The sequence below is a fragment of the Phlebotomus papatasi genome, chromosome 1 (genome assembly GCF_024763615.1).
Source record: "Phlebotomus papatasi isolate M1 chromosome 1, Ppap_2.1, whole genome shotgun sequence".
In the NCBI taxonomy this organism is placed as follows: Eukaryota; Metazoa; Arthropoda; class Insecta; order Diptera; family Psychodidae; genus Phlebotomus; species Phlebotomus papatasi.
The window spans coordinates 27,757,407-27,829,495 of NC_077222.1; the positions used below are offsets into that span (position 1 = coordinate 27,757,407).

The 72,089-nt window shown below is 34.5% G+C and overlaps 5 protein-coding genes across 8 annotated transcripts in view; 2 read left to right on the top strand and 3 right to left on the bottom strand.

The window, feature by feature from the left end:
* Window positions 1–10,885: 10,885 nt before the first annotated feature.
* LOC129799554 (exocyst complex component 6) lies at window positions 10,886–27,056 on the bottom strand. Of its 3 annotated transcripts, none has more exons than XM_055843568.1 (5): window positions 26,687–27,056; window positions 25,885–26,609; window positions 19,608–20,411; window positions 16,018–16,783; window positions 10,886–11,511 (listed from the first exon to the last, which is right to left on the bottom strand). In XM_055843568.1, the coding sequence occupies exons 2-4, from the start codon at window positions 26,602–26,604 to the stop codon at window positions 16,028–16,030; spliced, it is 2,280 nt and encodes a 759-aa protein (XP_055699543.1). In that variant the 5' UTR covers window positions 26,605–26,609; window positions 26,687–27,056; the 3' UTR covers window positions 10,886–11,511; window positions 16,018–16,027. The 3 variants fall into 3 exon arrangements, with proteins under 3 accessions (XP_055699543.1, XP_055699545.1, XP_055699544.1); XM_055843570.1 differs by having other exon boundaries at window positions 10,886–11,540; XM_055843569.1 differs by lacking the exon at window positions 10,886–11,511 and adding an exon at window positions 15,582–15,939.
* A 3,613-nt stretch (window positions 27,057–30,669) lies between these two features.
* On the top strand, window positions 30,670–32,323 carry LOC129799568 (caspase Dronc). The gene is made up of 2 exons (XM_055843588.1): window positions 30,670–31,717; window positions 31,789–32,323. Exons 1-2 carry the CDS (start codon window positions 30,831–30,833, stop codon window positions 32,174–32,176), a joined length of 1,275 nt encoding a protein of 424 aa, XP_055699563.1. The 5' UTR covers window positions 30,670–30,830; the 3' UTR covers window positions 32,177–32,323.
* Window positions 32,324–34,441: 2,118 nt separating this feature from the next.
* On the top strand, window positions 34,442–36,024 carry LOC129799585 (probable peptidyl-tRNA hydrolase 2). Its single transcript, XM_055843610.1, has one exon. It carries the CDS (start codon window positions 34,442–34,444, stop codon window positions 34,967–34,969), a length of 528 nt encoding a protein of 175 aa, XP_055699585.1. The 3' UTR covers window positions 34,970–36,024.
* On the bottom strand, window positions 34,971–54,814 carry LOC129799543 (transcription initiation factor TFIID subunit 1). Of its 2 annotated transcripts, XM_055843508.1 has the most exons (7): window positions 54,411–54,814; window positions 53,035–54,318; window positions 47,635–48,756; window positions 40,440–43,216; window positions 40,090–40,185; window positions 35,578–35,724; window positions 34,971–35,507 (listed from the first exon to the last, which is right to left on the bottom strand). In XM_055843508.1, the coding sequence occupies exons 1-7, from the start codon at window positions 54,548–54,550 to the stop codon at window positions 35,104–35,106; spliced, it is 5,970 nt and encodes a 1,989-aa protein (XP_055699483.1). In that variant the 5' UTR covers window positions 54,551–54,814; the 3' UTR covers window positions 34,971–35,103. The 2 variants fall into 2 exon arrangements, with proteins under 2 accessions (XP_055699483.1, XP_055699485.1); XM_055843510.1 differs by lacking the exon at window positions 40,090–40,185 and having other exon boundaries at window positions 54,411–54,761.
* Window positions 54,815–57,803: 2,989 nt separating this feature from the next.
* Window positions 57,804–72,089, bottom strand: part of LOC129799563 (protein phosphatase PP2A 55 kDa regulatory subunit) — an 88,312-nt gene continuing 74,026 nt past the window's right edge. The window contains 1 exon segment of the mRNA XM_055843583.1: window positions 57,804–65,162. Coding sequence (XP_055699558.1) covers window positions 64,794–65,162 — 369 coding nt within the window. The 3' untranslated portion in view covers window positions 57,804–64,793.

The window sequence follows — 72,089 nt, forward strand, 5'->3', positions numbered from 1 at the left end:
AAATTCACGAGCGTTACCAGACAAAATTCGGGCTGTTTTCAATTTGCATAAAAGGATAATTTTGCCTTTTTATTTGGAACAAGAGAAAGTGTCTCGGATTAAAGGAAAGTGGTGTGATGTATGGGATAATTGGTATTATTCAAAAAAAAAATTTGAATAATACCGATTGAACTGTTTATGTACCTTGCACTGAACTTTGGTCAAGACTGAATTGACGTATCATGTTGATAATTCTTTTCAATATTTCAGTGAAAATCTGTTTCAATGGCCTCTACACACCAGGGAAATTTATGTCCATATTGAAGCAAATTGCCTAGGCTTGTGTAGAAAAATACTCCTCGATATGAACATAAATTTCTCTAGTGTGTAGAGGCCATTAGGTTCAAAGAATCTTGCCAGAAGGATGAGATGAAGCATGGACAACTCTATGGATATAGGTAGACATTTTCTTGTTCCATTGTAGTGGAAAAAAAGCGAATAAAAGTGCATCCAGGAATAATGCGATTTGATACTCAGATATTAAATGCGGGGATTGGGAAGCTTTCGAACTCAAGAGTATAGAGAAGGAGGATTGGGGCGTCATTGGGTTGTAAAGGAGAATTATCTGCTACGATAGTCTCCAAAACATATCTAAGACTGAAGAGAATAAATCGATCGTTCAGAATAAGAAACGAATATCTCACAGTAGGCAAATTTTACAGGAGAGCGATTTGAAACTGAGATTTTACATGCAGAGAATAGGATTTTTGAGGTTAAAAATCTCTATAACTTTGAAAATAATTATCTTTTAAATATAATATTCACAGGGAAGGTAGAGGGTATAAAAAGAAAAATCGAGTTGTTCGACTTATATTCTGAATCGTCGAAATGGTTTAGTTCTTTACCTTTATTTTTTTTTCCTCCTCCTCCAAAACGCATTTTTTGACATAGCTGAAGTTCTAAACCATTTGATCTCTTCAGTTTTATGGCTTCTACTCACTAAAGAAATTTATGGCCAAATCGAAGAGTTTCTCCCATACAAGTGTAGGGAATTTGCGTCAATATGGACATAATTTTCTCTAGTGTGCAGAGACCATTAGAGATGTTTTAGAATCTATTCTAGAGGATGAGGTATTACTCAGGCTACATTGTGCCCGTGCTTCGTACAATCCCAAGATTCGTAGTACCCTAAGTGCGGGTGACTTTGACACCCCCCCCCTGTCCGTAAGCCTTCCTTTATTGCTAGAACTCAAGAATGATCTTTACCGATCTTATTTACCATGTCTGATCGATAAAAACCATCCTTAAATTCTAGAATTAAAGAAAAGCTTACGAACAGAGGAGTGTCAACGGTAACTACATTTTTCATCTAAATAAATGCGACTCATCGCACCCATATTTTAAAAACCTTTTCTGGTGTCCTATTCATGGGTTTCGTTTTTTTATTCTCTCTCTGGCTTCTTTCGTTTTCTTTTTTTTTGGGTTTTTTTTCTTCGTGGTTCGTTTTTCATTATTTTATTATCATCATTAATATTTTTATTATATAATTTTTTTTCTCTTTTTTTACCCTCCATGCCAAACGGCTGCCACAGCCTGGCCTTGTCTCTTGATTGAGTGGACATTTCCTGACATTCTTATTCAATGGTTTTTATTTAATGAAAGATCTGTAAACAAATAATGTTACTTTGGCTTATACAACCCGTGATAGAGCTTTTCCATCGTTTTGGCTCTTGAGGTTGGTCACCGACGCTAAGACGGCGATGGCCGCAGGGAAGGTTGGAAATGTCACAATCAAGATGAAGAATAAATACAATACAATACAATACAACCAAGAGAAAGTGCAGAGTTTTTAAAATATATTGCGGAACCACATTTATTCGGACACATTGAAAAAATTTAGTCATTACGAAACTTGGAACTGTACGAAACATTTTCACTTTACCCTAGTACAAGCGATTTCCTTAAAATCATTTTTTGGCGAAGATTGCTCACAATGTGAAGAGACTTTTCTTCTGTTTACTAAACTAAAATTAATAAGTAAAAAACCGAAGACTTGAGATAAATCTATGGTCAAGTAAATTAACTCAACTGATATCAATGTAACAATTAGGGTGGAATCACCAGTTCTCGCCAGTGCCCCACTTCTCGCCACTTACATTGAAATCGCTATTTTTCGCAATTTATGAAATAAATGAGTCGCAATTTTTTTGTATTGTTTCTGCTTCTACGCATAGAATCGAAAAATAATAATTATTCGTTTTGGATTCACGATTTTGATCACTTTTTAGAGCAATATTTTAAGCAAGTGCATCGAATCCAACATCTCTTACCAAATGTACTAAGTGTCGTCAAATTTTCATCAGGCCAAAAATACCTATTTGGGTAAATAATTTGTCTATTGAATATTTAACTGCACTTGTGGAATACATAAAATTTGTATTTAGTCAATTAATATTTCATTTTATATTATTTTTGTATAAAAATGAGGCATGGCGAGAAGTGGTAATATTCTGGAATTGATTTTACCACTTGTCGCCATATCTTTTCAATAGGCGACGCTAACTTCACTTCGTACATTCTCAGTTGTCAAATCTGCATTGTTTACTTTCTGCAAAAGCCCCATAATTTGATTTCTCAAATAAAAGTGAAGAAAAATCAATTAAAGAGAGTAATAATAAAGTGATCACAAGGAAAGAGAAATGGTGAATGTATTCTTTTCATAGCATTGCCTAAAATAACCGAGTGTGGTTCTTTTCAAGTGGGTGGCGAGAAGTGGTTACAAATTTTACAAAACTGGCGAAAAGTGGTAAAAAGTGACGACGAAATGGTTATTTTTGCATTATTAATAAAAATCAGTTTTTTAAGTAGTCCAGCGTTATGTTCTAGGATTATTGTTTTCACGTATCTAGAGCCAATACATCTAAGTAACTTTGTGTCAAATTTGACTTATCTTGTAACAAGGATTCAAAAGTTATGATTAAATGAATTCAATTTTTTCCTAAATATGGCGATAGCCGGTTATTCCACCCTACTCTGTTTCTATATAAAATTTCACCTCTACTGAAGTGTATGCCTAAATGTTTTCGATTTAAGAATACATATGTACTTCATATCAAAAAGAAATGTGCTTAAGAAGCTTGAGTTAAAAAAAAACATTAAATAAATAAAGTAAATAAAAGCAATTTGAAAAAAATAAAAAAGTTAAAAGAAAAAAAAAGAAATTATAAAATCAAAAAAGAAACAAAACAGTAGGGGAGACTGGGACAATATTTGTCAAAACGAAAATTTCAATATTCACTATTTTCTAAAATAAAAGAGACTGAGGCTTGAAATTCTTATTATAGATTGCCAAAGGGTAACTCATTCCCATTTTTTCTGACAAGGGTTTCTGGTTTCTCGGGTTTCGCGATGCAGAAATTGGGTTTCTCTGGTTTCGCGATGCAATTCTTGGGTTTCTCGGGTTTCTCGATGCAGAAATAGAGTTTCTCGGGTTTCGCGATGCAATTCTTGGGTTTCTCGGGTTTCGCGATGCACAGAGTGGGCTTCTCGGGTTTCGCGATGCAATTCTTGGGTTTTTCGGGTTTCGCGATGCACAGAGTGGGCTTCTCGGGTTTCGAGATGCAGAAATAGGGTTTCTCGGGTTTCGCGATGCAATTCTTGAGTTTCTCGGGTTTCGCGATGCAATTTTTGGGTTTCTCGGGTTTCGCGATGCAATTCTTGGGTTTCTCGGGTTTCGCGATGCACAGAGTGGGCTTCTCGGGTTTCGAGATGCAAAAATAGGGTTTCTCGGGTTTCGCCGATGCAATTCTTGGGTTTCTCGGGTTTCGTGATGCAAGTCTTGGGTTTCTCGTGTTTCGCGATGCAATTTTTGGGTTTCTCGGGTTTTGCGATGCAAAAAGTGTGTTTATCGGGTTTCGCGAAGCGTCTCTCGGACAATTGACGAGGGTTTCTCAATATGAGTTACCGCTTGTGGATAGCCTTCATGAACCTTCTTCAACTTTGAGTTTCAAGGGATTCGAGGAAGGATTATGTAAAATAAAAAATAATGAAATTATGAGTCCTATTTTTGGGATATTTGGCTTACAGAAAATATCAATACTGATTAGCTCAATTTAAGCACATTTCCTCATTGAGATAGAGAAAATTATCTTCCACAAAGTTGTAGAGGAATAAATTTCTTATAAAAATATGTCTATTTGATATTTTTAACGTTTGCGAAAGTAAAACGTCACAAATTATCCGAAGACAGACAAAATTTGCCCCAGAAATTTTGAGAATCTCCACAAAATCGACTTTTAGAAAATGATTCGAAAATCACATTTCTTTCGAGATAGAGGAAAATAGTCTTCTGCAATGTTGTTGATCAGTAATTTTTCTATGAGAATATGCTCATTATAAAACGTTTAACTTTTCCCAGAGCTCGTGAAAGAATTAAATATGCGTTTTGACAAGTTTTGCCCCAGTCTCCCCTAAAATTTATTTTTTAAATCTGAATTTAATATTGAAATATTCCATGCAAAGGAAAATTTAAAAATTGTTAAGGTCCTGCGCATTGTGAAATCAGTTTACAGAGATCTCTGATAACTTTTTAATGGTTTACCAACCAAAATTAACACTTTTTATCGACTAATATCAATAAAAAATTTTTACTGGTAATTTTAAATTATTTCTTTATCAATTTGATTTTTCTCTGACAAAACTATTTAACTGACAAAAAATTTATATTCCTGAATAAATTATCCTAGATTTCAATTCTATTTCTTCGCAATAAACACGAAGATGCGCATGGAAAATTTTTCATCGATTTTAATAATATTTTCCTTCATTTTCTTACGTGATTTGAATTCTGAGTGGGAAATTCTTTTCTTATATAGTCACACTATAAAAATAAATTGTGGTTATAATGGACTAATGTAAAGAATTTAAATTCAGTGATCGTTAAGACGCATGGTTGATAGCGTCTTCCTACGGTATTTATAAAAATAAAAATGTATAAAAAGCAAATTCCAAATAATAATTCCATCTCCAGTTATTTTCATTACATTAATAAAAAATTATGACTAAATGATTAATGAAAAAATGGCTGTGGTATGCAAGAAATATGTAGATTAGAAAATTCCGTAAAGTTAGGACAGTTTACCACTGTTTTTTATCTTGAAAGTTTTTGGGAGTATTTTTTTCCCAACATTCCGGGAAACACAAGGAAAACCGTTACTGGAAATATCTCATTTGATACATTTTGCAAATACTTAATTGCTTTGCAACTAAAATAAAGACATTACATTAAATTAAGTTCTTTTTAAGGGCTTAGTAGTAAGTACTTAATGTGATATCCGGAATGTTACTTTTTTAATTAATTTCAAACACACATGTTAACACAGCACGATGCTTTAATTCTTTTTTCATGTATTTCAATCTTATGAATATGTGCTATATACTTAATATAAAACCACATAAATAGGATGTTAAATTAAGAGGGGTACTTCAACTGCCTCTTATCCAAAATAATTATTCGGCTTCCAAATAATTTTATTAGATTAATGATTCCGATTTCATTTCGTGTAGCCGTAATTGCACGAAATAATTCACTGAAACCTTTTGTGGGACAATTGCCATCCTGGATAAACTCATAAAAAATTAACACTAACTTCCCAGGCGGCTATAAAAAGGAAGCTCATTGATCCACAATGAACTTTTTGACCAAAAAAGTGAGAGCCAAAAATGTATGTATATATATAAAATTTTCTATCTTTAGCCAAACAGCACCATGTAATATGACCAGTTTTCTTATTATTACTTCCGGAACATGCAATAATGGCAAAAAATGCCCCGAGTCATTAATCAGTGCAGTTTTTATTTATTGTATGTTTTTCGGGGTTAAAGACTGCACTGAAAAACTTGCAAAATCTTTTTTTTTCCTCTCCCTCTCTCACACTCTCAAAGAATTGGAAACTTGGATGGATGCCACAATGAGGTATAATCGCTAGTTGGAAACAAACACGTCCTCCTTAGAATATGTTCCCTTATATAAAATTTCTCAGTTCAATAATTATGAAGGAGGAGGCTCTTCTTTGCTCCAGCAAAAAGGGGATGTAATTAATTGTGAGGAAAATAGTCTCGCAGAAGCGAATTTCGTATAGGGATTGCATCCAGGAACGAGGTGATGGAGCAAAAACAAATATTTTTTGGACTATGGCCAGCCACACGTTGAGAGTGAGAAAATCTCTCGTGATCCATTGAATCCGTCGATAGCACAGGGTTAGGGTTAATAAAAGTGTCTAATGTCTATAAATTTCCCAAAATTGATATTGATTTATTTATTTTCGCTCTTGATTATTACCAGATCCCTCGTTCTCCTAAAGAAATTTTCCAAAGTTATTTTCAGGATTTTTTCATGGATTTCATTCCTCACAAATGAAATCCTCTGATTTTTAAGGTCAGTGCATTTTGATGGCTTTTCTTGGTTTATCAAAGCTACTGTTTTTGAGTGCATGCCGATTTAACAGCCGACCTATATATGGCCGTAAATCATCAGAAAACCACCCCAAAGTTGAATTGAGGAAATATAAATCGAATTTTCAATAGAAATTTAGTTATCGGTACATTACTGATTCTGTACTGGTTGTGAGCAATACAATCGCATTGTACATAATCAAGATCTAACAGGGGGTCCCCAGATTGATAACATTGGAATTACCCCATAACGAGATAGGAGATTGGAAACTTGCCTATTATTTTGCATATGTTATTCTTCTAGGGTAAATTAAGCTAATTCAAAACCTGCTCCAAATGGAAATTTTTCACTACTCCAAATGGAAACGTCATTGTTTTCATGATAAATACAGTACTAAATTATTATATTTATATATTTTCTATACCACAGTTCCATTATTTAGTTAATCTTGCTCCAAATAAAGCGAAAATCAATTCATATTCACAAATTTTAATTTGTTAATTTCTCAGAAAAATTAAAAGTGTACCTTTTCACCATTGAATTTTTCATTGATCGACAATGTTTTCCAATGAAAAACACAATAAGGTGACTGTTGTTTATTCGTTTTGTTTAACATTTAATGTGACATTTCTAGCTGATTTTACTTAACCCTTTAAGGACGATTGGGTCACCGGTGACCCAAAAATGAAATTATTCCTATGGCCTTCTAAAGCTATGTTTTGCTGTAAAAAGTTAGAAAAAGTGATTTTCTCTGACCCCCGATTTTAAACCTTCTCGTCCTTAAAGAGTTAAATTAAGTGCTAATCTTTATTGTTAACGGTACGTGAAGTTTTCAAATGAAATAATTACCTATTTCGTGAACAAAAAGGGGTTTTCTGAAGTGTCTGCAAATGCTTCAATAGGAAACCCCGGAAATATGATTTTTTTGGAGAGATTTTCTTATTGTTTTAGATGGGAAAGAAGAAAAGACCAGGAATAAGAACAAATCCTGCACTCAGGAGCAACTCAACAAGGTTTTGGAAACTATTCGACGCGGTTTCACTTACACTGTTTGTCTCCAATTAGAAACTTTCCTTTGTCTCCATTTGGATTAATATGTTTCCAATAGAAGCATTTTACGCTCGCGTATTTTTCTTGTATTTAAGAAGTTTTCAAATTATATCTAAAGAATTTTCACTAAACAGTAACATTCTAGAAGAGTCAAGGAGCAAATTTATGTAATTCTCTTCAGAAAAAATATGAGCTTAATGTGTTGAATCTTCTGTCAAAGTTAAAGCGTCTGGAAATGGTTTCGAATTAGGACATTTACCCTATGTTGCTAATTTCAAATTACCGTGTTCTTTTATAACCTCTACACACTAGAGAATTTTATGTCCATATTGAAGAGTTTTTCCTACACAAGCGTAGGGAATTTGCTTCAATATGGACATATATTTCTTTAGTGTGTAGAGATCATAAGCTTGTATAGGAAAAAATATCAAATATGGACATATTTTTCTCTAGTATGTATACGCCATAGAGAGTTCCACACATTGGGAGAAATTTTCGTCAAAATTGAGCATTTTGAAGGAAATTTCTTACATAAAGGCCTCTACACATTATTGCAGGAAATCGCAGAGAGATATCTCCGGTGATTGCCAGTAAAAAGATTAATCACCCTAATATGAAAACATTTTTTTGATTTTGCCCAGAGCTTTCGATCCTGCTGGGGATCTTCTTCAGTGCCTGGAAGGGCATTAAAGTTATTTATTTGCAACGAATTTCTTTTATTACGTTTTATAAATGTCGTTTTTGGACAATTTTTAAACTCAATCAACTAAATTGTGGTTCTTAAGGATCGTGTAGTTCATGGGCTTCCAGATCATCACCAGCAGGATTCCTAAAAAAGACTCTGGACTGGAAACACATTTTAGTTGAGTGAGTATAAAAATTGTCCAAATCTGACCTTTATAAAATGTCAAAAAGGAATTCGTTAAAAATAAATAATTTTAATGGCCTTCCAGCCACTGAAGAAGATCCCCATCAGGATCGAAAGCTCTGGGTAAAACCAAAAGTGTTTTCATCTTAGGGTGACTAATCTTTTCACTGGCAATGGTCGGAGATATCCATCTGAAATCAATTGAGCCAGTTCATCGTTGAGAGTAGAAAATTGCTATCAGAAGGAGCATTCTGAAGAAAATCGCCTGAATAATGCCATCTACACATTAGATATATTTATGTCCATTTTAACAGTTTTTCTTATGGCCTCTACATACTATAGAAATTTATGTCCATATTGAGTAGGCAATTATATATTTAATATAAATATTTTTTATTTGTTGCTTTAATTTGTTTGGGAATTTGTTTTAAAATGGACATAATTTTCTCTAGTGTATAGAGGCCATAACTCTCTCTACACGCTGACAGAAATTTTGATCAAATTAATCATTTTATAGTAAATCACTTGCATATATACAAGAGGCCTATATGACTCTAAAATGGAGAAAAAAAATCGTCAGAATTACACATTTTGAGGTTAATTGCTTGCACATTAAGTGCACATTTAAGAGCAAATTTTTGATGAAAATTTTTCCCAATGCAATGTATAAAATGCGCAATTTTGACAAAAATATCTCACAACAGAAGCTATAAAGACTATTAGAGAAAAATTAATTTAAAAAAAAATTAGATATTCAAAATCTTAAACAAATAGCTTAGGAGATAGTCTATAAAATATTTAAATGTATTTTGATATTTCATAACTCAAACTCCGCAGAGAGCAATATTATACAATCCCCCAAAATTTGCATCTTCCACCTCCCAGAACATATCATCACGTCTCAGATGATTTCTGAGGAATAATATCAGGCTGTTTGTCCGTCTATCACCGTCCATATTCGAAAAAAAACCGTTCAATCATTATTAATTGCGGTTTTTCAAGGTGAAATGTTAAAAAGACTCTAGAGAGCACATTTATTAAGCGAATCTGGTCATGTTTAGGCTCGTTGGAAAGGTCTTTGAATTTTTGTCAAGACTGAACCAATTCCAATCGGTTGCGAACTGGTTCATAATCGATAACTAATTTTTATCCGAAATTCAATTATGTTACTCCTAAGCTATGTTGGCCGATATTTTGAGGGATTTATAAATTGGTACAAATCAGTGATGAACCGGTAAACCCTAAATGATGTGAAAGTACTTTTAAGGTAGCGCATCTAAATCGCGAGTTCGAGTACTTCACAAAGTCTGGGACACTTTGCCATCCGTTTTTATGAAAAATGATAAGAATTCATGGAAAAAACTGAAAGATATCGTGTTAATGGAACATTTATCACCTGATGTAATTCAATATTCGACCATAATTCACTATCAGCTCTTTAGTGGCAAATGTGTAAATATCCTTTAAAGACTTCCGACCGATATTCGATAAACTTCGCACTAGTTTTGAACCTTATAGTGCCCATGTTAAAGTTATTCATGAATGAAAGTATTCAACCATTGTTAGGGTTTTACAATATCCAATAATATTTTATTTCTGATAGGAGAAATCAGAGCAGAATTAGCCAACAAATCAACCTTTTTCTTTAAATATAAATTGTGAAAAAAACATTTGAATCAGACTGATAAATATTTCAAAGAATAGGAAAGGAATCAATTACTCTGAATTAATTAGCTCAATATTATTTATAAATTAAATTATATCACTCCAATGTCTAATCTATCCCTGTCTCCCCAAAAGTGGATTTTCAAAAGCTTCTCTTTTAAATATTTATTGAGAATTTAATTTAAAAAAAAATTACTTACTGTGCAATGTCCGTGCTGTTAATAATATCGAAGTCTCTTTTGGCGTTTGAAGTATTAAATCTCATGCAGAAGAGATTTCCTATCGATTTTGAGATTCGGAGTAACGTAGTAAAGTGTGGTAGAAAAAACGCAAACACTCGGTTTATAAATAGATCACTGATTCAACTTCGAACTTCGAACACCTCTAATGCCAGAATATTTTTTATGAACTTAATAAAGGCATTCAAACCTCATAAAATGACCGCCCTAGGTACTTCACTGCGCAAACTAATATTTGATTTTTTAATATTTCACAAATCTACCAAAAAATCAAAGTAATAATAATTATTTCACATATTAAAAAAAACGTAATTGCGTGTTCTATAAAAATTCTAAACTTCCACTCACTAAATCACTTTTTATACACTTTCACAGAACTCCGAAAAAAAAATTCCAAAAACCAATCTAATAATATTTTAAGCAAAAAAGAACTCCAATTTTGCTTTTCAATACGGTTTGTAATTTTAAAAGACATTCTACGGCAAAGCTGATCCTTTAGCTGTATTATTCTTTCCATTATTGGTTTTCTATGATACTCAAACTAGGAAAAAAATCGCCAAACAACATTGAAAAGTTTTCTGACTTCTTCATTTTAGTAGTAAACTTTGTCAATCGAAACTACTGTTACCATTTACGTATTGGTTTCATTTATTCAACAATAGTTATACAAATAATAATACAAATATTTTAAGATATAGCCAGATTTAACCTGGGTTATGACCGCAACAGAAAACTTTAGTATGTTAATAAAATATTAAATTATTCTCATAGTACATAAAACAATAAACTAGGGGGTAATAATCCAAAATTAATAAGAGAGCCAGAGCTATATTTTAATTTTACCACAAGACTCTCTATTTTCCTTCATACAATGCGTTGAATTTGAACTTTTCATAGTTGGTCGTAAAAAAAATCTATATATATAGTCATTTTGCATCCTGACGAGAACACACACAAAAAAAATTACCACGAATATTGATGAATATCCTTTTTTTATTCTTATTTTGTTTTATGACTAACTCCATTATACTTTTACTCAAATAATAATTTAATAGAAGAACTTTGATTATTACGCTCCTCTTGTTCCCTCTTTCCTTATTTTTTTTTGGTCATGAAACAACCACTATCTCAGTCAGAGCAATCTCTCGCTAGGCATGCAGGACTTTGCAAGGACGACCAGTGAAGAAAGGGTAGAGAGACAGCTTATCGAACCGCAAGAGATGAATCTTGTGCTGATTTAATCGACTATGCGACGGCTGTAGGCGCATGGAAATAAAATACTCTTCTGTTACACTTTAGTAAAATATTTTTTTCTGCTCTAATTCTTTACAATCACAACTACTGTAGTTCAAGGAAAAATCTAATGTAGTTTAATTGTTTCTCAATTTTGAATGGCTGCGACTTTTTGGTCAGTAAAAAATAAAATTTGGTCAGTAAAAAACTTAAAAAAAAAAAACGGTAAAAAGTCAAATTTGGTCAGTGAAAAATCAAAATTGATCAGTAAAAAATGAAATTTGATCGGTAAAATATAAAAAATGGTCATTAAAAAATAAAGAACCTGGGGGCAAATTCTGCGAACGTATCTAGTCAGACTACATATATCTAGTCTGACTACATAGCTGTACATGTACACTGCTGGTGAGTGCGTGTGAGTGTAGTCGAGATAAATTTTGCAATATTGCCGCACCTCTATCTAGTCTCTGAATTCGTTAAGTTGGTTAACGAAATGAAATCGCGACAACCCTTGACTTGATAGGAGACTACATAGCCAAAAGCTATCTAGGCACCTCTTGAGCATGCCTAGATGGATTCGAGCAGTAAAATCTGTAAAATTTATCCGCAGTTTTTCTGCGTGAAATTTTATGGAAAAAAAATCTCCAACATTCCGTTCGACACTCCGCGGAGTTTTCTGTATAATTTCGCGTAGATTTCCTTGAAAAACGACGCTTGCAATGCAGTGCCGTTTACATATATTTGGTTAGCACTTTTTATCCGAGAACTGCTAACCGGTCAGAATATTTTTGCTGATTGATTCAACAAAAATATGCTGAAAACCTTGTTTTTTTTAGCTAACTGTGCTCGCTAGGATCGGGCTACCTTTACATTCAAGCAGAAGTTTAATTTGAATTTTTTTAGGATTTCTCATTATTGAGGGCTTTTTGTAGAATTTACAAAAAAAATGTGAGTACGCAAATTTTGAATAAGTAGATGAATAAACAGTTTCACGCCATGATTTCTCTGTAATTCAGGTGAAATTTCGGTCCCAAATACCCCAATTTGAGAGAGTCTACTGTACTTTCAACTCAGAACCAGAATAAACTGAATATTTGTCTGAAAGTTTTGAACACTCTCCAAGTTGCAAGAATTCAAATTGTTATTCTGTAGATGCTTTTGTAAGGATTTTCCCGATCTTCCGGATATTCCATGAAAAGTCTATGTAATTTTTGAGGAAAGTGCTATATAAATCCATCGGAAAAGTCACGAAATTCCTTAATTTTAATCCATGAAACCTTTAAGTGTCTTGCACGGAAAATTCCGCGGAGAATTCAGTGGAAATAAACAGGATTTATCTGCGTTTTTAGAGGGTACAAGTGTCGATTATTCCGCTAATATTCCGCACGAATCCTGGGAAAATAACGAGGATTTCACAGAAAACGTCGCCTGCAGAAAATCCAGTATATTTACCGCGACCTTTAGCTATGGTTTAACGTAAATTAAGCTAATACAAAACCTGCTCCAAATGGAAATTTTTCGCTACTCCAAATGGAAACGTCATTTTTTCATGATAAATACAATACTAAATTATTATATTTATATATTTTCTATACCACAGTTCCATTATTTAGTTAATTTTGCTCCAAATAAAGCGAAAATCCATTCATATTCACCAATTTTAATTTGTTAATTTCTCAGAAATATTAAAAGTGTACCTTTTCACCATCGAATTTTTCATCGATCGACCATATTTTCGACCATATTTATTCGTTTTATTTAACATTTATGTCATATTTCTGGCTAATTTTAGTTCAATTAAGTGCCAATCTTTATTGTTAACGGTATACGTGAAGTTTTCAAATGAAATAATTACCTATTTCGTGAACAAAAAGGGTTTTTCTGAAGTGTCTGCAAATGCTTCAATAGGAAACCCCGGAAATATGATTTTTTTTTGGAGAGATTTTCTTATTGTTTTAGATGGGAAAGGAAAAAAAACAAGGAATAAAAATAAATCCTGCACTCAAGAGCAACTCAACAAGGTTTTGGAAGCTTTTCGTCGTGGTTTCACTTACACTGTTTGTCTCCAATTAGAAACTGTCCCTTGTCTCCATTTGGATTAATTTGTTTCCAATATAAGCATTTTACGCTTGCGTATTTTTCTTGTATTTAAGAAGTTTTTAAATTATATCTAAAGAATTTTCACTAAACAGTAACATTCTAGAAGAGTCAAGGAGCAAATTTATGTAATTCTCTTCAGAAAAAATATGAACTTAATGTGTTGAATCTTTGTCAAAGTTAAAGGGTCTGGAAATGGTTTTGAATTAGGACATTTACCCTAAATATTTCAAAACACTGTTAGAGACTTTTTTTATGGGACATATGTCAATCTGACAGTCATCAGAGCTAGAGAGCGAACAGTTGCAGATAACGACTTGGGGTCTTCGAAGTATCTGTTTCACCTCTTTCTTTCAAAAACTTTTGTTTTTTTAAGAAAATCTATACTCTGATTTTTTGTGAAAATCTCTGACGTGTTTTTTAATTGATAGACATTTCGTTGAGCTGCCTTTACCATGAATTTCTTCCAATGGAATCTACGGACATTTCACATTTGGTTTTCCATAGAAAATTTCCATGGATGTCTTTGGAAATTAAGGGCAGAATCACATTGACAGTAAAATGTTCGCCGTATTTCGTTAATTTACGCATTATCATTGCAATTCTTACGCAAATTCTCGATTACCGTATTACCTTATCTCATACTCGGTGGCACTAGGTGGAAATAATATAAGAAAATTGAAGAATTAAAACGAAAATTCAATAAACGGTGAGCAAAAAAAAACTGTAAAAGAATTTAATCGTAGTTTTTTTGCTCACCGTTTATCGAATTTTCGTTTTATTTCTTCAATTTTCTTATGTTATTTTCACCTAGTGCCACCGAGTATGAGATAAGGTAATACGGTAATGGAAAATTTACGTAAGAATTGCAATAAAAATGCGTAATCTAATGTAACACGGTGAGGCTACGGCGAACATTTTATTGTCAATGTGATTCTGCCCTAACGCTGGATTTCCATTGGATATTATTCATGATTTCCATGGAAATCTACAATTTCAATGGAATTTCCTGTGCAGGATTCCGTATGGAAGCCTTTTTGGACATTTAGCAGCAAATTCATTGGAATGAGCGGAATTGAACGCCAAATTTCCAATGGAATTTCCGCGTACTTTTGCTATGAAAAATGTAAAATCTTTCTAGTCGATATATACAAAAAATATTAAGGGTTTTGTCATTAACGATAATAGACAAATCGATCGAAGTTCTTATAGAATATCGATCGATATGCGTTATAGGGCAGTTGACCAGTCAAAAGCCAAAAAGTACTCCGACAAAAAAAGTTTTATTAGGCGACTGTTAAAATGTTGTCAAAAGGAGGTTGCTTACCAATTTGACAAAACTTTTCTTACCTTTTTTATGGAAAAAAACATCCTTTTGACAAACTTTTTACAAAATCAAATTGGCCGTCAATTTGACAAAACATTTTCTCACATTTTGTACGGAAAAACATCCTTTTGTCGAAAGTTTCTTGTTAACTTGACGAAACTTTTATTTTCAGATTACAGTAGACTCTCTCTCAATTGGGCATTTGGGGCAAAATGTCAACCGGTTTAGCGATAGAATTGAGCGTCAAAGCCTTTGTAAATTCCACAAAAAGCGCTCAATTATAAAGAATCACGATAAAATAGGAAGAACTACAGCGAATTTGAGAGAATTAGCTTCATAATTAAACGTGAAAATTGTCAACAAAATTTTTCGCCCGATTAAAAAAGAGCCGATTGAGCGAGAGTCTATTGTAGATGAGATTCTTTCCAAGAATGCCTGTGAAGAATCTTAGCTGCCATAAACTCATCAGAACATATCATTCGATTTTTTTTGCTGCGCGCCTTCTATCCTGCAATTCCCCGCCCATTGTTATCACTTAATAAAAATCTTGTGGAAAATTCGTTGCCTTCATTCACTCTCTTTCCCCTATATGCCCTCAAACTATCCCAATCCAAGCCAGTTTTTGGTCTATTGTGTGCTTATTTTTTGGTTGCCAGACGGGCAAAATTATTTTTTTTTTGTCTGCTTTCTTTCCTTTTATTTCGTGTGCAGAAAAGTAGAAAAGAAATAAGTGGAAAAATAAACTCTAATCTGTTATTTTTTGGCAATAAGCCAATATAAACACTTTATCATTAATCTCCTTGAAGATTTCCCAGGCTTTTTGGCTGAAGTGAAAAAATAACAAAAAAAAAGTGCCCTACTAGCCCTCCCGGAATTGCATTATTCCCGGAAAATAGTCTCTCTCTCTTACATTTTCTGCTGAAATAGACAGTTTTCTCCTATGTTTTCCCCCAAAAGAGTTTCCCTTAATTAAAAGCTCTTCCCTATTACTTTTTTTTCTTATACGAGTATTTTTGAGGAGGAACAACTAAAAAAAAAAAAGTACAAGAAGAAATCCATCCCAGGAAATCCTAAAATGGAACTTAAAATAATGAAATTTACTCACATGAATTTCATTAATTCTGCTTTTCTGCCAACTGTTTGAGTTGCTTGAGGACAGTCTCAAGGAGTTTCTTCTTGTCACGCTCTGACTTCTTCAGTACACTGAACATCGTCTTCTTGTCAGCCTCTCGAATCTTCTCCAAAATAATAATTATCGTCGTTGGCTGCACCAGTGAATACCGCTTCTCATCCTTTCCATAGTCATGCAAATATGCACTCCACTCCTCACTCAGCAGCAGATCCAGCAATTGCCGCAATTCCGCAAAATACTTAATTAGTTCACCCTCCTTCAATCCCGGCACCGGATCACTGCCCGCAAATACTTCGCACTGCATCAGATCCAAACTGATCTGTTGCAGTGCTCCCGTGGATATTTGCTTAACATCTCCGCTTAGCAGTAAATTCCTAATAGCATTGGCAATATGCTCACATGCTTTTTTGCAGGCTCCCTGTGCCACATTGGGCAACAGAGTGCAGAAACTCTGAAAAGTGCTCTGCAGGAAGGCAATCATGTCAGTGATAAAGGGTGATCCGTGCCCAATTGGCTCAGCTAGCAACCAATCATATCCCTCCAATTCCTCAAAGAACTCATCGAGCTTCGAGCAGAGCTTCTCAGATACCTGCATCTCAGCCTCAGCTCGAGCCACATGAAACATCGCCGATGGTGCTTGACTGATATTTTGCTTTGTGCCAGTCATCTTGCACACAAAATCATCCAGGAATGGTCCAGCCTTCTCCAAATACTGCGTATCTATTATTATTTGTATTACCTACCGGACAAATTTAAAAAAAAAATCCCTTTAAACTCCCTGAAATCAACATAAATTGCCCTAAACTAAAATTGAAGCGTATATCATACAAAAGTGCTACAAGTTGAAGGAAATGAAGGAATTTGACTGAATTTGCTTATGAAATCACTCCAGACCCTTATGGGATTCAAAGGCCTTTCAAACTAATCAAAACTCATCCCAATCGGTTGAAGAATACTCCCACAAGATCCATTTAACATTTGACCTTGAAAAAATCATTAGAAGGACTGCTTCAAGGTCATAATATTCAACTGACAAAAATTGAATGATAACTGTATACAGGGAGTTCCGGCTTAAGTGAAAACGGATTGAAAGAATTTGATATAAATTGCCTACTATTGGGAACCTATTTATAAAATCATTTTTGAATTGTCCCTAAATGTATGCAAGTATTTTTCACACGGTAAATTTGAAATGCTTTTCTTATAAACCGTTGGCGCTGAAAATAGGCCGAAAAATTGGCACCAAAAATATTTGCATACATGACGGCGTTTCTGTAACTGATTCGAAAGAAATCTCCTGGGGGTATGCAATTTTTTTGTGTCACTGAAATAACTTTACGGGCTTTTTTTGGTCTCGAGAATTTCTTTCAAACCGGAGCTTCCTGTAATATCCTGTGGGGAAAAAGAAAAGACTGTCCTAATAGATAATGTTGAATTATGAGGGGCTCGACGAAGACCAGAAATCAATATCTCTTACCGTTTGGCCTCTTGCCGTCTCACAAGTTGAAAAAAAAAATTATATAAACTGCTCTCTCCTTGAGTTTGAGCAGTAAAAAATCCCGAAAGGGTCAAAATCGTGAACAACCAAAATCTCGAATGGGTCGAAATCCGGATAGAAGAACCGAAATATCGAATGGACCAAAATACCGAAAACCAAAACCCAAAAATTCGACATCACGAAAGCTAAAATCCTGAAAGCCAAAATCAAACCCGGTGGAGACGAAATAATAGAGGATTGTGAATTAATTTCCCAAAACACAAAAAAAATTCCTCCAGGAAGTGAGGATGTGCAACCGCGGAAGTAACTATGACACTTGAGAATTCAAGATTTTGGTCCTTTCGGGATTTTGGCTTTTTGGAATGTTCGTCCATTTAAAAATTTGGCTATTCCGGATTTCGGTCCGGCTATTTTGGCTTTAAAGATTTTAACCATTGTATTCTAAGAACAATTTTAAAAAAAAGCACTGATTTTTGGTTTGCGGAATCTTCATTTTTTCCATTTTGTTTTTTACACTTTGGCTTTTCCCAATTTGTCTTTGGAAATCTTGTCTTTCATATATTTTAAACAAGTATATTTTATTAAATAAAATAATGAAATAACATTAGCCGTACTCACTATGGCGTTGTTATCTCGTAATCTCCGTAATCTGTTATCTTGTTATAATTTTTCATTTATAAATGCCGTACTCACTATGGCGCTGTTATCTTGTAATATCGTTATCTCGTTATCTCGTTATGTTCTCGTAATGTATTTTATAAATGAAAAATTATAACAAGATAACAGATTACGGAGATTACGAGATAACAACGCCATAGTGAGTACGGCTAAAATACATTACGAGAACATAACGAGATAACGAAATAACGATATTACAAGATAACAGCGCCATAGTGAGTACGGCTATTGGTTTTTTCTTCAATTTTTAGTTTCGTCCTTCAGGACAAGGGGAAATTTTTTTATGTATTGAGAAATTTTTAATTTCATCCTTTAGGGCAAAAGGAAAATTTCTGTGTTTTGGGAAATTTTTAGTTTCGTCCTTCAGGGCAAGGGGAAATTTTCTGTTTTTTTGGGAAATTTTTAGTTTCGTCCTTCAGGACAAGAGGAAATTTTCTGTGACTTGGGAATGGTTCTAGTTTCGTCCTTTGGGACAAAGGGAAATTTTTGGAAAGTTATAAAATATACTTATGCAAAATGTGTCACTGACAAAATTTCCGATAATTGTGCAAAATGTATGAAAGACAATATTTCCAAAGACAAAGTTTCCAAAAAAACAAAAATTACCAAAGACAAAGATTCCAAAGACAAAACTGGGAAAGACAAGTGTAAAAAACAAAATGGAAAAAACGAAGATTCCCAATTTCTAATTTTTGGCCTCTTATTCAGGATCCTGCCATAATATCTCTGAACGAAATCAAAGCAGACAAATGTTATTGACAAACGTTGCAAAGTAAGTTTTTCAAAGCTTTTAATAAAAAATTAAAATGTTGAAATTTTATCTTGAAAAAACAATTATCTGTCAATATTCGATTAGCTTTGAATCCCGTATTAGTTGCCTGAAGTCTGAAAATCATATTTTGGAAAAAAACACAAGAAACTTTTATTGAAAGTAAAATTAGAAACCCTTTAATTTCATCATTCCAAATCCTTCAAATGTTACGAAAACCTGTTAATACTTACAGAAACTTATTTTTTTTCAAGTTTCGTAAAAGTTTCGTCAAGTTTCGTAAATCTGTAAAACACTATTCAAAATCTAAATAATAATAGAAATGAATGAGCTTTTCTGAATGTTTTTTTTAATGTCAAATTCCTTATCATCCTCTTTAAAGTTTGCCTTTTGGATGATTATATTTGCAAGTTGAACTTGTATAACTTCATAATGGTATGCGCATGTTTTGCAAAACGCCCTCAATTGGCTTCAGTTTAGAAAACAAAACTATTTGAAGCTCCAAAAAATCCCACAAATATTCTGAAAACTTTTGTGAACTCTCTCTGTCTATTTCTCCTTCTCCTCCTCCTCCTCCTTTTCCATTCAAAAAAAAGTGTATGCAAGGAATTCACTTACCTGCATAAGAGCCAAACTGGGACTGTGGAAAACAGCCGAGAGGCATCCACTAAAACTTCGTGTCAGCAGAAGATTGGCTGCCTTCCTCACCATGGCAGCCACTTCATTCGGCGACAGCGAGAGTTCTTCTGAGAACTTCATACAGGCATACATGAACTCCTTGGCTTGATGATAGACTTCAGGCACCATTTGGGAAAATGGGAACTTTTTGGGAAACTCCTGACTTTCGAGTTGTTCCGAATGGAAGGGGAATCTCTCAAGTATTGCATCGTATTCTTCTTGGTCTTCAACTTCCAACGGCAAAAAGTCTCCACGAGCCAAAATCTCGCGAAATTCATTGACCCATCGCTGCAGGAGGACTTCATTGTAGTGATCACGCATTTCCAGGAGCAAATCCCAGAGCTGAGTGCACGTGTACCCATAAGTCTTGAGCGTGGTAATGCTGAGCATAATGAGATTCTTAATGCGCAACAAAATATTGGGATCTGTGCATGAGGATGAACTCATGCTGAGCACATTGACAGCTCGAGTCAGGGATGCAGACCAGAGATCATCCAGATATGACCTTGTGACAATTTCTCCCCCTGTATTCATTACATGATCCTCCACAATGAAAAATCCAACAATGGAATGAATGTACGTCTTGTACGCATCGAGATTATCGTGCATGGTCTGTGGCGCCTGTAGCACCAATTTAGCTTGATCTCTGCGTTGCTTCCTCCAGTCATTCTCAAAGTACTCCTTATCATTGAGCACAGTATAAATGTGGAGGCATCGATAGACCGGAGAGAAATCTATCAAATCCTACAAATCCCACCCAAAAAAAACCCAAACAAGAACAAACTCTAAAAACCCCGAAATTCAATATTCTCTACTTAATATTTAATTCAAAATACTTCTGCAGCAAAAAAAAGATATTATACTAAACTTTGTACTGCAGAAGAAAATGATTTTCACTTTTGAACTCAAAGAATCCACTTCTGCTTTTTTGTCTCTTGTTTGAAATTGAAATTAAATTCATTGCTTAGATATTGGACTTCAAAGCAAAACAGACGTGCATTCCCCTTCTCATTTATTATCTCAATTTTTTTTTCATGAAAAACTTTCCAAAGAAATGTAAAACTTTCTAATAAAAACAGAAAATCCAGTAATCCTGTACCAGAATTAAAACAAAAGGAACAACACAAGAAACACTTATTCTTTTACAAATGTGACTTTAACCAGGAAATCACGGTAGACTTATGGTAGCTGAGATTCTTTGTATCCCACATCGGAAAGCGTGAAAATTCAATTGTAAGATGAATTTTAAAATGTTTACCGATTTATTATCACTTTGAACCCATTAATAGATTAAATAAATTTTGGCCAAAGATTGAATTGCAACAAAAATTAATAATCACATCATAATCATTGTAAATTTGTTATCCTTTGAAAATGGTTTCAAAATTCAAACTTATCAAGCATTTCTCCAATCTGATGTGAAATACGCTTTCTACAGTCTTTTCAACGTTTACTATTAAAAAACATTATTGTGATTGATTCAAGTGCATTTTCGCAAGGAAAATATGTTATTAAAATGTTTGATTCCCAGAATTTTGATGAACACATTTTCTATGTAGTATCTCTCTCTCTCTTCTTTTTATGTTTTGGCTGTCAGACTCAATCAGGTCCATATAGCCATTTCGCTCACTCTTATTTACATACGAGTTCCATCTGTTTTTCTTTTTTTTCCCATATGTTTGTTCCTCTCATCTCTCCTTATCATTTTTCTTTTTGCTCCATCACAAATCCTTTTTTGCTCCCTTATCTTTTATCATACTTCCTTCTTGATATTTTTGCGTTCAGTTTGTAGCTTTCAAGGACGGTGAAAAATTGTTTTCCATTATTCACCGGACGCGTTTCGATCAAGGATCGAACCGAGGGCCTCTGCGTCACAAAGCCAACACTTTGCCTATTGAGCTACCGAGACCCCCTATGTAGTATCAAAATTTTGATGATCAAATTCTGAAGTCCCAAACTTTTGATGACTAACCCTTTAAGAACGAGTGAAACACCGGTTTCCCAATATCAAAAACAATTTTTTGATTATAGAAAGTTGTTTTGTCCTCTAAATAATCATAAAAAATAGTTTTTATTTTTGGGACACCGGTGTCCCATTCGTCCTTAACCCTTTAAGGACGAGAAGGTCAAAAATTGAGGGTTAGTAAAAATCACTTTTTTTCTAACTTTTTAGGACAAAACATAACGTTAGATGGCCATAGGAAAAATTTCATTTTTAGGTCACCGGTGACCCAATCGTCCTTAAATGATTAAATAAAAGGTTAAATTGTTGACCAATCTTTTATGTCCTAAAATTTTGATTATGCTCTAATGCCTTTCCAACATACTTTTACGATTGGTTCCGGAACAAAAGTTGTTACATTTGCCAATGGTATAGGTCTCAATGGAATACTATTGGTCTCATTCGTGGCGAAAGGTTGGATTGTTTTGCCCATTGTCCTTTTTGAGTCAAAATGTTAATTACCAAATAATTTGACATCAAATTTTTGAATCCCAAAATATTGATTTAACAAATATTTGAGCCAAAATTTTTATTACCAAAAGCTTGATAACGAAATTTTTGAGTCAAAATTTTGATTACCAAAGGAGAATGGTCAAAACTATATGGGCGCTGGTCCCGGAATCGCCACAGACGAGAGTAGGCGCATTTTGTAGGTACTGATATAAGATTAAAAAATTGCCGGAACCCAGGACGATAAACGCTGGGAGTCCTTGTAAAAAAGCCTTTATGCTTCCGATAAATCGCTGTTTTGACAACGAATTACTCAAGAACGACTAAAGCTATTTTAATGAAATTCGGTATAGGGTCAGTGTATTACTTAAAATTTTTATTCATGCATACCACCCCCTTCTCCGACCCTCCATTCTTGTAGCCCCCACACAAAATGAGACCATTTTATCTTACGACTTCTTTCTGAGAAGAGGTACAATGCTGAAATACGGCATGCGAACAAGGCTTAATGAAAACTTTTTAACCATACATACCGAACCTTCTTCCATCATCCCTTGTGCTAGCCTCTATACAAAATGAGAGCATTTTACCTTATAATTCCTTTCTGAAATGAGGTAAAAAGCTGAAATTCGACATGGGAACAAAGCTTAAGGAAGATCCTTTAACTAGCATACCACCTCAACACCCATTTGTCTGGTAGTCCCAATATAGAAAGAGTTCCTTCGCACAAATTGTTATAATTTCACTGAATTGGATATTAGTACAATTTCTGTAGACAATAAATCGAGAAGCAACTCCAAAACCTTGATTACAATATCAAAAAAATTACCACTAATGTCAATTAGATTATATGAGGATATATTTCTATCTTTCACGTACCAGCAGATCTTAACGAGCCGAAAAATGACATATAAAAAATCTGGAAAATGATTGTTAACATTATTACTTATTCAATTTTTTCATTCAATCAAGCTCGATCAAAAAATTCTTCGTGAGAATTGTTGAAAATACCTCTTCTCAGAAAGGAGTTATAAAGTAAAATGCTCTCATTTTGTATGGGGGCTATTAGAATGGAGGGTGAGGGGAGGGGGTGGTATGCATAGATAAAGAGTTTAAGTACAGTAGACTCTTCGATATCCGGCTGACTGGGGGACAAAATGACATTTAGGTTTTTTGAATGATCAACGGTTTTTCTATTTTGTGCAGTGTGAATTTATTTTCTGTCTGACAAAGAAAAAGAGAATTTTCTTCATGGTGTGCTCATGTTTCATTTTTTATCACAATTATGTATTAAAAACTTCGATACAATGTTAATAATACTTTAATTCACTCTGGACAAACTTCATGTTTAGTGAAAATAATTTTGAATATATCAACCGCCAGTGTTTGGCAGCTGTCACCCGGATATCGAAGTGCTGGATAACGAAGAGTTGAGTGTAATACACTGACCCTTTATCGAATTTCATCAAGATCGCTTTAGCAGTTCTTGCGTAATTCGTTGTCATAATAGTGATTTATCGGCAGGATAGCGGCTTTTTTACAAAGACTCCCAGCAGTTATTGTCCTGGGTCCCAAGATTTTTTTTAATCTTATACCAGTATCTGCAAAATGCGCCTACTCTCATCTCTAAAGATGAATCGATGCCCATATATACTTTTGACCATTCTTCCTTCTAAGAAATAGTTTTTATGCTCTAGAATTTTTCCTCCGTAGTTTAGAATATTGGTCCCAGAACAAAAGTTGTTACCTATATCAATGTCTATCCATTGATATAGGTCCTGTTCGTGGCGATTCCGGGACCGGATTTGACCATTCACCTTTTTGATCATAAAATTTTTCAGTCAAAATTTTGATTATCAAATATTTTACAACCATTTTTTGAGCAAAATTTTTAATTACTAAATATTTGAATCAAAATTTTAATTACTAAATATTTGAATGAAAACTATAATTACCAAATATTTGATCACCACATTTTTGAATCCCAAATTTTTATTATCAAATTTCTGAGTTAAGATTTTGTTTTAAAAATATTTGAGCCGAAATTTTTATTACCAAAAAGCTTGATCACGAAATTTTTGAGTCAAAATTTTAATTAACAAATATTTTACCATCAAATATTTGAAAACTAAATTAATTAGTGACTCCGAGCGTCCTAAAATTTTTATATCAACTGTCCACAAGAACAGCAGAGACTTCACACATTTAGTATTATACACTGTATACACAATACTCTGTAATACTTCTGCTATAAATAGAGGCTACAAGCCTAATTACAGAAGAAACTGGAATTTTATGCAAATTAATTTAAAAATTCATTACGAGGACTAATTTCTTATTATTAAAAAGTAGTTGATATAGTTTTTTATTACTCAAAAAATAAGCTATATAGTAAGGTGGGGTAACTGGATCATTTTCCGAAGAGTGCTACTTAAACTCTTGTTTTTGGACTGATGAAATTGTTTTTTACTTCTTCTAAATCCATAGAATTATTCACTGTTTCATTCAGAAACATAATATAAAAAAATTATCAAAAATATTAAAGAAAATTTATAAAATAATGATAATACTGAAATAAGTCAGTATGCACTAACTGGGTCGCCTTTTCGCTAATTCACTTTTAATTAAACCTTTGGATTTAAAATACTTTTTTCACAAGGAAAAAACAATAAATGTTTTCAATCAATCAGCTGTCATTAGCGAAAATATTACTGCTAGAAAATTTTTAGTGAAGAACCCAGCTGGCACAAGATTGAAATGAGTCGATTACACTCACTTATTTAATGGATAAAAATATTATTTTTGCTTTTTCTCAAACTTGAATAGTTATATTATGTTACTGTAGTGACTAATATTACGGAAATAAAAATAAAAATATTATTTTAAGTGGATTAGTCATAAATGATCCAGATAGCGAAGTGCCCAGATTAGCACACTTGACTATAAAATAAAAAATTAGTGTAAAAACCCTAAATACCTAATAAACCCTAAATACCTAATGGTTAAAGCTATTAAGGTAGACGATTAATGGTTATTGAAGTAGGAAGTTAAAGGAATTAGGGTAAGTGTGCCAAATTCCGGCCAGCTTGCAATTCCGGCCACCTTTTTTGTTCCTCAAATTTCCATGATTTTTTAGTTTTTACATACTCTAGAGATTATACAATGCAAAAGAATAACAAAAATGTAGCTTCGACAAACGAGATGACGTGAAAAATATATTGGAAGAATTCCTGAAGGGCAAGACACTATGAGAATGAAGGTGGCTGAAATAGGGCACCAAAGCTATGTCTACATTTTTATTCATTTTAAAATGTATTAAGAACGATTTTAAAATAAATAAAGGCGATAAACTGTCTACAAGGTTCTAAGTAACACTCCTAAAGTAGAAGGAATGAAAAAAATCAATTTCTATTAAAGATATTACATTTCAAACTTGAGATTTTGGCATGCAACTATGCCGAAATTTGGCACACTTACCCTAAGCGTTAAAAATAAAATCACTCTCTTTTACTTCAAAGAAGTTCAAAACATTTCGTCGCTTTCGAAAAATATCGCAAAAAAATACGAGGAAATCGAAAATTATTAATAAAAATGAGTTGCAAGTTTCAAGCACTCTAAGATCGTCTGTAAAGAATCTCAGCTACCACAAGTTTATCTGGTCTTATCACTTGGTTTTAAAATTGAATGAATTATCATTAGCCTCGATAGCCTATCATCAAATTTTTATCACAAAAAAAAAACAATTTATTTTAAAATTAAACTCACCTGGGCACTGAGATCCTCCTCATCCACTGCACTTCCATTCTTCTCCATGCTCTGATACTCCTCAATGATCGACTTCAGATTCCGTCGCTGCATCTGCCTTGTGTGATTCATAGCCACTTCCCCAATCTTCGGCGAAAACTTCCGAATATTCTCCAAAAACTCCCTGAAATCCTCCTCGGAAGATTGCTTTATCTTCTCCTTCAACTTCGGCACAGCACTCTTCATCTGAGCTGTGAAGCGATAATTAGCCACTTTGGGCAGATGCTCATTTTCCAGCTGCTCGAGAGTCTTCAGAGCCGGATAGTATCGTTTCTCATTGACTTGACGCAGCAATTTCGAAAAACACTCCAGCACCGGAAGGCAATTGGTTAGACTCTGAATGGCATTGGCAATGTTGCCCTCAACTTGTCGTGCCCGGACAAGTTCCTTCCCACGGGTCAGGAGTCCTGATGAAACTTCTCCCAGTGACTCATTGAGACTCAGCACTTCATTATTGAGGTTCTTGGTCTGAGTCCGTACTTGCAACAGCTCCCTGATAGACTCTATGAAGCCCTGGTAGTAGATATTGCAAATTCTTTCAATGTCCTTGTCATGATTTCGGATCCGGGCATCAATTTGCTCGCACAGAGAAGCCTGATCCGTGCCCTCGAGGATTGAGCGGAATGTAGGACCCCAATAGTCATCCACAGATTCAATGTCCTGTATCGAGACATTGGCCATCGTGCCTACGAGTTTGAAAAGTAGAGAAACAATTTTACTGAATTTTATTGACAAAAAATTGAAGAAAACTTGATTTATTTACCTTTTATCGTTGTTTAGCAAGGTGAACCCACAACGAAAATGCAGCAGGTTTTCCGCCCCTGCCGAAATGTCACTCCATGTCGATCATGTCGATAAGTTGTTTACCCATTAAATAAAATGATGCGACATCGTCCACTGAATTGTCCATTGAATTGTCCACTTTTAATCCGTTACTTTATTGAATAAATCGTATTTTATACTAACACGAACTTTGTGGATTATTTTATATCACCTTTTGCATAATTTTCTGGTTCACATATAAACTTAATGTGTCTCTCATGAAAAACTAAGTAAAAACTCCAGGAAAGGGTAAAAAAAATAGCAGAGACAAAGATTAAAGATCATGATTTATAATGATGGCAACAAGGATGATCTGAGAGGATCTGTAAATAAAATAAAATAGCGATATTTGGAGAATATTATCATTATCAAACTTTCAAGGTAAAAATAAAGGTTCTGTCAAGCAGCAGAACCAAATAGAGATACGGATAGCCAGAGAACTAAAAGGCTGTACGATCCTCGGCCATCAGTAAAGAAACACCAATTTGTGGAGATGTTGAAAGCCTGATCATTAATTTAAGAACATTGGGTACTTTTATTAGGGTAAATTAAGCTAATTCAAAACCTGTTCCAAATGGAAATTTTTCGCTATTGCAAATGGAGGCGTCACTGTTTTCACGATAAATATAGTACTAATTTATCATATTTATATATTTTCAATACCATAGTTTCATTATTTATTTAATTTTGCTCCAAATAAAGCGAAAATCCATTCATATTCACAAATTTTAATTTGTTAATTTCTCAGAAAAAATAAAAATGTACCTTTTCACCATCGAATTTTTCATCGATCGACCATGTTTTCCAAAGAAAAGCACAATGAGTTGACTGTTGTTTATTCTTTTTGTTTAACATTTATGTCATACTTCTGGCTAATTTTAGTTAAATTAAGTGCTAATCTTTATTGTTAACGATACGTGAAGTTTTCAAATAAAATAATTACCTATTTCGTGAACAAAAAGGGGTTTTCTGAGTGTCTGCAAATGCTTCAATAGGAAACCCTGGAAATATGATTTTTTTTTGGAAGATTTTCTTATTGTTTTAGATGGGGAAGGAGAAAACACCAGAAATAAGAACAAATCCTGCACTCAGGAGCAACTCAACAAGGTTTTGAAAGCCTTTCGTCGCGGTTTCACTTACACTGTTTGTCTCCAATTAGAAACTTTCCCTTGTCTCCATTTGGATTAATATGTTTCCAATAGAAGCATTTTACGCTCGCGTATTTTTCTTGTATTTAAGAAGTTTTCAAATTATATCCAAAGAATTTTCACTAAACAGTAACATTCTAGAAGAGTCAAGGCGCAAATTTATGTAATTCTCTTCATAAAAAATATAAACTTAATGTATTGAATCTTCTGTCAAAGTTAAAGCATCTGAAAATGGTTTTTAATTTGGACATTTACCTTACAGAGCGTTCCGCTTTGAAAGACATTTTTGGGACCGAAAAAATCCGCGAATTCACTTCAGTGCATTCGCGGAATACGTTGCGGAAGCATCGTGGTGTATGCAAATGCAAGAGAAAGAGAAAAGAATTTCCTGTCATTTACAGAAAAATTGAAATTGATAGAATTATCACGCAATGAAAAAAAACCCAAGAGCAATTGTGCAGGCAATTCGAAATTTCTCGCTCTTCTTGATCATGAGGTAACCACACTTGGAATCAAGTAACCAAAATTTCGCTCGCTCGTGTATGGGGAAAATTCTTCCAAGCTTTGATGAAGTGCATGGCGAAATAATGGAGGATCACACTCAAAACATACGCAGGTATGTGACTGTAATGGATTTGGATCTCACGGATGTTGATGTCAGGAATATTTTGAACTCGAATGAAACAATTTTGACCAAAATTGATATTTTAAAATTACAAGAAGAAAACTCTATGAGCGTTATTAGAAAATTTTGCAATGCTGCAAAACTTTGATAATAATATTGAGCGTGGATTGCTGGCGTGACAAAGATTAGAACAAAGAATCTATGATTTGTATTATCTTGAGAAAAATTAAAATAAAAAAAATTATTTGGCTTCTTATCTAGCAAAAAAAATTAACACCTTTGTTTTATTTTCACGAGAATGTTCATTGAACAGAGATGAAGCGTTAGCGAAGAGAATTGGCATTGGAATAGAATAGAGAAATTCAGAACAAAATTTCAACGGTTCATACGAAATACATTTCAAATTTAACATTTAAAAAATAATTTTATAAATTAGCTCCCAATATTAAGGCAATGTATTTAGAATTCTCTCAATGCGTTTTCACTCAAAGCGGAACTCCCTGTATTTTTTTCTATTTGCTCATCAAAAATGATTATTTATTTTTTCAAACCCTCTACTTGTCAAAAATTTACATTAACCGTCTCTAACAGGTAAGACCGCCTCAAGGCGGTCATTCTATAAAACACATTTACTGCGATAACATTACTTATTTGAAGTTGAAATATCTACAGTGTCCTCAGTTGCAGTCTTACTAACTTATTTTCTGAAGCTGAACTCATTTTGACCTTTCGTTTGCTTACCATCTTCAGTTTTGTGTGACAGGTCAGAGAAAAAAAACAACAAAATGTTGTTCGCGACATTTTGCGTTTTCAAGTCCAAAAAAGATTGTTTTAAAATAATCTAACTGTAGTAAGAATCGTATTTCCTGAAAGATATGTTATTTTAGTTTGTATATTTCAATTCATAAGTGTGAAAAAACTCAAAGTATGAGTTTTAGAAGAAAAAAAGGAAGACCGCCTGTGGGCGGTCTTATCGGTTTAGGTGTAAAATTTTCAAAAATTACCGAACTTTTTATTTAATTGTTTTTATTTTGTTCTAGTAAAATATATTATTATTTTGCAATATATTAATCATGGAAAACAATTGAGATTACACGAAGACTGTCCAGAATGAGTAAAATAGTCGATTTCTGCGAATTAAGCGAAATTGATAAAGAAGCAGACTTCAACAGTGATGATGAATTCCCTAATTCGTCCTTTAATGCCCCAGATCGTGAAATAAAACCAGAAGATGAGCAATGTATTTCAAAGGACCTTCAAATTATACAAGAAGATGACGTTTTCATACATAGACTGCGACCTATTAGTTTAAAGTCAGTCCCATTGAAACACCTTGAGCTTCATTAACGTCTAATTATAATAATTATAAATGTTTTTTTTTCCTGAAAATTATCATTTCTTAGATAATCATACAACATTCATCAATAAAAAACGTTTAAAATTCATTTATTTTACTATTTGTTCACTATTTTTCAATTAAAATATTTCAGTCTTTTTATGCCTTAAACCGATATGATCGCCTCCAGGCGGTCTTTACCTTTTCAAACCTGGCGCCCAAACGGAAAAAGATAATGAAGAATGGACGGTATTTTTGAGTTCAGTGGATTTTAATTATCCTAGACTAAATTATTTAATTATTTTTTTGGAAAAAGAAAACACTGTTCGAGGGTTAAAATTAAGCTTCAGTAGCTATCATTGCTATCGTGGGTATAATGATAACCTTTGGATATCGAATCGATAGTATCAATAATTTTGAATCTATTAGATTTAATGAATTATGCATTTTTAAGCATTATTTGCCATTTTTTCCATTTTTGAAATAATGTCGCTGGTGATAAATATTTATATATTAATCACAAAAAGTGCAGTTAATCATATTAACTTTTCAGAATCGACAGTCGATACCATCGAAAAGGAATTATTGTATCACCCTATTATATTCTAAGCTTATAATATTTTTAACAATTTTGAAAATTAGAGAAAAGGGTTCTATTTATGAAAGATAATTGGCACTGCTTAGAATTTTTATATAAATTTCGTAAATTTCTATGTAAAAGTGTTGAGTATTATTTTTTTTTAATTAAAGAGAATCATGGGACAATGAACGTTAAGTCCACGGACCAATTCAAATTTTTAATGTTAAAATTTTCTGTAGATCAATTTTTTAGTGGGCTCTTCCATGAGTCATCAAAATAAACAAAGTTAAAATTTGCAAACAATTTTGACTGATTTTTAGTTAAAATTCAGCCGAAAAGTGACCTTATTTGTGCCAGAATTGATGCATTTAGTGTAATTATACAAGAATCCATAAAATGGAGAGTGTTCACCGGGAGAAAATCCTCAAAAACATCGATTCCCTCATGAAAGCCACTGATTATGAAAAGTTCATTGAATGCTGCCTGAAGAAGAATCTCCTGTCGCAGACAATGAGGGAGAATCTGGAGGAGGAATTTGGCAATGAGACTGACCGTAAAATGGCTTTATGGAGAAAGATCCCAAAGAGGGGTCCCAAAGCCTATGATAAACTCCTGGAGATTTGTTCTGAGAACTATCCTCAAGCCTATATCATTCTCAATAAAGCCATTGCCAGGAATCTTGGACAGATGACCAGTGTGAGTCAATCGAGGGAGAACTATGCTCAATTGGATGAGCCAGATATGAAGGATGGGATGTGCTTGTCTGTGGCCAAAAAGGAACCTTTGGAAGTGGCTGAACTCAAGCCATATTCTGGAAAACTGGTCAATCATCTGAATCTCACTGTGAAGAAATCCACAAAAATCCATGTAAATCCCAAATTGAAGGTATACAAGATGTCTTCGAGGAATCGCGGAGTTCTTTTCCTCATCAACATCATCAACTTCCGGAAGAAAGAGTTCAACCGGAAAGGAGCCAACAATGACAGGGACAATCTTATCTACTTATTCACAGAATTGGGCTTTACCATTTACTATTTCGAAGACATTGAACCTGAACAGATGTTCAATCACCTCGAAAACTTCCAAATGCTGGACAGTCTGGACAAAACTGAATGCTTCGTCTTTGGCATTATGACGCATGGCAACATTAAGAATCACCATACGTACGTAGAATTTGGTAATGGAGAAATTATCTCACTGGATTCGATTCTGGAAAAATTCTACAACAGCAACTGCTTTTCCCTCATGATGAAGCCAAAGATCTTCATCCTGCCATTTTGCAGGTAAGTTCCAAGAAATCCCAAGAAAAATCACCATAAATCCCTCTTCCTAAATCCCCTTCTTCCACTTCCAGAGGAAGTCACCCCGATCAGGGAGTCTACGTCCAGAACATTCAACATGACACTGCCCTCAGTATTCCCGGGGAAGCTGGACAATCGTCCGTGGTGACGACAAAAATTACAACAAAAAGTGACATTCTAATCTGCTACGCCACAGTGAAAGGCTTCGAAAGTCATCGAAATACCGACGATGGATCCTGGTACATCCAAGCTCTGTGCCAGGTTTGGGCAGAAAATGCCCATGATACAGACGTCGAGACCATGATGAAGATGGTAGACACGAAAATGCGTGAACAATGGGAAAAAACCGAAACGAGAACCGTCCAGACAGCCTCAATGGAGAATTTGGGCTTCAACAAGGTGCTCTATCTCAATCCCGGCTACTTCGAGGATAATCCATGACATTCCCAGTTATATTCTTTTTGCTCAATTTCCAGTCACATCGAACAAAATTTTATCAAAATTGTGAATCGTCTTATTTTTTTAGAAAATTATTTTAATATGATTTATATCTGCAAGTTATAAACTAAATATACAATACAAACTTTATTGTGTTTCTTCTTTTTGATCTCAGCTGTTAAATCATTTTATAAATATTTCCTCCAGTTAACTTAGAAGTGAAGAGTTGCCCTACAACTTTGTTTAATACATGAAATCCGTAAAACCGCCCCTTGCGGGTGAAATAATGAGGTTTTCCTAAGAAATCCCCAAAAAATGCTTTGGACTGAGGTTTTAAAATAATCATATATAACAAACTAAACCAGATATTTAGGTGCTCTCTTTGGGAGAGCACAGAGGGTCCTTGAGGGTATATATTTGACCAATAGAGACACCTCCTGTGAATTCTCTAAATGTCTCATTTATTGATCTTTCTTTATTTATTGAATTTTTGAGATTTGATTCTTTAGAGTCGGGAAATTAATTGTTTAGCAATAGATTGCTTAAATTTGTTTGGAAAACACAATGTTCTCTTAAATCATCAAATTATGAGTGAATTTATTTAGTAACCGTTGTTAATTAACGAATGGTTTCTGGGAATATTCTTATTATTGACAAACTATTATGTATGTTCTGCTCTATGTACAGGACTAATTTTGAAGTCCCGGCGCAATAGTAAATTAGGGATAAAAGTTTTAAAGTCGTGTTTTTTCATTGGGCTGCGGTAGATTATTCAAAATTGAATTACGATTAACGTTATATTTAGACGTTATCTCTCATTATTTCTCACCTAAAACCTATTCGAAAATAGTGCAGAAATATAATATTTTTAAGAGATTGGTTGCTTCATCGCGGTTGGGCCTCAATATTATCACTGAACATTGAGAATAGTTCACAAAAGAGATATTTGTAGTACACAAATAAATTATCATAAGGCTATCCCTCAATCTCATTTTTTTTCACAAATGTTACTTTTTTCGAAACAAAATTATTTAGCAAATGTAGGGGAAAGTGCACATGCTTGATACCATTTGAAGCATTTGAAGCTTCGTAATGACTAAATTTTTCCTATGTTTCTCAATAAACGTGACTCCGCAATATATTAATATTTTAAAAACTGGCCACTTTCCCATAGTTTTCAAAATATGTTTGTGATGAGTCACATATATTATATATTGTGAAACATAGAAAATTTAGTCATTACGAAGGTTCCAATGGTATCTAGCATGGGCACTTTCCCCTACGACTTTTCTCAGAATGAAAGAATATTATTTTACGATGTTTGTACGAATATTTTTATTATTTCGTTATTAATGTATTATTCTTATTTTGGGAAAATCGCACGTACTTAGATTGTCGCAATTATTTTACAATTATTGTCTTTTATATTGGTATTACTGTGTGATTACCATACGAAAATTTGTGAATATCGCGATTATTACGATTATTTTACTTGTGTGGTTAATTGAAATTATTTTTTGGAATATATATTCGCAAAATTATTAAGATTCTATTTAAGATTAACTTTGCGATTATTATGAGAATTGCATGACTTTCAGGAATATTTGCAAATCATGATTGCAGATATATTCATTATCAAGATTATTCTGTGATTATTGCGTTATTATTCCAATTTGTGTTAAAAATATTCCCTATTATTCCGAATATTTTGACTGTAGTCAGACAATTTGCGAATATTTATGGAATTTTCATTCAACAGCGATCATTAAGATGATTTTTTGATTATTGACATTTTTTGCAAATGCAACAATCACAAGGATTATTCTGCGATTCCAAAAATAGTTGTTTTTTTTATTCCTATCTAAGAATTTTAGTTGATACCGTTAAAATTCATTTTTGAATTTTTAATTCACCTTATCCGAGACACAATTCGCCATGTGTCTGCGGTTGAAATAACCATTTCGCCATATGCGAGAAAGAGATAGCTATAGTTGTTCAAGTTCATATTCTCCGGGAAATGCTTTTTGAGTAGTGAAAAAACGTGATTTTCCAGTGAATCGGACGAGAAATTTAGTGAAAAAATCTTCCCTTGTTGAGTGAGAAATATTCCTTGAGATTTTAGTGTAGAAAGTCTGGTGAAAAAGGCAATATTTGCTGGAGATTGAAAAATCCATTGGGAAAAGTGAGGTTAAATCCGACCACTGCGGTGTGCGAAAGATCGCACAATTTTGCGAAATTATCTCACGTGAAGCCGTGTAAATTCTGATAATGACGCTACCTGAGATACTCGATGCCTCATCTCTGGTCAACGGAGCTGCCATTCTCTTATCATTCTTTGCCGGCTACAAATACGCACAAATTGTTGCTGAGCGCAACGGTGGATCGAGGAAGGACGAAGGGTGCAGTCAAATGGACAAGGAGTCTCCGATATTCCGGGACAATGGCGAGTACAAGATGATTCTGGTGGTGCGGAATGATCTGAAGATGGGAAAGGGAAAGATAGCTGCACAGTGTGGACATGCAGCTGTTGGTGCCTTCCAGACAGCCATCAGACGAATTCCCAGCATCGTTCGCCGCTGGGAAAATTCCGGATGTGCCAAGATTGCCGTCAAGGTGGACAGTGAGGAGGAACTCATGCAAATCCGACGAAAAGCTGACACTCTGAGGCTCAATACATGCCTCATTCGTGATGCTGGACGCACACAAATTGAGCCAAATAGCAAGACAGTTCTGGCCATTGGACCAGCTGCATGCCAGGAAGTGGATCAAGTTACCGGGCATTTGAAATTGCTCTAAATGCCATAAATTCTTTTATATTTCCTCAGAGTAAGGTTATATAAATCCCGGAGTCAGGTAGAGTGGTCAAAAAATAATAATAATAATAGAAGAGAAAAAAAGATGGACTTACAGGAAATTAATAAAAATGATGCCTAAAACCAGAGATCACCTTCAGCTTCACCCTCATTGTTCTCCACAGTGGGCTCCTCCTTCGTGATGGTCAAAATCAAATTGTTATCCTCTTCGTCTGTGTCCGAAATGGCCAGATCATCCTGAATTGCCACACTTGGATTGCTGACAATTGCAGGTTCCTCCTCCGCAGCAGCAGCAGGAACAGGGACAGAAGCCATGGGAGCTTCTGGCTGAACCTCTGCCGGCAACTGTGGAGGCCGCTGAGGTGCCAAAGATGAACTCGAAGTCATTCCCAGGAAATCCGAAGGATCATAATTGGGATCGAGATCAATTGACTCATCCTGCGGTTGATTGTAAAAGCCAATTCCGCTCAATTGCACCATCGCTTCAGCCGCTTGCTGACTATCATCATCTCCATGGACTCCTGCACAAAAAATCCCCCCAACAAAATAAAATCCCTTTTCTCCTTCCCAAAATGACAAAAACTTCCTCACCAATTGAACTTCCTCCACCTCCGCCACTTATTGCCGATCCGCTGCGATTGAGACCTTCTCCCTGAGCCAAAGTCTCCACAACACTCTCATGGTCATTGTCACTTCCGACCTCCTCGAATTCCTCGTCATCCGTGGAGAATTGTAAATCTTCCGTGAAGAAGAAAGAAATGTTCATTAGAAGCTCGTAAGGCTTTTTTAATTCTTTTTATTCCCAATAAATTGACTTTCAAGAGATTTTTTTTTTAAATTACAAAATAAAACATTAATATTCAACAGATAAATTTTTTAAAGAAAAATCAATGCAATTTACGGCACATCCCATTATAAAGTGTTGCAAGAAAATCATGCATTTTTCTTTCACACAATTCAACATGGAATTTTTACTTACAACAATTTTTTGTACGAATTAATAAAATGGAAATAAACTTATTTATTTTACTTTTAAAATCGAGATTTTTTTATTTAATTATTTGTATTTCACTTTAAGATAACCATCATAAATCATCTTATATGAAGATTAAGGCCCAGACACATTTGCGACTTAAACCGAGAGAAGACTTAACGTAATTATAACACTATGCAACACGATTTTTGGCACACGGATCGCACATGGTACGTTTGATAGGGTCGAGTCTTCTGATCAAGAATCTGTTTTTGGTTTTGTTCCTAGACGTCTCAAGTTTTGTTAATTTTTTTTTTTTATATTTTCTCTGCTTTGCCTTATATTATCCGTTATATCGCGAGTTCTAGTGAACATAAATTAATAAATTTAGGTCCGTTGAAAAGGTAATTAGTTGTGCTTCAACTTTGTAATGTACTTGTTTTTTGTAGAAAAATTCCTTGGGTGCGAAAAAATCAAGTCTATCTAAAAATTCTCAAAAAAAATACCTTAGAGGAGCATTTTAAAAAATCATATAAATTAAACTAAACTAAATATCAATGTACTCTCTTCAGCACACAATAGATACCACTTAGGACTACATTTCGTTCATAGATGACATCCTGATCCGATTCCTCTAAATACCTAATTTTTTTTATTTTAGCCATTTTCTAAAAATACGACATCTCTAGCTTAGAGCAAATTTTTCCAAAAAATATTATTTTCTGGACGGATGATGATATCGACTTCAAATGTTCTCACTATCCTCCGTAAGTTGATCTAAGGACTCCAAATGACACTAAAATTTCCTCTACATGAATTTTCTTATCCTCCAGAAACCATTCTTTTGGAAATATCTGAAGAACTAAACAATCGATGACTTTCAGTTTAGGATATGTTTTATAGACCGTCCTATCGGACTTTTCACCCATACATCCCACACACTCCCTAAATTCCCTAAAACTGATTTTCTGTCTGTACAAAAAACTATTACTAAGAGTAAAATATAGCAAAGAACATCCTCTCTGTCGACTTTAGTTTGACATCTTTGGGTTTTCTAAATAAGCGAAGACTTTTCTTTTCAAAAATAACTTTCAAACCTTTAATGACGAGGAGGTGAGAAAAGAATTGTTTTTTCAGACTTTTATTTTGAAGATCGTAGGATTTTTTTTGGGTCACCATGATTCAATCGTCCTTAAAGTATTAATGAATGTCTTGAAAAGTAAATTTCTCAAGAACAAAAAAAACTGATCTTCGACAGAATTGTAGAGCCGTAAATTTTCTATAATTAATATACTCGAAAGAAATCTCTCAGCTCTTTTAGAATACTTCAGAAAAAAATACGTTTTGTTATGTAGGTGTTCCAATTCCACTATTTTTGGAAATATAGGAATCGCGCAAGATTTTACCGAGGAATCGGAAAAAAAATTCGGAATTCTGGGATCCCAGGAAAATCAGAATCATCCAACGTTCGGGTAACGAGATATTGAAATTTTTCGAAAAAAAACTTACACGTGGAACATAAGAAATCGCGAACTTTAAATGGTTCTCCTGAAAACGTGTCATTCTGAAATAGAATGGAACAGTCGATATAATTCCTCGACTTTATCATCCCCCAAAATTTCCACCTTATACTCCCCGGAAACCACTTTTCTCAACACATCTTCGCGTTTCAGACGATTTCTGAGAAATTATGTCACGCTGTTTATCCGTTCGTCTACATTCAACCCCGGATGTCATTTCCGGGATCGAAAAAAAAATCCGCGAAATGGCATTATACATGGAGAAAATTTACATACCCGGAGAAGACTTCTTTTGAATAAATCGTCCGTAGAACGAATTTCGCGCGAAGTAAAAGTAGTCGTAACAAAAAGATTCAAATGAAAATATATTCAAAAAATTTACCTTAATAAAAGAAATTAAAGTTTTATTCTGAAAAATAAGCAGTGTTTTCAAATTTTCCGCGTCACAAAATACTATACACATTAAGGCGTATTTCAAAAATGATTTCACGAATTGGCTCTCAATGGTATAGGCAAACATTCATATTTGTATGTGCATAATCCCGATGGGCATAATGCCGGGACTGAGTGTACCACGCTTACAAGGGAAGTTACTCGAGGCATCAAATTCAGAAAAATCATTTCTTTAGCGAAATCCATATTCACTAATTAGTTTAAAAAAAAACTATCTATTTTATGGATTTTAGTAATTATTAAAACAGAAAGTGCAAATAACAAAGTGCACATCAAATGAAAGATATGCCACTGACAATTTAAGCATAGGTTTCCAAATAATTTTTCCAAAAATCAATCAATTTTCGATTTTTTTTATCCAATTCCGATAAGAACTATAAAAAATATTTATAACGATCTCTAAATAGCTGATTGTAAGTAAATACTGATTTTCTTACTAAAAGTCTTCTACCAAGCACATAGATAATTTGATAAATCATGCAAAAGGATATAACTATTTTCCATAGTTTAACTTTGGCTTAAGCAAATGATCTTAAAACGTAATCCCAAAGTGTACCAGTGATGTCATTTTCAGCATCTCAATATTATTCGCTGACTCTCGAAAATGAAGTTACTTTCATCATTTTAAAAATTTTGATAAGGATTTTCAGTTGATGTCCTAAATAACCAATTTACATTACAATACCACTACAAAATAAAGAATTAAATGTATTTATTGTACCGACGGAGCAGCCAAGGATCGAACCCGCGGCGCTTCCGTTAAATGTCCTGCGCTGTACCGCTGAGCCACCGCTGCATGCATACTCATACAAATTTTCTTTATTATGTGTGCTGCGTAAGGTGTCATTTTCAACTTTCGGGGCGTTTTTTTTTTTTTTTAAAGAATTAACCAAATTTGGCAGTTTTTGAATATACCACGTTTAATTTGATGCCTTTCTGCGTTGTTGAGCAAAGCCACAGATTTTTCTGAATTTGATGACTCGAGTACTTCCCTTGATTGAGATTTGGGACTTCGGCGACCCCCCTCATAAGTCGACCTTGGGACCATTAACATGCCCTTCACCCTTAACTTTCCCCCAGTCCTCCCTTTTTCCACCAAAACTATGTTTTTGAGTTTTAGAAGTTACCTAGACGGACATTCGTCCATATACGAAAATATCGTTGAATCATTTCTTCATTCAAGGTCAAAAGTTCTCAACCGAATAATATTAAATTTGGGCTCGTTCGAAAGGTCTTGGAATTCCTAACTAATCTGAATAAATTCCAAACAGTTACGAACTGGTAATGAATCGATTCGTAACTGATAACTAATTTTCATCTGACATTCAATTATATTACTCCTAAGGTGTATTTTGGATTTTGAACAATATTTTAAGTGATTTATAAATCGGTTCAAATCAGCTATGAACCGGTTATGAACCGATAAGTAATTTTTATCCGAAAATGGATCGTCCAGTTATTTTGGGTGATCTTTTGAGTGATTTATCAATAGGTTCGAATTATTTGCGAAAGTACTTTTGAGATATAATATATCTCAGTTACAAATTTGAGTATTTCTTTGCAAATTAGTTAATACTCAGCAAACAGATTTAAAAACGAACATGTTCAAAAAACTTTCTTTTTTTTTATCTTTTTGTATTATCCTTCTTTTTGTTGTATAGAGAATACTAAAAGAGACAGTTGTATCTGATTTCAGGTTGAAGTAAAATTTCAATCGATTGAATTTTACCTAAATTGAAGAGTTTGTTAATGTTTTTTTTTATTTTGGTTATGTTTCATTTTTTTATATTAGTTAGTTTAAAGATGAATTAAATTAAATTAAATTAAAGATGTAATTAAAATCTTAAAAATTTGTCGCACAATTGCAAGAACTTATAAATTTTCAGTAATTATTAGAAGAATATTTGTGAAAAAAGACCCGAGATACTCTTTTTATAAACCATAATTCCAGTAATCTAGAAAACCACTAGAAATCTACGCCATTGAATACATTTTTCTATTTACAGCAGCCCTCTATTACTGACTAATATTTAGTGAAGAATTATCAATTGAAGCAAAGCCATTAATAAAAATAAATTCTATTTCGACATGCAATACTTTAGAATAGGATACGCCCAAGTTAAGAACTACGGAAAAATTAATGTAGAAAAAGCTCACCTTCTTCCAAGTAAGTATTTTGTGTACTACTTAAATTTGAAGTGTGGCTGTCTTTTCTGGGACGTCCACGACCTCGTTTCATGCCCCACAATTTAACTATAAAAATAAACCATTTGCCGTATTTTTTTTTCTTCTTCTCCAAATTAAAAAGAAGACATCATTTTTTTGGCCATTGTCAATTTTACACAGAGAAAAAATTAAAAGAAGAAAAAATCATGCATTTTTAAAAGGTGAAAAAGATGGAAAAAGACATGACAGAAAAAGAAAATCTTGTTTGAGACTAATCACCAGACCTTTGGGAGGGAGATCCTGGAGGAGAGAATTTATTTGTGGTAGGATGGTACACTTACCGTCTTCGAGGGTATCCCTGGCTTTTCTTGGTCTTCCTCGGCCTCGTTTGACTTCGGGCAGCGCTGGGATGATTTGTGGTCCGTGTGAACGGGATGACTGTGGATCATTGGAGGCAGCTGATTGTGGCCTTTCGCTGGGATCCATGTCGACATATTCCTCAGCTGAGCTATTCCCTCTGGTTTCTTGTTCATCATCCGCCCAAGATGCATCTAGTTCGGCTTCATTGCGTGCCCTCTCTTGCACCTGAGCTATGTTCCTCTCCAGATGACCACAGTGCTCTCCAAATTCATCCAGAGCACTTCGGGCACAGTCGAGAATTAGCTTGGCCTGCTTTGTGAAATTCGACTCACTGCCATTGTATTGTTCGCAATTTTTAGCTATCAGTTCAATATCTTGCAGAAATTCCTCCCTGGAATGGTATTTATGGGCTGTGATTTTTTTGGTGATTGTCTCAAGGTCCATTGGCTTCCTGATCACTGTATAGTAATCCTTGACTTGCTTCTTATTGACGGGTTTGAGGAATGGCCAAGCCTCTTGCATCACTTTCAATTTATTTGTCATTAGCTTTTCAAAAATGAACGACAAGGCTACTTGATCGTCATCATCGAGAAGGGGATTGATAGCTTTTTCCAGACGCATCAGACGTTCCTCTTTTTCTGCCAGACGATCAACACACTTTTGCAGCATCCGCTGAGCCGCAATGGTCAGAAGATTCTTCGGTCCATTGTAAACTGTTGAATTTTCCACAATTTGATTGACATCCCCGAGGAAATCCTCTCGACTCTGATACCTCTTCTGCCTCAAATTCTCCCGGATTGTCTGCAAGTCCATCGGTCTCTGGACAATCCTATAGTAGTCCGGCACGAGTTTAGCATTGACAGGGAACATAAAAGGCTGCACATCGGGAAGATCTCGCATATCATTGAGGATTTGTTCGAGAATTGACGAGAGGACGACAACTGGATCAGTTCGACGACGATTGGCTGTTTTATTGTGCCTCTGCAGGTAGTCACAGTGCAGATCCAGTCCAGCACGTCTCTTCCTCCTGCCCACTGCATCCTTGGGCACCTTCAGCAACAACGTTCGCCTCTTGACATCTTCATGACGTTTGAGCAACTTCCCACTCAATTTCACCTTTGTCCCATCAACATTCACCAAATCCTCATCATCTGCATTCAATTCCTTCTCAATCTCCTCCTCCTGCTCCTCCGTCATGGCCACCGTGAGCGATGGAGTCGGTCCAGGTGTCCCTGTGTACAATGGACATGCCTTATTTGTCCTCATGTGCCCAACTTGTCCACAGGCTCCGCATTTCAACTTCAAATCCGTCTTGAACTTTGTCTTTCGCCTCAACGGACTCGTATCCTTGACAGCCGGAACTGTTGGAGTGTGACTTGGTGTTGGTCCTGAACTGTGTGAACTAGCACTGCCCCTATCGCCCAAACTAATTGGATTTCCCGGAGCTGCGTGCATATGACTCATCATACCAACTTTCTCCTGATTCCTCTTAATCCTCCTCAATTGTTCCTGTATCCTCCTCTTTTCCCTCTTCATCTCCTCCTTCTGAGCCTCATCCAACGTTGCAAAACTCTTAATAAATGCCTCATCCTTGGTATTCCTAATCTTCGTGTAAGCATCAATTACCGGTTGCCGCCGAACAATTTCAACTCTTGTGAATTCCTTCCCTTCGGCATTCTTAAAAGTCCTGGTAATCTTCAGTATCCTCCCCGGTTGAGGATTATTCAAATTCCCACCTTGTTCTTCCTCCTTCTTCCCCTTAGCCCCCTTTGGCGTCCCTCCCTCCCTCTCCTCCATTATCTTCTTCAGCAATTCCTGCCTTTCCTGCTCCTCCCTCTCCAACGACAATTGCGTAGAAGTCTTCTTATTGGCCAACATATTCTCCAAATTCTTCCCCAATTCCTCCAAATCTGACTCCTCCGACGCCGTTGATTCTCCCTCATCCGTCGACAGAACCTCCCCACTGGACAACACCCGATTCTGCAGATCAAATATCCTCTGACACTCCTCCTTGTACCTCTCTTGATGTTCAGCTATTGAAAAACGATTTCCACGCGAAAATTTATCCATTCCCTCCTCCCCAGCCTTTGCCTTCTCCGTCGACAGTGTCCGGACAACATCAATCACCTCCCATCGAGACAATTTCTTAATCTCCTCCTCCGGCACCTGAAACTTCCTCAACAAAGCCTTAGCATTATTCAGCGACAGCCTCCTGAGATCTGCATCAGTTCCCGTTACTGTTCTCTTTGGCTGACTCTCTTGCTCTTCCTTGGTCTGCGTCGGCTTATTAGGTACCCGTACGTAAGAAAAACCCTCTCCACATCCCGTCGGATCAGCTGGTCCAGTCAATTGCAACAGACACTTCCCCCTGATAGCCTGAATATAAGCTCGTGTTGTATTCCAAGGAGCCACTTTAACTTCATCATCCATCTTCAATTGCATCTCTTCATCATCATCTTCCTGCTGGGCAAAAATAAATTTCTCCCCATATCCAGCATCTTTGAGCCTCTGTTCGGCTGCAATCATGCTAAAGTAGGCACAACACTGCTCTGGGGATACCATCGAACGGATTTCCTCTTCACTTGGCAACCGGAATTCCGGCTTGATCACCCACCAATTGGAATCCATGCCTGTTCTCTTAAAATCCGCACACTGCTTCAATCTCTTCCGAATGCTACTCTCACTGTGAGCTGGGAAAGCTTTTTTGATATCATCCATTCGGATCCTCCGAGGATTATCCGAACTCTTCCAGAACAACCTGAAACAGTTTGCATTAAAATGCTTTGTAAAGCCTGAACGGCACTAAATCCCCTTTAGGTCACCAGGATTTTTTCTGGCGTTAAAGGTGTTCGGATTGCATCCAGTGAGCTTCACTGCACTTGATTTCACGGGCATGGGTCTGACAACCTCATCCCGTACAAGAAAAAATAATAACGCATGTCTAGAAATCCCCTTGCGGAAAGGCCTAGTTCCTTCATGGAATGTTGTGCCAGTATTATTATTATTATTATTAAAGCCTGATCGGCTAAAGACAAAATCTCGAATATGGGTCAAAATCTTTTTAAATCCTAAATCCTTTTAAACCGAAAACGCTAAAATGGTGATGATGTTGATAACTTCTTTATTTTCTCTTTTAATTTATTTTGCTGCTCGAACTCAAAGAGAGAGCATTTATACGTAGGGCGTTTCAACTAGGAAAATTTTTTTGGCACTAATCTCAGGGTGTTCTACATGATGAGATAAGAAAGTTTTTCTTCGACGACCATATGATCAGACGCTGTTTAGAGGTGGCTAAACGACCCTCTCTGTAGTGTAAAATTCGGTAAAATGAGAAATTTGTTCTACAGAGAGGGTCGTTAAGCCACCTCTAAACAGCGTCTAATCATATGGTCGTAGAAGAAAAACTTTCTTGTCTCATCAAATACAGCACCCTCAGAATCCTAGCAAAACTTCGATCTGCAATTCTGCACTTTTGAAATTTTAACGTTTCTTGTCATTCAATCGGATACTTCGTGTGGCTTCGGGATAGTCGTGCGACTTCGTGAGCATCGCGAATTTCTTTCGTGTTTTCTAACCATTTCCTTCCCCTTCGTATTTTCTATTATGGCTGATTTAATAATATTGTATTATAACATTATAATAATATTGTAAAAAAAGAGAGTATTCACGTAAAATTGTTGAATAAAAATTGAATTTTAAATAATTTGAAATAGGGGAAATGCTTCTAATTTTGTCCAGTTTCTTATTTTGGACACTTTGAGGATAACATTGGACACTAAAAATAAATTGATTAAAATGATGGATTTTTATTCCAATATTTGATGAATAATGAATTCTATCTAAATATTTGTTCTTTTTGGAATATTTTAACACTAAATACGTTAAAATTTGAATATGATTTGAGTTGAAATTGCTTTGTTGAAAATTCAGTGTGAGCAATTGCTTACGAGAAATATGACAGAACTTCGTGGCTTACTTCAGTCTTATTTAGTTTTGGTGAAGTACTAACAAAGTTTGTTCGCTGTTTTTGAGTGATATTATTGAATATTCATTGAATATTGTGTTGATTCACGTTACTGATGATTTGTACATTTGACCTGAAGTGAGATTTGCCTTGTGAATTATATTTTTCGTGTGAAAAATGGGAAATTTTTTAAGACATTCACCAGTGAGGTGATGATTCTTATTTTGGACAGGTGTTTTTCTCACGAAATTTCGTGAAGTTTTAGCTTTTGTGATGGCTAGGTTGGACAAATGCCTGGAGAAATGAAGGAGCATCATCTCTACGAAAGAGATGCAGTGAGAAATGCCTTGAAAGGCTCCCGGAAAGGTCAGGGAATGAGCGAATCCGCACGTACTTGGAGTACCGAAGTCAACTCACTTTAATGAATGATATGGAAAGTTTCTGGGCTTCTTGTGACATTCCACGTTTCCCTTACATGACCAGGAAGAGGACTTGGTAAAATTGGTTCATAAAATGAAGAACAATGGGCATCCTGTTGAGGCGGATTATCTGTCCAAATTTACAGACAAGTTGTAAAAATTAATAACCAAGTTGTCCAAAATAAGAGTCAAATTCACCTCTACATATCAATTCATTTTTAAACGTATTAAAACTAATTTTAGTAAAAATGAGATGATAAATAGCTTGCCAAGTTTCTAAACAATCCTTCTGAAAAGAGAGTAACAAGAAAAGTCAATTAGTATTGAAAATATGGCACTTCAAACTTAGGATATCGATGCTAATATGCAGACTGTCCAAAATAATAAGCACTTCCCCTACATATTTTTATGTAGTTAAAATAATGTTTAGAAACATTAGAAAGGGTAGAAGAAATGTAGAAATCATCTAAATACTCTAAAGAAATTCTGCCGATAATTTTAAAATTTTCTATAGAAATTCTGCAGAATTTTCATACAACGATCGGATCCACCTTAGAACAAAATTCTGCAGAAATTCTGCTGATTTTTCGGCAGTTAGTAATTCAAATCTGACGAATGTCTGCAGAATTCTGCAGAATTTGCCGGGTGGGATACTGCCAAAAAAAATTTTTCCTAGTTGAAACGCCCTATTATACAGTTGACTTTTTTTTTAACTTGTCAACGTCTTAGAGCTTAAACGGTAAGAGATATCAACATCCGGTCTTCTATGGCTCTAGACTTTTTTTAAATTTTTCGCCCCGCCCCCTCAATCCTCCCAAAACCATATTTTTTTGGTTTTTTTTTCGAAAATAGCTCCTACGATTTCTTTTATTTTTGGATGTTATGGAGGTGGTCCAGGCGACCATTTCGTTCAAACATACCTATGACCTAAAAAAAATCGCCATCTTGAATTTTCGAAAGTCAAAGTTTAATAACTGGTCTTGAAATCAGTATAATGAATCGGTTGACTATCCGTGAGTGACTTATTTTTCTCGTGTTTACATTTTTTGTTTGTTCATATGCTTATAATGCCCAACGCACAATAACTTTTGTTTTGTAAATATGTTTTTGAAATTTCGATGAGAGTGAATGAAATGTAGATCTAGTCATCTCGCTCTCCCTCAAAGGAAGTTTTGAAAACATGTTTACAAACAAAAGTTATTGTGCGCTGGTCATTATGCCCAACGCACAATAACTTTTGTTTGTAAACATGTTTTCAAAATTTCCCATGAGAATGAGCGAGATGACTAGATCTAGATCTCACTCACTCTCATTGAAATGTCAAAAACATGTTTACTAAACAAAAGTAATTGTGCGTTGGACATAACTCATGCCAGAACATTCTAAAATAATCCTATATTTACCAATTTTTGATTTTAAAATGCTTTTGTGATTTATAAATCAAATTTGATATCTACACGGTAAAAACTTTTGGACACTGACCAAAATATTGGAACAAGTTTTCCTTGGAACAAATTTTTTTGGAATCAATTTGTATCAAGAGAAGATATTTGTTTGTTCCAAAAAATTTCTTTATAGTTTTGATATGAAATATCAAGCTTTAAAATAGCGTAAAACATGTCATATTGATTAAACTGTTAAAAGCCTTTTTTGCAATAATTTTTAGTTTTTATGCGACGATGACCCAAGGTCTCTTCCGAATGTCATTTTGAGACAAAAGCATCAGAACATATCCAGACTAAACAGCAAGCATCATTTTACAATCAAATTTCGGTGGAAAAGTTCTTTTTTCCACTGAAAAGCTCTTTTGGCCTCTAACAACTGAAGGTTTTTGACCCTTGGGGTACATTAAGAAGCATTTATGGTGGATATATTGACAAATTTGACAATTATCTGATAGAACCTAGTCATTTTTCTTAGTTCCTAAGATCCATCCCCACCAAGACTTTAATGTTTCCCTTACTTTTGTTCGTCAAACATTTTGCCTACGATATTTCGGTAAAAATTTATGTAAAACTTTAGAAAATGGAACTTAATTAATTTACTAATTATAGTTAAAAATGAAATTATTAAAAGATATTAACCTAAATTTGGTCAAAAATAAATACCCTAGCGCTCAATTTATTGAGTGGAATTATACTTATTTCCAGCTTTAAAAAACAAAATTCTATTATATTTCGAAAAATACTTAGAATATAAAATCAAAATGTTGATTTTTATGTTGGTATGAAAGGACGTTATGGTCTACGTATGAATTTTTTCGACATTTCTTTTTTTTTGTTGAGTTTCTTTAAGGATTAATCGGTGGAATTATACTTATTTCCACCACTGTAGTAAACCAGAAGACACAATAGGCTGATAATTTTTAAATGTTGATCCCTTACTAAATCTGGGTTAGGAAAGTTCGAACGGTTGTTTTTCTTTTAGTTCATTAAAAAATGATAAATACTCAATAGTTTTAATTAATACTGTAACAGGCTGAGTAAAGTTATTATTTTTTTTTTTCAAAAATTAGAAAAAACTGATAGCAGCGCACCTAGCGGTAGTTTTATGAATTTACGATGTTTCAAAAGGATGAAGGATTTCGCGACGTATTTCTACAGTTCATTTTTGAATATTCAGATGATACAAAGATGATTTTAATGATTACCCAATTTTTCAATCAAAGAGTTACGAAGAAACACTTTGGCAAAGTTTGAGCCCGATTCGAGAACACAAAGTATCTCTAGGGTCAGAGTAGGCGCGATTTTAAAAGATTCCAAGGTAAAATTCAGATATTTCATCTTGACTCACCTGTAAATGAAGACCTGGAGGAAATCCCTGACGAAGTTATTGGCTCTTTTGCTGTTGGGCCCAAAAACCTCATACAACGGACATTGCTGCCCCGCCGTAAATAGAGCATCAACTTCCCGGATGAAATAGGTATTTCTCGTTCGAATGAGCAGGAAGTCGCTTGGGGCGACATTGTGGGGATAAATAGGAGCTCGATACATGTTATTCTCCACCGCCTGGATGCAGTGTCCAGGCGCCAGGATGCCCAAAAATGGACTCGTGTGCGCATAAGCAATTTCTCCGTACTTGTACTCTGGCGGTCCTTGATCCTTAGCCGCCTTCCTCTTGTAGTAGTTCTTGATCTTTGAACACATTCCCACTTGATTCATCAACGGAGGATGTTCCTCGCAGAATTCCACCAGAATCAATTCCCCATCGCGTCCAGTGAGATCCTCAGGATTGCGCATGAAAAAAACATCTCCACCACCCGAAGCAATTCTCTCCAATTCCCTCTGCTTTGCCTTCTTCCGGATATTCTTCAGTAGCGGCAGCACAGGATGCGGATTCGGAGCTGCCAAAGGTCCATGTGAGTACTTCTTCATCGGTGGCCTATGGAACATCCTCAGCTTCAGTGGACCCATGTGAGTGGGAATGAAAGGAGCCCTGAGTTCCACAACGGGCGTCGAATGCTGAATGAGATTCCCACCGCCAACCTTCAGGCGTAGCGTCGTCTCCGACGATTTGGCCATGTAGAAGACATCATTGGAGATATTGAAGGGATCTCGATCGGGAGACTTTGGCGGTGGAGGCGGAGTATCTTCCTGCAAGACATTGATCACACCAGCTTTGCCCAGCAGAATCTTGGACTTCTTCACATGAGGATGAGGTATTTTGACTTTTGGAGGAGGCCCAGTATTCTTCTGCACCTTTGACGGATCGATGTCATCGGGAATCCCAAGAATGATATTCTCATCATTGGGATCCAGCGTAAGAACTTTGGGCTTTGGAACTTTGTCCATACACTCAGCATCCCAAATTACTTCGTCCTCCCACTTGCTGTACACTAACTCTTCATTCTCCACCGGAAAAATACTGTACCACGTATCATCGGCCTCTTCGGGCTTTTGCAGCATCAGGGATATCCTGTAAATTTTTATTTTAAAATCTAAGGTCAAATCTTTGCCTAACCAAGGTCAAATTTACATACGTAAATGGGCAAAAATATTGGATGATTGCATAAGTTCGTGGGACTTTTTCACGCAGGTCGTTTAGAGTATCTTACATCCCTCTGATGCCAAGTATCCTTCAAATAAGTCAATATGTCCTTTGGAGGCCCTTACCGAAATGTGGAACAAAATGTTACATTTGCAGCATTTAATGTTAGGTGAATTTTAGAAAGGTTTTATTTAAGTGATAAATTTCCACGGAAAAGCATTTTGGGCGATTATTTAGATCAAGTTCTTGCTCTTAGAATGATTAAAAGGTGTCTTCGAAAATTTCGAAATAAGGATTTATCCTTTGAAACATCAACTCCATTTTAAACGGCTTCTAACATTAATGGCAATATTGGGAGCTAGCGGATGAAAATTTGTGAATAACAATTGAACAGATTGTTAAGATGTTGGAAAATAATAATTCGATCGTATTTCGCTATTTCGAAAAGCCTTGATACATTTAATTTAAAGTTTAAAAACTCAATAGATGAGTGTCACAATTTTTGACTGAAAGGAATACGGGAAACCGTATAATTCTAGGGAATGTAACCATTTCTCTCCTGATATGTTGCGATGAAGAAACTTTTCTGGTTTGATTGGTGATAGGTGATGAGAAACGGATCTAATACAATAACGTACAGTGGAAAAGGCCCACGGAAAAACAAAAAAAGCTTGCCGTAAAAGCAGATTTTCAAAGACTTGCTGTAAATATGATAGGATTTCAGGGAAATTAATCACTTTGAGTTACTCCAACGCGATGAAACAATCATTAAGCATAAGCACCGTGGCTATTTCATTAGATTCAATGCGCCTATAGAAACTTTCGATTTCGGCCAAAAGAAAGGGCATATTTTTCCAAAATAACAACACTAAATCATGCATCGAATAGCAGACGCTGCCAAAATTACAGGAGTTACAATAGGAAATTCTCCGGAACCAAGAATATTCTTCAGATATTGACCCTCCAGATTATCATTTGCTTCAATCTCTACCTACAGAATAGTTTGATGCCAAAAAAAGGACTCCTTGGAAGCTGTCTAAAACGACCTTGTGAACTTTCTTCAAGAAAAAAACAGCTTCTTTCTTAAAAAATTAGATTGATAAGGTTATATATCTTTTAAGGACAAGTGTCAAGATCAGTGGAGACTATATCCCTGATTATACAAATAATATTTCTAAAAGAAAATATCTGTTAAAATTTACATTTGGGAGTCCTACGAACTTATGCAATCATCCAATATTAATCAGCTAGTTTCTTCTCTCTCTACATAACAGAAGAAAGTGTTTCGGATAAATGGGCACTTTCTCCTAGTTTTTAAAATCTAGGTACGATGAATGAGAATTTACTGAGAAACATAGGAAAAATTTAGTCATTTTAAAGCTTAGGATCGTACGAATCATGGACACTTTCCCCTACTTTCGCATCATTTACCTATATTATTGATATTATCAAAGTCGGTTCAATTCATGAGAAAAAGGGTAGTGTTCACCAGTTCAAGGATTTCTCAGTTTTTTTTCCCACAGACCAATTTATACACTCAAAACGCTCAAAACATCACCCAAACTCGCTTTGGAGTAGTGTTATTGGATTTGCGATAAAAAAATACATTCAGAATTGTCAGGAATTCCAAGACCTTTCCAACGAATCGAAACATGTCCCGATTCGGTTGAGAAATATGCTTGCAAGAGCCTTTTTAACCTTTGACCTTGAAAAACCCCTATTAGGTACGAGTCAATGATATTTTCGTGGCTTCTACACACTAGTAGAAATTTCTTGAAAAAATGCCTTTTTAAAGAAAATTTCCCCTATCCTTGTAGGCAGAAACGTCAGAATTTTTTAAAAATAGGCAATTTTTGATGAAAATTGCTTCTAGTGTCTAGACACCATAAAAACGAAATGTTCGTTTCCGCTAGATTTCCCTGACAATTCCAATGGAGAAAAGTGGTCTATGGTGCGACCACTAATGAGACCTACATCATTAGATAGGCATTTGCAAAGGTAATAACTTTTGTCCGGGAGCAAAGTTCTAAACCATAACTTAACAAGTTAACACAGTTAACTTAAAGTTTCAAAATTAAATAAATTAAATAAATTTTATTATTTTGGCTCAAAAGTATCCCATTCGGGGCACATTTTTATGAAAAACAAAGTTGAACTGAAAATATTGTCTCCTGAAAAATCGTCAAAAGGAAGTTACGACAAATGCTGATTTAACTGACAAAATCTTTTTTTTTAGACGATTTCTGAGAAATGTCGTCACGCTGTTTGTCCGTCTGTCCGTCCGTCTGTCACAAGCTCTAGAGGCCAAACGGTTAGAGATAGCGACTTGGGACCTTCGGGGGACCCCCCATAAGTCGACCCAAGGATCGTTAACATGTCCCTCATTTTCCCCCCACCCCTCCCCTTCCCCTTTTAGAGATTACCCAGGCGGACATTTCGTCCTTAGACGAAAATACCGTTGAATCATTCCTACTCTGATAAAAATCGCTTTTAAAAGTTTTGTAAAATCTCGTTTCCCCCAAAAGAAAAGTAACGAGATGTTTGGCTACCCCTGTCGCCATAGGGATTTTTGTAAAATCTTTTCATTTTCAACGAGATATCTTGTTGATACCGGATACTGCACATTTTTTACTAATAATATACAAAATCTTATAAAAGTTTCGTCAGTATTCTTTTTTTTATTCACCAAAACATGACGATTTTGTAGTCGGAAATGGTCTCTAAAGTCCTATTTAACTATTTCCTGCAGACAGCACACCGGCGTATAATTGCTATATATAACAAAAAGCAGGGGCATGACATTTCCTATGTTTCCCATATGTTTCTAGCGAGCCGAAAAAACTTTTGAGTTTATTAGCTGTTTTTTGTCATTGTAGAATGAATTAGCAAAAAATACTAATACAAAATAAAAGCCAATTTAATAAGAAAGAGGCAACCGAAAACCCTAAATTGGTAACCTACGTATTTTTGGAGATATCTCGTGAAATGTGTACGAAAACAGGGAAAAAATTACACTAAAACCGGTCGCATTTTTCAGAGCTAATGTCACCTACTTGACAAAAAGCATGAAAATCGTGATTGTTATATCTACCAAATTGATTAAAAAAATTTGACAGAAAATATTCCAGACCATTTTGAGAGAAAGGGATAAAAATGAAAGAGAAAACGATATATTTCACAACGCCATCTATTGAGAAATTCCCATGAAAACCAGATTTTGAGAAAACTTTTACAAGAATTTTATTAATTAATTTAGGTGGATTCGGTTTTAACAGGAAATCTTGTTGAGAATGAAAAGATTTTACAAGAATCCCTATGGCGACAGGAGTAGCCAAACATTTTGTTACTTTTCCATATAAATTGACTTATTTTACAATTTTTTTACGAGATTATTTTTTTCAGAGTAATAACGGATTTTCAAGGTCAAAGGTGAAAAAGACACTAGAGAGCGCTTTTATCAAGCAAATGGGGTCATGTTTGGGGTCTTTGGAAAGGTCTTGGAATTTCCGACAAAACTGAACCGGTTCCAATCGGTTTTGAATCGGTAATGAACCGGTTCATAAATTCAATTAAATTACTCCATTCAATTACTTTTGGGAAATATTTTGAGTGATTTATAAGTCGGTTCAAATCGGTTGTGAACCGGTAATGAACCGGTTATTTACCGATAAGTAATTTTTGTGCGAGTATAATTTTTATTACTCTTTAAACTATTTTGTGGAATCTATTGAGTGATTTATGAATCGATTCAAATACTTTTGAGGTATAGCATCTAAGTCACGAGTTTGAGCATTTCGCAAAGCCTGGGACGCTTTGCCAGCCCTTTTATGGGAAATTTAGCATTTAAATGTCAAATAAAAACCCTTAATTTAAAAAAAAATCATTACACTGAGAGAAATCCGAAAAAATTAAAATAACATTCCGGAAATGTTAATTTTACCCTGCAGTATTGATCCAAAATCTGTGTAAATATTACCCTTTTTTAGGTGTATTAGGGGTTAATGTTAACCTTTTTCATGTTAATTTTACCCTTAAAAAGGTGTAAAATTAACATTAAAAAATGTTGATATATTTTTACACCTAAAAAGTGTCAAAGTTATGAGGAAAAAAAGTTAATCGCACCCTCTTTTTTTCTCAGTGTAGGCATTGATTTTACCATGGAATTTTTGAAAGTAAATTGGAAGGAAATCTGACTTGATTACTTACATTTGCGATTTTGTCATTTTCCCACTCTGCGAGATGCCTGATTTTGCCCCTTGGAGCGGAGTAGAAACCGGTAGAACTTTTCCTGTATGACTGAAGGCTCCAGCCGTCCGGGAACCACTCGAAGGCAGCCATCCAGCTGCATTTGTCTTGGAATTTAGCTTCTGCATGACTTTGTGCTTAATGTCATTCCCATCCCAAACCACATCATCTTCCCAGTGAAGCTGAGACACCATCAGATAGGCGTCATCTGGGATGGGTTCGCCATTTATTTCAAACTCCTCCTTCTGCTGCGGATCTTCCTTCATCCTAAATCCATAATTGAAACCCTCTCCAGAGTCCGGAACTTCCAGCATGTCGTACCAAACTTGAGCTGGACCATAGCGCCAGTCAGCCACTTTTGGTTTGTTGTCTCCAGCCTCGCCCGTTTCCGGGGACTTTTCTGTCATTGCATCTGTGATCTCACTGAGGAGTTTCTCTTCATCGTCCGAACAGAGTTCCTCTTTGGTGGGCGACGGAGCAAAATGCAAATTCCAGCCGCGATACTTCTTGGGTTCGTCAGTGTCCGAAGTTGAATCTGAACCCTCCCTCTTGATGCCATCCCGTGACTGTTTTCGCTTCCTACGCCTCTTCCGGACACTGCGCCAAATCTGTGGCAGACTCGATGGCTTCCCAGGTCCAAAGAGTCTCGAGAAGCGCAGAACTTTGTCTGGACGGAAGTCCGGGAATAAATCACGGACATCGACATTGGCGTACTTTGAAGGGAGCATTGCTGCCAGAGGAGTGTCTAACTTTTTCTCAGTTGTTGCATCAGTTTTCTCCTCTTTAACCTCTGCCTTTACTTCCTGATCCCCTTCACCGGGCGCACTTTTCTGTGGAAGACTCGGAGGAGGCATTAGCGTCTTGTCATCCGTTGAAATTGAGCTACTATTAGCTGAAGTTCCATTTTCTGACGCTCTCCCATCCTCTGTCTTCACCGCTTCTGCAGACACACCATCCACAGTGACTTTATTGGCCGGAATGGCATCTTCAATGTCATAATCATCTTCAGGCTGGCTTTTATTCTCAGTCGGCTCAATGGCCACTGGAAGATCTTCAGCAAGTTCATTGATATCTGAGTAATCTACAGCAGTGTCAGCTTTTGTCGTGAAATCCTCATCATTTGTGTCATCTTCAGAATCCTGACGACGAAATTCATCTCCACTGTCATCTTCCCTGGAACTCCGGCGACTGTCTTTGTCGCTAGGTAGGCTGATCACCTCACTCAGGAGGGAATTCAAACCCAATCTACAACAAATTCCCCCATCAAATACCCGAAATCAATCCCATTCTCCCGATTTTCCCACCAAGTATCAAACCCCCCTGAAAAAGGCACATACCTGGCAAGAGATGCAAGTTGCCGCTTGGATTCACTATCAAAGATATCCTCCTCGAGTCTCCCCGATGAATCGATATTTCCAAACAGGAATCCCGTCAAATCTACCTCATTCCTATCGTCAGTATCACTATCATTATCCATTTTGCCGGAACAACTTTGTTTTTATTTACTTTCCGTAGCAACTGTGATTTTGAGGTTAGATTTCAGTCACTACATATATTTCACCATTTACACTAAACTAACACATTTTAGGGCAAAATAACAAATGAATATTGAAACAGAGATATTTAGGCACAGATTCCAACAGTTTTTAGTCACGAAAATAAAGTTTTTGTACAGTTTTTGAGGATTTTTTCTCGGAGAAAAATACACTGCTGCTGCAACAGAGAAAAAAACACCGATAATGGACGTCAAAAATTCGCCCTGTGAAATTGTGACAATGTGTCCCAAATTCGCCACGAACATGGCGGGAAACTCATTTGCAAACCGCCATTCCCGCCATAAATTCATATTTTCAAGAAAATTTCAGTTTACGACAAAATAGGGTAAGTGTGACAAATTCCGGAAAGCTTGCAATTTCGGCCACCTTTTTTGTTCCTCGAATTTTCATGAATTTTTAGTTTTTACATACTCCAGAGATTATACAATGCAAAAGAATGACAAAAAAAGTATCTTCGACAAACGAGATGACGTGAATAAGACATTTTGAAGAATTCCCGAAGGGCAAGGAACTATGAGAATGAAGGTGGCCGAAATAAGGCACCAAAGCTATGTCTACCGTTTTATTCATTTTAAAATGTATTAAGAATGATTTTGAAGTGAATAACCAAAAAAGAACTTCACTAAAAAAATGGCATATTTTATTAATCCAATTTTTATGATTTTAAGTAACTCAAAAAGCTGATATTTTTGTCACTGGTTCTTCAAAGAGTGAATATTTATATCTTTAATAAGAAAAGGAATGAAAAGTAGCTTCAATTTTCCTTTAAAACTTGCTTTGGAAGCTTTTTTAAGAAGCTTTCTCTGTTTCAATTCACGACAAATCGTCATTTCCACATTGATTTTTATTTATTTCAAATTATTTGTAAAAGACATTTCCTCAATTTTTTTTTAATATTTCCTTATGGAGTGTTCTTGGTGGAAAAATTCGCTGAAAATGTGAATGAAAAATTGCGAAAAAAGTCTTATGTGTTTTAAAATCTAATTTAAAGCCCAATTGAACTTGAACTTCATCAAAATTGAATGAAAAATGTGTTTGTTCTAGAATCTCAAGCTTATTTTGCAGTTTTTCTTTTAACAAATTTAGCAAAAAAATTATTGGTATATTGATATTGCGGGGCACTTTTGAATTAAGAAAGCTTTTAAATTCGGTTTTTTCTCCTACTTTTTAAATGTAATTGAGCCTTATCATATGTGATTAAGTCTCGCAATTGGTTTGTGGAGCTAAATCATTATTGCGATAAAGTCCAGTTTCATAAAAAAATAGAAGGAAAAAGCCTAAATTCAAGACTGCCCCAATTCAAATGACACCCCATCTTTCCCTAAGATCTTTGAAATTACAGTAGAACTTCTCGATGCTTGTAATTATGGCAAAGTGATTAAAACAAATTAATATAAAAAACCTTTTTCGAATATTCCTATAACGCCTGTAGCAGATTGACTTTTTTTAGATTAGGTAAATTTCATAGTCAAAAATCAATTGCTTTCTCAAAAGATTTGCATAAGTCTATCCCACTTTTTCAGTCCCAAAATTAAACTGATCTAAATTTAATTTGGTGTGATGTTCAAAAGAAGAAGAAGAGTGCGAAAGAGTAGGACAATCATATGCAAAGCTTTCAAGAGATGTGAATTTTGTTTTCATGAAATTTTACCGATCTAAAATGTGTACCGGAACCATAGAGAAAAATTGTTTAAACAGTAAAATATTAACTGGAAAAGAGACAATTAAAGCTACCAGCATTTTAATTTTTTATGGCTCACGGTCACGCACATCTTTTAGATCAGGAAAATTTCATAAAGTCGAAATTCATATCCTTTTCTTTCTTATACGTTTAACACATTGCTATTCTACTTTTTCGCACTCTTCTTTTTCTTTTAAACATCACAACAAATTCAATTTAGTTTAATCGAATTTGGAGTGCGAAAGAATGAGATAGACATATGCAAAATATGTGAGAAAAACAGGATGTGAATTTTGATTTCCTGAAATTTTTCTGATCTAAAAGGTGTGCCGAAGTCATAGATACAAATTGTCTAAACAGTAAAATATTACTGGAAAAAGGTAATTAAAAAGTTACCAGCATTTTAATTTTTTATAGCTCCGGCAGCTTTTAGATCAAGAAAATTTCATTAAATCAAAATTCGCACGTTTTCGTTCTGAAAAGATTTGAATTTGTCTATTTCACCCTTCTTTTTTTGTGAACGTCACAATGAATTTAATTTAGTTCAATCGGTTCAATCCAATTGAGAGTTCGAAAGAGTGGCATGAACGTATAAAAAACGTTTCATAAAGGGACGTGAATTTTGATTTCATGAACTTTTCCTGATCTAAGTGACGTGCCAGAGCCATTGTTGACCAAAATAGAATTTTTACTTACCAAATTTTGCTAATTTAATTGACTGGCCAAAAACGCTTTTCCTTTATTTGACTTTTGCTGAAAATAAATTCCAGTCGCTTTCATTTAGAAGCAAACAAAAATTCAAAAATATCAATGCCTTTCAAGATTTTTATATTTTATTCATATTAACAATATTATAATTAATCTTATAATATACACACTTAACTACAAAAAAGGGAAAAATTTATTATCCTGAATAAATTAAAAGTGTTGAGGAAAAAATCGTTGTAGCAATAAGTTAAAATTGAAACTAAACATCGTCCAATTTTACTTTATATTCACCATACAATCCTCTTTAAAAAAAATAATAATAAATCAGGAAAATGCATCCAATTTCCACAATTCTTACCGTTTCTTTTTTTTAGTTATACGTTCGTTTTTGTGATTCTTCTGCATACTGTTTTTTCCTAAAACTCTTTAAACATAAAAATACGGATTTTTTTTTGAGAAAATTGGTTTTTCTTTGTTTTTTTGATAAAATTGTTTCAACACGAAGGCCGACCGAACACTATTTTCACCATTTTTCTTCATCTTATTCCTCTTTCTCATTTTATTCACGCAAAATAATTCATAATTTAGTAATTTTTTTGTTGATGAAAAGGTGATTCTTTCATTTCTTTTTTTATTTTGATTTCAATTTCACTTTTCTTCGATTCCATTAGATATATTCCTATTATTTTTTTTACTCACTTCACTTCCTAAAATCTCTTATATATCGTACTGAAAAGCAACTATTTTATTTGTACAAAGGATTCCCAAATATTTTCATCTTCATCTTTATCATTAACTGGGCATTCTTTTTATTCACTTTTCGCTCAATTTTGCGCATTTTAAAAATAAGATAAGAAACTCTATGGCACTCTAAAGTTGTCCAAAATTTGTTGCAGATAATTTTTAAAAAAAAATCTCTTCAGCATTTTTAGAGTGAATTTGGTGGTATATGAAAATAAACTTAGACAATTTTGGCACCCGATTGATTTGAGCGATATTTGCTTTAAAAGGAAAATCAAAAAATTAAATAAATTCACGTGATATCGTTCAAAAAAGCATGCGGTATTCTTTTATCATAATTTTTATTTCATTTTAATAATCACTGCAGATATTTACAAGAGATGCAATGCACTAAATAAATTTCATTTAAAGGAAAATTAAACTTTTGTCTTGCACTCTGTTCTCTCGTACAAACTCCTGTTGGTTAATTTTAGTCAACTCATAACGGAGGAAGGCACGGATTATTTCTATATTTAATGTAAATCAAATCATTGAAGTTTAAGAAATAGAACATGGCAATCCTTCATTTTGTAGCAATTTTCTTTTTAAATTGCATTTGAAAAAAAAACAAATGATGAATTTTCCAAATAAGCTCCACCCATTTAAAATTAGACCACGCCTACTTCAGGATTTATGATCAAAAAATTTAGGGCCGTAATTTTAAATATTTTATACAATAATAATGATAAATCCCTGTCACGTTACCTTAAAAATTTTAAGCATAGTAAAACTTTATAGCCCGCCGGCCCCGCTCATAAACATTAGACCACGCCCTCCATTTTTATTGTATAAAAAAGAATTTCGAAATTTTTCTTATTTTTTGTCGTGGAATAAGCCTAAAAATGTAAATATTACTGTTACAAACTATTAGAAGATAAGTTTTAATTAAATAAGAAAATCTGCGAACCAGCTTGTTCTAAAGTCACGCCCATTTGATCTTTTAATACTAAAAAGTGAAAAGTTGCTCATTAAATCTTCTAGAACCACTCGAAATCGCTGATATATCTGACATAGCTGACATATCTGAAGTACAAACTTCAGATATGCCCTGAATAAAGGCGGAACTGTCTTTGTTTTCAATCTGGTTCCACCTTGTATTAAAAATAAGACCTAGGGACGTATTCAGAACTTAAGCGAGAACTGTCACATGAACAGATTTAATGAGAATAGTCAGAACTTAAAGCATGAAAAACGGTCTTCAGGCTAGAGTTTTAGCCCAGTTCCTGAAGCAAATAGTGGATGGAAATTAGACCTTTCTTGATTTTTTATCTTTAATTTTTCACGACGTCCTCTTCATTAGGTTTCGAATGTGGAGGAAAAATCACGTACAGGTAGCAAAATCTGCTGCTGCACTGCACTTGGACTTTTTCACAATTCTTCACTGTGAAGTTCACCATCCAATTAATGAAGAATGAAGAATTAAAGAGCAAAATCAAAGTCTATTTTTCCGTCATGTCTAGTTATGGCATAAGCTTTAGGTCTGAAGCTCGGTATAACACAATGGAAAGTGATTTTTATGTAACCTACTTGATTTATAGCTAACATTAGCCGCCTTAGCTTAGTCATTTGCTTGAAAGCCTTCGAGTTTACTCTCAGTATGACCGCTCGTTGGATAAACAAACTCTGAAAATTGCAGCTTCTCCTAGACACATTTCAAGTATTAAGTCCATTTTATCTTTCAATCTAAAAGTTTAAAGTAATCAGCAAAGAAAATATTATTCATTAAGTAAGCCACGCCTACCACGGGTTACTTTCATGCCAATTAAATACCTCAATTTTTTGTCTGTTATTCTGAAATGTAAAAGTCGTCTTGCACAAAAATAACACTCGCAATGCAAAAACGAGGATATATTTTCACGCTAGTCCGTCCTCAATAAATGATCATAGTCTCTCAAGGGGCGTGGCCTAAAATAACTCACGGATAAAGCTTATGGAATTCAGCTTGATCTTTCTGAAAAAATACGAAAATTAAAGGAAAAATCCTACAAAATGAAATGATGCCATTCTTTCTTTTTTTTCTGTGACAAGGAAAGTCTTAATGAATTTTAATCTGGTAAGAAGAGAGAAAAATTTGAGGCATAAAGAGGCAAACTCAGGAAGACATAATGTTTAAAATAGTTTTTCTTTTGCTCTTTTTTTCACGTTAAAAATACTTGCATTGCTAATTTTTCTCTCATTCTTACCCCATTTGGCTAGATTTAACAGAAAAAAATAAGAAGTTGCTACAAGATCCTCCATTTGATTTCCTAGAATTTCATTTAGTTTTCAAATAAAAAAAATATTAATATAATAAAAAAGGAAAAAAATAGAACCAGCAATAAATGATTTCAGCTAAAAGTCAAACTTAAAAGTTAACAGAAAAATAATCCATTTTTTGTCCTATTTGTGATTTCTTGTGTTGCTTTTCGAATTACTTTTTTTTGTCCCTCAGTTCTCATCATCGTTCCCCCCACACTTCACAAATCATTTGTTTTACAAATACTTATTTTATCATTTTATAAAAATATTCTTTAATTTTACTTTATTACAAGATGACTCTACTATTTTTTGCTTCTCTTTCTTTTGCAATTCCACTTAGTTTTTTTTTCTTTTTTTTCATATAAATGAACTTCTAGGTTATTTCAAAAAGTTTATGTTTTTTTCTCTAATTCGCTTGCGCTGCTCTCTGTAAATATTCCATTGTTATTTTGTTGTTCATAAAATGTGATCAGCTGTTGCCATTGAAATGAAGCTTTTTCAATTTAACCCTATAGCCAAACCCTTGGTGAATTTGCAGTGTACTGGAAAATCCATAGAGATTCCATGGACAAATCGCTAATATTCCGAATAGCATGGAATTCCGATGAATATCTATCATATTGATGCGCTGATTTCATTTTAAAAAATCAAAGAATTTTCAGGTAAATTATGTGAATACACTTTATGGATACTATCTTGAAATTTTTATACAAAATCCTAGTTCCAGTGGTAATTTCCGACATCTTTCTGATAGAACTCTATGGAATTTAATGCGAAATATCTGCCTAAAAATCCGTAACTAATATTTCGAGTTGAAAATTCATGAGTTTCACCTTAAAAAATTCCGTGATTGTGATGCATAGACTTTTTACCCTTAAGCTATAATTCATGCGAGCAACACAGACTACTTTGAGCAGCATTCTGGTGGGTATCTTCACTGAAATAAAACGCTCCACGAAGTAGTAAGTTGCTCTAGAGCAGTTTGCTCATTCATGCGCTGCTCAAGTCTAGTCCAAGATTAATGTAAAGCACTTGCTGTTTGATCTGGTGTCATTTTTACACTTAAACTCCATACTTCGGGAGTGCAACGCGTATGCGTTTAAGTGACAAGGGACTCAATGTTGGGGAAATGGACCAAAAAATGAGGAGCTTGAAAATGCCTCTTCATGACCCGAATTGTCTGTGGTATTAAACACAGTGTATAATGAGTCGCCTGTGTGAATGAAGAAGCTCCTGGGCTTGCAATAAACACCTCGTCAACCAGCCAGAAATGTCTGACCAGATACGAGCTCCACTGTTCATGTCGAATCCGCAAAATGGGAACATTTGGCAAGGCGAGTCACCTTGGGACTTATCGGTAGTTGGCTAGGGGACGAATCCTAAGAATCGCCCCATATACTGAAGACTTTAAAGATACCCCTGCCGCTAACGACGGAGATATACTGTTCTACATGACAATGGAAGCGTCGGAGTTTATAAGATTTCTCCTTGAAGTCATTTTAGGTACTTTATATCAAAAAACCTTGAAGCTAGTTCATTCCCTAACTAAGGATTATGGGGTATTCTTCAGAAATTAGAACCAGAATGTTTTCACTCAATCGAGGCCATGGATCCGTTTGAATGATGGCGCTCCGCCACCCATATTCATAACACTATTTAATTGCAAAATATTTCGGGAAAACGAACGAAAAGCACTTATTTTCAATAATTTTCAGATATGTTTTAGGGTAAATGTCCAAATTCAAAACCATTTCCAGACGCTTTAACTTTGACAGAAGATTCAACATATTAAGTTCATATTTTTTTTGAAGAGAATTACATAAATTTGGTCCTTGACTCTTCTAGAATGTTACTGTTTAGTGAAAATTCCTTAGATATAATTTGAAAACTTCTCAAATACAAGAAAAATACGCGAGTGTAAAATGCTTCTATTGGAAACATATTAATCCAAATGGAGACAAGGGAAAGTTTCTAATTGGAGACAAACAGCGTAAGTAAAACCGCGACGAAAGGCTTCTAAAACCTTGTTGAGTTGCTCTTGAGTGCAGAATTTGTTCTTCTTCCTGGTCTTTTCTTCTTTCCCTTAAAAAACAATAAGAAAATCTCTCCAAAAAATTATATTTCCGGGGTTTCCTATTGAAGCATTTTCAGACACTTCAGAAAAACCCTTTTTTTTTCACGAAATAGGTAATTATATCTTTTGAAAACTTCACGTACCGTTAACAATAAAGATTAGCACATAATTTAATTAATATTATCCAGAAATATGACATAAATATTAAACAAAACGAAAGAACAACAGTCACTTTATTGTGCTTTTCATTGGAAAACATGGTCGATCGATGAAAAATTCGATGGTGAAAAGGTACACTTTTAGTTTTTCTGAGAAATTAACAAATTAAAATTTGTAAATATGAATGGATTTTCGCCTTATTTGGAGCAAAAATAACTAAATAATGAAACTGTGGTATAGAAAATATATAAATATAGTAATTTGGGACTGTATTTACCATGAAAACAGTGATGTTTCCTTTTGGAGTAGTGAAAAATTTCCATTTGGAACAGGTTTTGAATTAGCTTAATTTACCCTAGTGGTACTCCACACGAACATTTCGCAAAATCAGGCCTATGACGAGAAAATTCGCCATTTTGAAATATTGAATGTCAAATGTCAACCACTTTGGGAGGCTCATTTTTCAACCGATTTAGTTAAATTTGGATCTTTTCGAAAGGTCTTTAAATTTTGAACTCGGCTAGATCGGTCTTCATCGGCAAGGAATCGGTTAATTACCGATAATCGAATCATTTTTCTTCGGAAATTTTTTTTTACTCGATTTGAAGTTTGTTTCCGAGGTAGAGGTCAAACGGTAAGAGTTATCGACTGCCCGTCTTGCATGACCCCCTCATAAGTGGACATTATCTCTGACAGTCTTTTTTCCTTTTTCCCTTAACCAAAACCATGATCTTTCGGTTTTTTTATGCTTAAATTTTCTGTTCTCGACGTACACAATTTTCTGTCTCCTGAGTCGTCATTATTCTGGTCTTCTAAGATGTTTTTTACGGTCTTCCAAATTGTTGTTTTTCCAGTCTTTTAGGCGTAACTTTTTTTGGTTTCTTAAGACATCTTTTTTGACCTTTTTAGACGGAAACACTAAACCTCTCGAGATTTTCATAATTTTATTCTCGAGCGACAATTACTACACTGCACTTGGACTTGAATAACGACTTCTGCCGTAATGTGCACCATTCGATAGACTGACAACAGAATATTGGATCCCTGATGAGGAGGACATCTATCCTCGAAACGTCATAGAGAATAAAATTGTGAAAATCAAGAGAACACTGTTTCCAATCATCTTGTGGTACATTCCACCGCAAATGTGACAGTATGGAATTATTCCGCGGAAAATTCCATGGAATATAGGGACGAAGGAACACCTCTTCGACAGGGAGCCCCTACTGACACTTTTGTCAAAATGCTGAAATTTATTTATTGCATTTAATAAAATCTAAGCAATATAACGTTTTTTCATTATTCTGCGTTTTTCCATAAGGATAAGTATTCGAATTTCCTATTCCAAATGATACAGAGTAGGGTGTCAATAAGTTCTGCCACGACTTTTTAAAGTGTCAAAAGGTCTTCCTTTCACCCTAATGAACATTCATAAAAAAAAATGTGCGGAAATTACCATTGAGCACTACGCGGATATTTCGTGTAATATTCTTCGGAAATCCAGGCGACTTGTCGCGATAAAATCTCTGGAATCTCTAAATATAATCTCTGGAAATCCGATGGAATTTCCACATCGTTTGGCTATAGGGTGAGTTTAGAACAAATTTCAGGACCTTGCAGAGAAAGCCCTTTCAGCTATTTTTTTTTCCAAATTTGCGAAAAGAACGACACGTTTATTCGGCAAAAATCGCTACAGCATCCACTTCATCTTTATTTTCTATTCCACGATAATTGCTATTTTTCGTCCATTTCATAAAATTACGCTTTTTCTCCATGTTTTTTCTTTATACTATATGTTAAATGTCTGTTTTTTTTTTATCTTCTTTTTTTAATGAATTCATTTGCTCCATTATAAAGTTTCTTCTTTTTTTTCTTAAATCTTTTCTCTATTATGATTTTCTTTTTCTTTCTACAGCTTATACTTTTTCTTGTTCTCATTCCGTTTTTTTTTCATTCTATTTTCTTATCTTTTTCTTTTTACATTACAGAGAAATGCGGTAACCAAAAACTAATTATTTTTTTCTTTACTAAAAAAAATTATACTAAAGTCTGTTAATATCTCTATGATTTACACAAATTTCTATCAATCCATTCTCTCTCGTTTGAACCGAAAAAAAAAATTTAAAATAATATGCTGAGGGATATGAACAATGTTTTTCTTTTTCTTCTTTTGCAAAAATTTGATAAAAACGCGTTTGGTGATTGCATTTTCACATTGCATTCATGGTATATATCTCTTTGAATTTTCCTCCTCGCATCCTCTGAAAAGATCGTTCTCCTATCGAATGAGAATTTTTTTTAATGGGGAGATTGGGGAGGCATCTGTGGAGCTTAGATTTGGAGAGACAAGAACAAAAGAGGATGAGAAAGAGAACGAAGGAAATTAGTGAAGAGATACTTTTGATGTACATTGTGCCATTTGTTTATTATGGAAAAGACTGAGAGTAATAAAGAGAAAATGGATGAAAGGAAGGGGGGAGTAGCATGGAGGAGTGATGAATATGGAGAAGAAAAAAAATGTTGGCTAAAATTTATCCTGAAAGATGAATAAGTTATTGGTCGCCGCAACAGCTATAATATTCTCTAGTGGATGCCAGGCCGTGTGAAGGATTTTCTTATTGAAATCCAAACAGTCCACACTAATCTCGTCTTTTTTCCTCTTACCCCCCGTACAAACCTTCCTTGGCTTCAGCACCGTCTTAGGCTTTATAATATCCCGCGATGCCTCCAATGTCACATCCTTCTTTGTATTGCGATCAAATACACGGAAGAAATTATTGTAACTTCCCGTCATTATCGCCGTATCACTGCCATTCCAGCAGCATTCGAACTTATCAAAAATGCAATCGGTCTCATACAGTGAACATAGCTTAGACCTTAAATATTCATGAACCTGCAAAGAAAAAAATAAAAGAACACCAAAAAAAAAGAATATTTAGTTTATGGAAAATCCTCTCAATATCAAAGAAAATTTCAGAAAAAAAAATCTTAAGTCTTGAGATAAACTCTTTGCTGAAGGCTTAAACATTATAATTTATTATTTGTCTACTTTAATCTCCTCTGTGCCTAGTTGCCTTGATTCTTAATCACAGAAATGGACAGGACATAAAACATAATTACTTTTTATTATCATGTACTTAAGACTTAGCATTAGATGAAGAAAGAATAAGTGAATATTGTATACGCTGTGATACAATCCAGGAAAAGGTAACCTTTTAAAACCATTAATCTCTATCAAAACACTTTTCCTTTTTGCATTGAGAAAAAAAATCTCACAAAGAAAATTCCTTAATGAGAAGAAAGTACTTTTACTACGCTCTCTCGAAAGGATTTCTTCAACCACAACAAACAGGTGTATAATGAAATTTTGTGAGATCACAATATATAATATAATAATAATGTTAAGAATGTTTCCGGAAAGAAAATCCGGAAGAATAAGGGGTGGCAAAGCGTCCCAGGCTTTGCAAAATGCTCGAACTCGTGACTTAGAATGCTATATCTTAAAAGTACTTTCGTATCATTTATCATTGACCGGTTCTCAACCAATTTAAACCGATTCATAAATCGTTCAAAAGATCCTCCAAAATTGTGTTAAAACTAAATAGAATTGATTTTCGGATAAAAATTAGTTATCGGCTATGAATCGGTTCATTACCGATTCCGAACCAATTGAAACCGGTTCAATTTTATAGGAAATTGCAAGACCTTTCCAACGAGCTCGAACATGAGCCCATTTGCTTGATAAATGCGCTTTCTACACGGTAAAAACTTTTGGACACTGATCAAAATATTGGAACAAATTTTCCTTGGAACAATCTTTTTGGAATCAATTTGTACCTAGACAAGATATTTGTTTATTCCAAAAAAAATTCTTTACAGTTTTGTTACGAAATATAGGCCTCAATTCTGAGACCAAGATCAAGATCAAAATTTCAAGCTGTCAAATATTTCAAAAATCAAGTTTTCATATTCTGACGCAAAGCATTTATGGAACTTAAAATGTCTTAGGTAAGAACCAAGATTTCAAGATTTTCCACACTTAACGACACGTAATTTCTGACAAATATCTGCATTTCTTTGCCGAATTTATTGAAATTTCGCCATATAAATTAGAAAAAAATAATTATAGGTTGTATTAAATATGATATATGACAGGAGACAGGATATTATCGAGAATAAAAGAAGTGCACACAAAACTTGTGACGTGTGATAAACCCTAAAATGCTTATGAGAGATGCCACTCTTTCGCAGGTATTCTCAGGGTGTTGTACTTTAAAATGTACATCTAAAACGCTTTGAACCATTACGATTAAATTACAAGATCAAACAAAGTATTTTTCATAGTCATTGAGGCTATTTACATCGCCGCATTAGATTGGGTTTGAATTGTTCCAAAATTGGATTTCGGATCATTAAGTCTCAATCTAAGGCCGCAATCTAAATGATTCCTTAAAATAATTTAGATTGTCGCATTAGATTAAAACTGAATTGTCCGAAAATCCAATTTTGGGACAATTCAATCTCAATCCAATGCGGCGATGTAAATGGCATCATTCTCTTTTTGTATCATCTCTTGTAGAAATATTCTTCATCAAAAACGATTTCCGCATGAAACTCTTCAAATTGTTAGTATCTTGAAAATTCCAAGCACCTCCGAGAGGTTCTTGAAATTATTTCAAGAAAACAAGAAATTTGACGCCTTGAAATCTTGAAATATTGGTTCCAGAATTGCAAATTTTGATATCTACAGGGTTTGTGTCTTGGAGTTCAAGATTCCAAGACATTTGACAGATTTGACATCTTGGGTTTTGATTTTTTGATTTCAGAATACCAAAGTCTTGAAATTTTCTTGATCTTGGTCTCAGAATTGAGGCCATAGTTACAATTTTGTTAGAGTTTTCTTTTGGAACCGTTTCGATACAGTGTGATGCCTACAAATTTGATTTGATTTCGTATTGTACAAATTTGCTCTTGAAAGTTGGAATAAAATTTGTTGCACTCGGCTGTTTTGTTCCTATTGTCAGGAACAAATTGTTTTATTTTTTATACAATATTATTCCTGCATCTGTAACATATTTGTTCCAAAAATTTTCGGTGTCCGTGGACGAGGTAATATATGGAACGAAATTGTTACTCGTATGGGCAATCTTTTTGTTCCCATTGTCGGGAATAAATTCGTGTAAGTGATTTCGTCTTACAGTTAAGGCCTATACTTCAGTCGAGATGGATTTCGGTGGCGAAAGTTCATAAGGAACATTAAATAAAAATCAACTTAAGAGTGTTTTATACAGACGCGTGCATAACGAAATCATATGCGAGTTGCTGGCAGCAGGAGGGAAAGGGAATCTCGAATTAAAAAAGTGAAACCATGTAGCACAAAAACTGCCACAGATTTGGCGTCCTCTTCGCTTCGGTGACGGGTGACTGAGTGTGAGAGGAGGAGGGATACGATTTTATACTAGACGAGCTATTTTTTAGAACAAATTCGTTACTAATATTGGGTATCCTTTTGTTTCCCCTGGAAGGTACAAATGTAATCCAAAAATTTTCGGTGTTCGTGGACGAGCTACATTTTGGAACAAATTCGTTATTAATATTGATTATCTTTTTGATTCTCGTAAAATGAACAAGATTGTCCAAAAATTACGGTGCCCGTGGACGAGCTAATTTTTGGAACAAATATGTGCCGAAATTTTTTACCATGTAGTGTCTTTTTAACCTTTGACCTTGAAAAACCGTTATTAAAAATGATTCAACGGTATTGTCGTATAAGGACAAAATGTCCGCGTGGGTAATCTCTAAAACATATCCAAAAATGAAAAAAAAAATCGCACGCGTTTCGAGCAATCCTACAAAAACACGGTTTTGGAAATGAAGGGAATATTAACGCCCCCCCAAATTTCCACCTTCCATCTCCTGGGGACCACTTTTGTCAACAAATCTTCGCGTTTCAGACGATTTCTGAGAAATGTCGTCACGCTGTTTGTCCATCTGTCCGTCCGGCTGTCACAAGCTCTAGAGGCCAAACGCTTAGAGATAGCGACTTGGGACCTTCGGAAGACCCCCCCCCCCCTTCCCATAAGTCAAACTAATTCCTCCGGCACACCTTTTAGATTGCTAAAATTTCGTGAAAACGAAATTCGCGTCCCTTTTTTCTCAAAAGATTTGTATAAGTATATCCTATTCTGTCTCGAAATTGGATTAAACCAAATTTAATTTGGTTTGATGTGCAAAAGAAGAAGAAGAATGTGAAAGAGTATGATTCTCAATAAATGTGATTTATCGCACCCATAGTTTAAAAAATTATAGGAAAGTGTCCTGTTTTTAAAATATATTGCGGAGCCACATTTATTGAGAATCAGAAGAAATCTAGTCATTATGAAGCTTGGAATCGTACGAAGCATGGGCACTTTCCTAACCCGAATGTTTCTTCTCATCATTTCCATAATTTTTTTTAATATTGGTTTAACAATCAGAATACATTGAAATTAATTTTATTTTTTTATTTTTCTCATCTGAACGCCTATAATAATATTTCCAATCCCGAAAATATAAGAATAGAATTGAGTAAGCATTACGAGCTAATTTTAATGAGATTAAAGAGTTAAAAAAAACATTATCAGTGATTTGATGGCGATTTAATAACTCAAAAAATAGAGGCAAAAAGGTTCTAAGGTCAAGCAATGAAGAATAAAATTTAAACTGAAATAACAAAAACATTTCAGGTAACTTCCGCTCTAAACTGCTGTTCTTTGTAAATAAAATTCCATCTAAAAAGTTTTCTGAATCTATTAATGTGATGCTGCTATTGAAAAAATAATCTTCCGCTAAAACGATCGGAGAGTGAAAAAGTTGAAATATATAAATTATATAAAATATTCTTCTTTCAGAGAGTTCCTCCCAATGAAAGAGCTTATGATATTCTACACGATCAGGTAAAATCTCGTGTTTTATCAACTAGCGGCCTTCAATAAATTAAAGTTAAAAAAAATATAAAGAGATATCTCTCCGGAACAGAAGCAATAAATCACAAGCAAAACTCTGTTTTTTTTCTCACAAATAAAATGTAATTCAATAAAATTCTATTATAATCAATTCAGTGCAAAATTTCGTTTCAATCAAAATGTTATTATATTTTGTAGAGCAAAAACTTTTCTAGATGAAGTTCACTTATCAAATTTGACGCTAATATTTATTGTTTATCGCAACTAGAGCAGCTGAGTCGACTATTTCAGCTACTTATCCGTCTCCTTCTCTCTTATCCTCTCCCTCTCTCTCTCTCTTTAAACTTGTGTAAATTATTATCAAGAGCGTCACTGAAGGTCGTATTGTATGTTAACAAAATCGTCCCTTATCACTCTCATTCTTTCTCTAGTTGCTCAAACACAATGTCCAATATAGTGCTGTGTGTTTGTAATTTTTCTCCCTTTTTCGCGATTGTACCTGATAACAATTTTTTTTTACACATTCTTCTGAGTGCCCTTATCTATTAAAGATTCTTTTTTCTGACTCTTTAATAAACACAATGAAAATTGCATAACTTTAGTTATAATAATTTTTTAACCCTTTCTCTTGCAGTGATGTAATTAATGAATTTCTGAGTAAATAGTAAACATGGTTATTAATTCTTAACCATGCTCCTTCAGTGATTACTACCACGTGAGATTTAAATTAGGACGCTCAGAGCAAAAAGAATTTGCTGAGGGACATAATAATGAAATTATATGGAGGACAATGTGTAGAATAATTTCCCACGACACAGAAAATTTCCCTCCTTTTATGACACTTTTAAAAATTTGGGATTTTGATTTTCGGGATTTTGTCCGATACCCTAATAAACCATATGGAGATTTTTGTATCAATTCTGAGACCAAGATTAAGTTCAAAATTTCAAGATGTTAAATATTTCATCAAGATTTCATGTTCTGACGCGACATATTTGTGGAGCATAAAATATTTTAACTAAAAACCAAGATTTCAAGAAATATTTGTATACTTGTCTGATGAGTTTGCTGAATTTTCGCCACAAAGTACAGAGAATGCAAATAAAAACTAATTATCTGTGATATATCCTAAAGCGATTATTCTAGAATTGATTCACATGGAGAGACACTATTACAAGTTTTGTATCTCGATAGGGTAAAGGCTCATAATTTTGGACAGTCTGCTTATAAGCATCGATGTTCCAAGTTTGAAGTGCGATATTTTCAATACTAATTGACTTTTTTGTTACTCATTTTTCAGAAGGGTTGCTTAGAAACTTGGCAAGGTATTTATCGTCTTTTTTTTACTAAAATTAGTTTTAATACATTAAAATTGAATTGATATGTAGAGGTGAATTTGACTCCTATTTTGGACAACTTGGTTATTAATTTGGACAACTTGGCTGTAAATTTGGACAGCTAATTCGCCTCAAAAGGACGCCCATTGTTTTTCATGACCCATTTCAAATTGCCCATTTCAAAAACCTATCTTAACCAAGTCCTCTTCCTGTTTATGTTAGGGAATTTGCTATGTCATTCACTAAAGTGAATTGATTTCGGTACTCCAAGTACGTGCGGATTCGCTCATTCCCTGGCCTTTCCGGGAGCCTTTCAAGGCTTTGTTCACTATATCTCTTTCGTAGAGATGATGCTCCTTTGTTTCTCCAGGCATTTGTCCAACCTAGTCATCACAAAAGCTAAAATTTCACGAAATTTTAGCTGTCCAAAATGTCCAAAATAAGGAGTATCACCTCACTGGTGAATCTCTTAGAAAATTTCCCATTTTTCACACGAAAAACGTAATTCACAAGGCAAATCTCACTTCAGGTCAAATGTACAAATCACTAATAATGTGAATCAACACAATATTCAATGAATATTCAATAATATCACTCAAAAAAGCAAAGAAACATTGTTAGTACCTCACCACGGCTAAATAAGACTGAAGTAAACACAAAGTTCTGTCATATTTCTCGTAAGCAATTGCTCACACTCAAATTTTCAACAAAGCAATTTTAACTCAAATTATATTCAAAATTTAACGTATTTAGTGTTAAAATCTTCCAAAAAGAACAAATATTTAGATAGAATTCATTATTCATCAAATATTGGAATAAAATCCATAATTTTAATCAATTTATTTTTAGTGTCCAATTTTACCCTCAAAGCGTCCAAATTTAGAAACTGTCTAAATACGTTCCTCTAAGACATATTTTATTTGTCAAAGTACATTCGGGGAAGCATTTCCAGAACGGACTTTGCGAATCTCATTTTCACTTTTTTTTTATAATTTTACCTAAATAACATTATCTCTACCGTATTTTTCCTAACTTCTTTATTTTTCTCATGCCACAAGATTGTAAGGGAAAATAATCTTGATATTGATTTTTGATTTTGAGGGACACTTTTGGGGGAAATTTTCAAGAGCTGAATGTTGCATAGAACAGTAAGGTTAGTGGAATAATTTCACCTGCAGTTGTCCACCCCTTTAAAGAGGGCGTGGACTAAAATTAATTGTGGTTGACTGTGAGAAAAATCCAAAACAGTTAAAATAACAATAATAGTAAGGGTAATATTAATATTACCCTTACGATAATGATCCGAAATCGTCGTTACTTTTCCAGGCGTATTGAGGGTTACACGGCTATCTTTATAAAAAAAAATTATCTCTAAAGTTGTTAAAATAACATGAAGATTAGTTTTTTTCTAATGAATTTTCAGTCTGATGATATGTAACAGGTAGTGGCCGGAAAACTAGATCTCTCTTGATCTTACTTCTCGAATTACACAGAGAGAGCAGTAGGGGAGGAGACTGGGGCAAAAAGTCACAAATTGAA

Bases quoted from the DNA above. Each gene is read 5' to 3' on its own strand.
- LOC129799554 (XM_055843568.1), bottom strand. From the start codon at position 26,604: ATGGCCAATGTCTCGATACAGGACATTGAATCTGTGGATGACTATTGG. The intron at 20,412-25,884 runs GTGAGTTTAATT...TGGGATTTGTAG, and splicing joins AGGAGGATCTCAGTGCCCAG to GATTTGATAGATTTCTCTCC. The intron at 16,784-19,607 runs GTAAGTGAATTC...TTTGTCCGGTAG, and splicing joins CCAGTTTGGCTCTTATGCAG to GTAATACAAATAATAATAGA.
- LOC129799568 (XM_055843588.1), top strand. From the start codon at position 30,831: ATGGAGAGTGTTCACCGGGAGAAAATCCTCAAAAACATCGATTCCCTC. The intron at 31,718-31,788 runs GTAAGTTCCAAG...TTCCACTTCCAG, and splicing joins TTCATCCTGCCATTTTGCAG to AGGAAGTCACCCCGATCAGG.
- LOC129799585 (XM_055843610.1), top strand. From the start codon at position 34,442: ATGACGCTACCTGAGATACTCGATGCCTCATCTCTGGTCAACGGAGCT.
- LOC129799543 (XM_055843508.1), bottom strand. From the start codon at position 54,550: ATGGATAATGATAGTGATACTGACGATAGGAATGAGGTAGATTTGACG. The intron at 54,319-54,410 runs GTATGTGCCTTT...AATTTGTTGTAG, and splicing joins CAACTTGCATCTCTTGCCAG to ATTGGGTTTGAATTCCCTCC. The intron at 35,508-35,577 runs GTGAGGAAGTTT...TTTTTTGTGCAG, and splicing joins AGGTGGAGGAAGTTCAATTG to GAGTCCATGGAGATGATGAT.